Genomic DNA, 72,089 nt, shown 5'->3' with positions numbered 1-72,089 from the left:
AGTCCCCAACTATCAATGTGTTTGGGTCTATGAGTGTTTTTAGAGTCAGTAGTGTTTGTTTGATGAAGTTGGGTGCTCCTGCATTTGGTGTGTAGATATTTAGAATGGTTATATCTTCCTGTAGCAGAGATCCCTTTACTAGTATGTCTTAACGTTCTCTGTCTCTTCTTACCTTTTTTAATTTGAAGTCAATTTTGTCTTATACTAGGATTGCAACTCTGGCCTGCTTATGGGGGTCATTTGCTTGATAGATTTGATTCCAGCCTTTCACTTTTAGAAGATGTTTACTTTTGCTGGATAGATGTGTCTCTTGGAGGCAGCAGAAAGATGGATCTTGATTTTTGATCCAACTTATGAGCCTATGTCGTTTGATTGGAGAATTAAGTCCATTAATGTTGAGAATTTGGATTGAGAGATGATCGTTTGTTGCTTTCATTATCACTGTCTTGTTAAAAGCTGTGTCTTCCCATTTCTTGGTCTGATGTTTACTATTTAGGGTTCATTTCTCTGTCTGTATTGGGATCTTGATTATCTTCGAGGATTTTCTGTAAAGCTGGTTTGGTGGAGATATATTGATTCAGTTTTTCCTTACTGTGGCAGACTTTTATTTGACCTTCGGCTATGAATGAGATTTTGGCTGAGTACAGTATTCTTGGTTGGTAGTTATTTTTTATTTAGTGTAGTTTTTTATTTACCTCATTCCAGGCTCTCCTTGCTTTCATGGTCTCTGCTGAGAAGTCTGGGGTAATTCTGATTGCTTTTCCTTCATATGTGATTGTTTTCTTCTCCCTAACAGCCTTAAGGATTCTTTCCTTGTACTCTACTGATCCTGTTTTGATCACAATGTGTCAGTGGGATGTCCTTTTCTGGTCTGGTCGGTTTGGGGTTCTAAATGCTTCTTGTATCTGTATAGGCCTTTCCTTCTGGATATTTGGGAAGTTCTCAGCTAATATTCTGTTAAATAGGTTGCCTATCCCATTAACTTCTTTCTCCAAGTTTTCCTCAATACCTATTATCCTTAAATTGGGCTTCCTGATCGTGTCTTGAATCTCCTGTAGGGATCTGTTTTGTTGATTGGACTGGATTTGTATTGATTTTTTATCTTCCTCCATAGATTCTAGGGAATCTTCAGCTCCTGAAATTTCATCCTCTGCTTCAGTTAGTCGGGACTGTAGGCTAGCTACTTGATTTTGAATCTCTTTTCCTTCTGACTGGTCTTTCCTGATGATTTCGATGTCATCTCTTAGGTCTTGCATGGACTTCTTTACTTCATTAATTTGGTTTTGAGTGCTGTCTCTCAAATCTTTTACCTGGGTAGCTATCTTTTCATTTGACTTGAATTTCATTTGTCTTTCTATTTGTTGAGGCCATGAAATCATCTATTACTTTATGTAAGGATTGCTGAATTGATTCAAACTTTTCATTTAACATGTTTATCAGTAGACTTTGTAGAGCATTTTGAGGGTTCTCTTCTATGTCTTTGATTGACTGCTCTGTTTCCTGCTTGTTTTGAGTGGGAAAAATGACTCCATTGTCTGCCATCTTTCTTGTGTTTCTTCTGCCCATTTGGATTGGGAATGCCAATCTACAAGCACCTGTGAGCACCGTTTAAGACCCAAAGCAGCCCTTACCAAGCACTGTTGTGTAAATCTTATAAGTTCACAATTATATACAGATACCTTGTATACCTGTCTATAAACTTAGATTTGGTGTTCCTAAAGAATACAATTTCAATATAACAACCGATCCTGGGCCCTGTATTCAGTAGTCACTTATTTACTGTTACAACCTTATGAGCAATTCTTGTTCTTATATTAAGTTCTTCTAGGACTGGCTTTCTCTATGAACTCCTTTGATTCACTCGGCTTAAGCAGGGATACCCTCTATCCAATAACCAGGAGTCAATGGAACCTGAAGGTCCTGGCAGTAAGTCAGGAGGGTAAATTAGAGGTAGTAAAGAGAATAGAGTAGGGGGGAGGGGGTGATGATTTTGGTTTAGTTTCAGTGATGTGGAAATGTGGAGAAGAGTAGAATCAGTAGAAAGAACAAGGTTAAAATGATAGACAATGGAGTTAGCAGAAAAGAGTGGAGGTGTTATTCATAGGAAAGTAATTTTTAAAGAAAGAGAACGCAAAGAGAGAAATAAAGAAAAAATACTGGAAGACAGATGCACAAAATTGACAAGTATTCTGGATCATAATGGGAATATTTCCATTAAAATTAGTATGAAAAGAAAAGGAAGTTACAGACCAGTATCACTCAGAAATGTAAGGCTAATTTTTCAACAAAACATTAGCAAATCAAATTAAGCAATTTATGAAAAGAATTATACAGCACAAGTAAGTGAAATTTATTATAGGACTATAATTTTATTTCAACAATGTTTTCAATCATATAAACAAGCTATTAAAATGATAGAATGTTATCAACTGACTAAATAAAATGATTGACATGTCTTAATATTCAGTACTATTTAGTGGTAAAAACACTATGGGAACTTTATTGACTTTAAGATAAAAAACTGAAAATATATATAGGGCATGTCAAATGACACAGGAGCCAACTGAAACAGCACTTAATGGTCAAAACTTGGAAAATTGTAGAAATGAAAGAGAATAGCATTGGATTACAGCCCTGAAAATAAAAATAAATATTCACGAATCTTAATGACATAGTTTAAAGAATTAATAGATTGCAAAGACCAGGCAAATCTCACATGCAGAAAAATTCCAGATAAACTGTGTAGATATGCTACCCTAATAGAGGAACACTATCACTTTCCTCCTCCTGGCTTCACACAGTAGTGAGTAACAATAGAGAAATTGCATGCCCTACTTTATCCAGATGACAAAAGTTAGTATCAATAGTCATAAGTCTGTAGATTGTATGTACCTTGCATATTTGAGATTAAAATGAAACTTTATGTCTGTGATCTTTCTCCCCAAAACTTCTACTTAGTAATGAGAAAACTATAAAATTCTAGTAGGAACTTCCTACAGTATACTTAATGCTCAGCAAAACCATCAAAGCCATAAAAAAATAAGGAAAATGTTAGAGATTATCAAAAACAAAAAGGTACTAAGGAAACATGGCCTGAGATAGAAAAGGCAAAATCTGAGAAAATATGAAAAAGTTATGGGCTTTAGTTTATAATAGTGTATCACTATTAGCAGATGTACCAAACTAACATACCAGTAACAAGGAAGGGAGATGGGAGGAAAAGGTACAGGAACTCTTAAACTATAACCTTGTTTTAAACAATAATTCTTGTTAATAGATACTAATTTTCTGCCTAGCCAGTTAATACACTTATACTTTATATTAACTTAGATACAAACTGGATTTCTGTGTGAAAATTCATAAAGAATACCCACTATATCCCAGGTTTAAAATGAGGATATTCCAAGTAAGTATTATTGCTTTGGTTGCCATAGTCCTGTTAATCTTCTAATACCATGTTTCAACTACACATGAAGAAACAGGACAAAATTCCAATACATGAAAGGAGTCAAGTTTAATAATAATAGCTCGAAAGTAATCATAGAATTATTAAGGAAAAATGTCAAAAATTGAAGGATAACAGTGCAAATTAATCAGGACATACCATGAGATTGTGAATGCAAATGAATAGTAGAATGTAGGAAGAGCTATATGAGTCAGAATTAAACTCCTAGCCAAACAGCCTCTAGACAATGGAATAGTCCAGGAAGATTTCAAAGTTTCAAGGTGATCGATTCAGAGAAAATTAGGAAAGCTGGAGTATAATTATCAACAAGAGATATAGACTAACTGGAAGTAAACCAAAGCTATTCTTCCATGATTATGTATAGAAAAAGATTCAACTGAAGCGTGTGTGTGAAAAACTTAGGGGCAAACAGTTATTCCACATTGGCTTTTTTTTCTTACTCAAAAGTAAGAATAGGCAAACAACTTTAAAATGCTTTATTTTTTCTTTTGTTTATAGTTTAAAATGAAACAAGTTCCTTATTAAAAACCATTGCTAAATATATTCCTTTGGAATGTCTATCCATAACATCCAGTGTTACAGAAAAATAAATATTCTCCACAATAGCTTCCATGGTATCATCAGTATAACAGTTTAAATAACAGTGACAGCTGATACATTTCTTTCCATTTCTGCTCTAAAAGCTTATCTTATTATTCATGTTTTTTTGAGGGGGATATTTATTTTGTAACTGATGATACTATCAGAAGAAATAATCAGTTTTGAAAACCATCAGTTTTGAAATTCTACCTTTATACTTTCTTTACCTTTATATAAAAGAGATGTTATCTCTGTCTCTATCATTGGCAAAACAACTAGATTCAGAATCAGCTGTCTTTTTTATCCTAAAGTTATTAACTAATCTATCCCTCAAGATTCAAATTGCTAAGCTTTTGCAAATCTTACACTTACTGTTTTCTTTCCAGACTGGGACCTACCATGTTTGAAAAATTCTTGATATCTGGAGTACAATTCAGATTTTCTTTGTGATATTTCCCATATAATCAGAAAGGAAATTCTTATAGGTGTTTAGAAAGTACTTGTGTGGTAAATTACTAAAATAGAAATTTTAAAAGTAAATCTATTAATCTTTTTGCTCACCTTGTGCCAGATATAATGTAGAATGAATTTAAACATATTTGAGCACCTATTATTTTACTCATAATACCAAACTACTGAACTGCTATTTCTTTTTTCCCCTTTATTGTCAAAGTGAAGTACAGAGGGGTTACAGTTTCATATGTAAGACAGTGAGTACATTTCTTGTTCAACTTGTTACCTCCTCCCTCATTTCCTCCCCACCTCTCCCTTCCCCCCCCCATGAGTTGTACAGCTGGTTTACACCAAAAGGTTTTGTAAGTGTTGCTTTTGGAATCATTTGTCTTTTTTATCCTTTGTTTCTCAATTTTGGTATTCCCTTTCCCTTCCCTAGTTCTAATACACATATATACAGTATCCAAAGTACTAAGATAAGATACAGTGATGGCCAAGGTAAAACCACATGACAGGAATAGGAGAGGGAAAAGAAAAGGTACATGAACTGCTATTTCTAAGACATGTAAGATACTCTAACGTTCCTGTTTACATATTCTTTAAATTTATCTCTAAATGTTGTACATTTCTTTCTCTTGTTTTCTGCATTCCTTTGTGCATATCATTGTTTTCAATCTACAAAGGTGTTGATGAAAACAGCACTCATTGAAGCAGGTTGTACTGGAGATTTATTAAACTATTTTAAAACACATATCAAAGATAGTACATTAATTGTACAAAAGGCTTTTGCTATGGTATTTCACACTTATGTATCTTACAATTCAGTCAGACTGACCTCTCTACTTTTTTCTCTCTTTGTCCATGAAGCCTGTGGGAATAAAATAAAATTTTTTATTGAGAACCACTATTGTACAGTGATGTGAGTTTTTTTTAATAGTAGTGTTAGAATTACCTGGCAATGATCTTTAAAAAGAATCTACTCCTAAATTTTGGATTCCATTGTAATCATTTGAAACCTATTAAGATGCTTCCAGAAAATTCTTTGACAAATTCTAGTGCACATCCAGGATTGGGAAGAGTTTCCCAATGTCATATGGACTGAAATACCCATTAGTCAGAACTGGGTCTGACACTGAGACCAACGATAAAGGGAAAAAGTTACATTCACTTGGGCTTAGGCCTGGGGACACAACTTGGCAGCTGTTGGGGTCAACTACAAAGAGCACGGAAAATGATACTGAAAGGGAAAGATGCTCTAGAACAGTATTTGTAACTCAAGGAATAATTTGATGAAGAAGGAAACTAACAGTAACAACTAAAACTTTGAACTGTTTATGTATATTTGTTACATATTCTTTTAAATATTTTTCTGGGGTGATAGGAAACAGGACCTCATCATATGCTTTGTAGGAAAAACAATAAAATCTATAGCAACAGTCTACATTTTTATGTAGTATTAGAGGTTGAACTCACAGTTTCATGCTTACTGAGCAAAAGCTGTAAATTCTAAGCCACACCCCAGTCTCTTTTGCTTTTAGTTGTTTTCAATATAGAGTCTTATACATTATCTGTCTGGGATGCCCTCCAGTAGAAATCACCCTAACTATACACCTGAATGAGATTACAGGTGCATGCCACCATGCCCAACGCAATCAGAAATTCTAATCATCCCCCAAAACACTTGGTTCTTGAATCTTTCTTCCTTTTCCTCTTTCTCTTCAAATAGCCTTTGCACATCTTTTATTACAACACTTTCCTCTATTGTCTATTTCGACAATGGTCAAGATTTCTTATCTAGACTATTTTCATGGCACACTAACAGGCTTATGACTTGCTAAATATCTGTCTTTCTAAAACTCCGCAGTAGTTCTGGTTACAGCCAACAAGGGATGAATAAATTTTTTTCTTTATTACATTTTTTTGAAACAGGATCTCAATGGCACAAGCTAGTCTGAAATTCACAGTTCTCTCACCTTGGCCTCTTAAGTACTAGAATTACAGGCACGTGCATGATATGTGACCTCTCCAACAATTTCTTAGACTGCCTTTTAAGGCCTCCCTTTCTCCATCTCCAAGTAGATCTCACAATTATGTGTCAGGACTTCCTTGTGCAATCTTTAGTCACCAGGACCATGGATCTATAGGCCAGCAGATCAATAACCCAATAGCTATGCCCTTATGAACACATAAGATGATATTAAGCAAAATGAACTCCAAGTTATGAAAACAAGTGGTATATCATTGTTGTAATTATTTTCAACATGCCATGTGAAACCATAGATTTTTTTTCTTCTCTTGTATTCCCTTCCTGTAGTTTTACCCCTGCTATCACTGCATCTCATCTTAGTACCCTGCATGCTGTATATACATGTATTAGAACTAAGGAAGGGAAAGGGAATAGAAAAATTGAGAGACAAAGGATAAAAAGACAAACCATTGCAAAAGCAACACAAAAAAATTTGGTGCAAACCAACTGTACAACTCATGGGAGGGAGAGGGAAATGGGGAGGGGAGAGTAGGGGAGGAATGAGGGAGGAGGTAACAAGTTGGATAAGAAATGTACTTGCCGTACATATGAAACTGTAACCCCTCTGTATTTCACTTTGACAATAAAGAAGAAGAAAAAAAAAGAATTATGACCAGTCATATAAACACTTTTGACCAACATTAAAAATAATTAATAGAAGAATGGAATAAGAGAATAGGACAGAACAGAAGCACAGTATTTTTAAGTGTCTAAACATACATATATGTTAAAAAGTTTTGGTTCCAACTCTTGGTTTTGTTCTCTATCAAGTTATTCTTTCAGAATTCATTCTTGAAATGTCCCTGTGCTTTTCTTATTAGGCCTTTCTTTGAGCATTTTCAAGACACTATTCCTGTGTAGGTAATTAGATTTTACAACAATGAATATAAATTACATTTATTTCCCCAAGCAATAATTCAATTCTGTGCATACAAGTCCCCTTTTTCTGAAATCTTTCTGACTGACAGGTGGGTTCAGAACCTTGTCAGTAAGTGCCACCAGTGTGCATAGCAGCATGACAGCTGTAAAAGCAGCAAGAACACCATATTTCTTAGCATTTATTAGATTTTCAAACCTCCTAAGCACCCATCACTGAGCAATTTTTAATTTAACACTGAATAGACCTGAACTATGAGTCATGTACTAGTGCTATTGGAGGTACTTAAAAAGATTTGTGTTGATCAAACATCCATAGAGCCACAGAACAACAAACCAATGAACCAAATGAAGACCTAGGAGGCAAATTCTCCCTGAATGCTTGAGACAGACGTGAAGCCTGTTAAAACCATTATACACTTTCCTAGGCAGGGAGGTCTTTCTTTATCAGGGAAAGGTGAGCACACAACAAAATGTTTGATCAAGTGAGAAAAGGGTCATGAAGAATAGCAACTTATTGCTGGCTGTTTTAGTTTTCAATGGAAATAGTAAATTAAAGCAATGCTACATGTCTTAGCACAGTCAGCCTCTATAGCAAAAATACTAAGTTGCCTATGCTTACTTTTCATTGTTTGGAAAGGTGAGAGTTTCAAGCAATATTTGCTACCTGCTGCTGTTCACCTTCTTGGTTCATAGAAAGCTATCTTCTACTGTGTCCCTACATCATCCAGAGGAAAAGGGGCTTTGGGGAGTCCTTTTAATAAAGGCACACTTCCATCCTCTTGATCAAATGTCTTGCTAAAGTCTCTTCCTCTTAATATTGTCACCTTTTGAGATAGGACCTCATGAATTTGGGGAAAATACATTCTGTGCATAAATGCCATATTATTAAAATAAATCTTAAACTTCTGTGCATGCATTGATATTACCGCATTGCCTTGGATTGACACTTTTGATGGGCACTTTCTTGGTTGGAAATAAAATGAATGTAGTTACCATGCTCCTGGAAGTCCTTATTCTACATATATTTTGGATAATTCTTAGGAGGTCACTGAAGCAGAGAGAAGTTTGTCTCCTACTTATCAAAATATGTAAAGGCTTTTTTTCTTCTCAAAACTTACATAGAATTATTTGATACATAATTAGTTGTATTAGAGTCCCGGGTGCATGTCCTCAAGACTTATATAGCAGGATGATATATCTCAAAGGTAGAGAGAGCATTTTGTCTAACATGTCTGAAATCCAGGTTTTGCTGTCCAGCACTTCAGAGAGAAGAATGTGTTTGTAGTACTGAAAATTTTAGCCCAGTAAAATGCATTCTTTAAAATAAAATACTGCTACAAAAAAATAAATAGGATACAATTCACATTGCAAACATTGTACATGCATATAGTTATATTCATTGTGAACAAAATGATTATACTAACACATATTGCTTATTATTTCTTATTTTTTTTAATCGCTAATATCGGGCCAGACACCAGTGACTCATTTCTGTAATCCTAGTTATTCTGGAGGCTGAGATCTGAGGAACATAGTTCAAAGCCAGCCTGACAAGAAAGTCTATGATATTCTTATTCCAATTAATCACAGAAAAATCCAGAAGTGGAGCTGTGGCTCAAGTGGTAGAGCACTAGCCCTAGGCACAGAAGCTCAGGGACAGTATCTAGGTTCAGAATTCAAGCCCCAGGGATGGCAATAACAACAACAACAAAAATCTCTAATATCTTTCTTTCCATTTTACTTTAGATCTCAAATGCATAATAATCACCCAACATTCTTTGCAAAATATATATAGCCTTTTTCATGGTGATTCTGTTTCTAAAGTTCTAAGTTGAGACCTGGGATCCATATATTCAAGCCTGCTTCTTTGTCCTACTCAATTGCCCCTATCGCCAACCAGGCATTTTTTTACTGAAGATGGCTATAGACCACTTCTTAACAAATATTGTTGTAGAGGATGCTTAAATCTGCCCTTAATGTCCATAATTTTAAATGCAAAACCAATTTAATATATCTACCAGAAAAAGGTATATATGTCTCACCCATAATGGAATGAACAACTTACTACCTAAAGTGTGTGACTACAAAGGAACTCAAAGTTCTACTACTGCCACTCCCAGTAATTTTGTTGTCCAGTCATATTACACCTTCATACCACATGGCTATGCTCAAATATTGAGGATTATATGCAATGGTAATTTTTATTTTATTAATTAGTATGATCCTTAGTCCATCTTTTTTATTAACTTTTTTCTTTATTGTCAAAGTGTGGTACAGAGGGGTTATAGATTCATATGTAAGGCAGTGAGTACAATTCTTGTTCAACTTGTTACCTCTTCCCTCATTTCCCCCCTCACCCCTCCTCCTTTCTCTCTCCCCCCAAGAGTTGTTCAGTTGATTTACACCAAATGGTTTTGTAAGTATTGCTTTTGGAATGGTTTGTCTTCTTGTCCTTTGTCTCTCAATTTTTATATTCCCTTTCCCTTCCCCAGTTCTAATACCCATATAAACAGTATCCAGGGTATTCGGATGAGATATAGTGGTAGCGGGGGTACAACCACAGGAAGGGAATACAAGAGAAACAAAACTAAACAAAACAATCAAACAAACAGACAAGAAAAAAATACAAAAGGTACAGTTTCACATGGCATGTTGATAATAATTTCAACAATGGTATAACTCTTGTTTCCGTAAGAAGGAATGACACTGACCCATTCGTAAGGAAATGGAAGGACTCGGAAAAAATCATATTAAGTGAAGTGACCCAGACCCAAAGCAACATAAACCATATGGCGTCCCTCATAGGGAATTGCTAGTACATGATTAGGCTAGCCATGGTAGAAGATCAAAATACCCCAATAGCTACACCCATATGATCACATAAGATGATGCCAAGACCATCTTTATCAAAATTGTCAGGGTAGGTTGTTCAAACTGAAGATCTAGAGTACCTATTTCAGATCCATTCAGTTAAAAACCCTGGATCCTAGCTTATATATTGCAATTTTTAACAAATCTAAGACTTTCTTGTGCACGATTGCCATTATCATCTCACATCATCAATGACAGGGGAAAAAAAGACAGTCTTATTTAGTGATTTTTAAGTCCTGATTTTTTTAAGTCATTATTCAACTTTAAAATTTTCCCATAGTAGAGAAGTGTAAGCAAGGGTGTAAGATATCACAAGAAATGTACTCATTGCCTTATTGTGTAACCATACCCCTTTTACACAATACCTTGTCAATAAAATTTAATTAATAAAAAAAGAAAAACGATAAAGAGAAGTGAAAACATAGCTAAGACTTACTAGTGGATAGACTTCTTTTCTTATAAAGTTAATTAACAAGTTTGTTTTTTTTCCCCTGAATATCCAAGTATCAGAGATGGATCATTGGAATATCCTGAGCTGAAAGATTCTCTTTTTTCATGTTCTTTTCTCTCTTTTTTTGCTTGAGAAGTACAGAGATTTCAGTAAATGCTGATAAACACTTCTGATTATAAGAAACTGAAAGCCTAAAATACCAAAATTTGATGGCAATTGAAAGCTATCATAATTTAGCTTTGTAAGGCAATGTTGAAGGAGAAAATTAATCTCAAAGCACTAAATATAGAGGAAAGCATTAACTCATGCCCACATACTGTTTCTTCTATGATATTTATCCTTGAATAGGTGTGACAATAAATACATTATTTATAATTTTAATAAATAGTTGTGTATATTTTGTTAAAGGACCTGATTGTTATTTTGGTTTTTATATTATCACTTATCAAGGTAAGCTGTTGTGGAGAATGCATACCTGTTAACTTTGATTTAAATGCCACTCAATTTGGCTTGATAACAGAAACAAATCAACTTACTCCTGAAGGTCTGAACTTTGAATCTGAACCCTGCTTAGAAACATACAAATGTACAATCTCCCTCCATCTAGTCACATGTTGTCTTAGAAAGGCATGACCTCCAGCCTAATTCTACCACATGAATATAGTTCTTGTATTGTTTCTTATCTCTTCATCCTTATCTTTGTGCTCCCATTAAATTCTAATTCTTTATCTGATAAGAATAGAAAAAAATTGGTGTTCAGTAGAAACCTAGATAATGGAGAGTCAAGGTCAGTAGTTCTAAAGAAAACCCCTTTATATTTCTGCTTAAAAGAATAAGATGGGGGGAGCAGAAGATATAAGTGGGGAAATGGAAAACATATTGCATGCATTTAAAGTGGATGATTTGAATACAAAGAAAATCTCTTTCACTCTCAATTCTGACTTCCTCACATTGAGGGCAGGAAACTTTAGAAGAAGCCAAGAGACCTATAAAGCATAGGAATGTTTTCAACTATTCTGAAGCATTATCCATATGTGAATTGTAAAAACCATTACCCCTGTGAGGTTGTTTTTAATTTCTAAGGCTCTGTGGGGCATTCTTTAGTCTTTTATTCCATATCTTCTTTTGTTTGGGTGTTACAAAGCCACACATAAACTCTATCGTTCATCCTGATGAATAGTTTCATTTACCCAGGAATATGATCTTCATCTCAGAAAGACTAGATATAGCATTTGATACAAAGGTCACCACTGCTATATTGCTTACAAATTACAAATTTTAATAGCTCTTCTGCCCTATTCTATACCCTTATCATCTATATAGATTACTATGAAAAGATATTTTTCTGGCAGTTTGACAATAAAAAACTGGAGTTTGAATTTAAATGAAAGTCATTTTCTTTGAGGACTCTTGTTAGTTCAATTAGTACTTATGGAAACTGCAATTTGAAACTGCTCTTATGTTGCTCACTTGCAAATATGATTGTGTGTGTGTATGTATGTACAGGGACTTGAACTCAGGACCAGGGCATTCTCTCTTAGCTTTTTCACTCAAGGCTAGCACTCTACCACTTAAGCAACATCTCTTCTGGTATTTTGGGGGTTAATTACAGATAAGGGTCTCATGGACTTTTCTATATGAGCCAGTTTCAAACCATGATGCTCCGATCTCAGTCTCTTGACAGAGCTCAGTGAGAAATGACAACATCTCACATATACACACAAATGATAATTCGTAAATCATTAAAGAAGTCTCATCTACATTTCTAATGTTTGTAAACTCAAGAATGTGTAGAACCCAAGTTGGACAGAAGCCAGTGAGGACACTAGAAACGCACTGACTCAGTACCTACTATTGGCTCCAGACAATATCTGCTGTGAAAGATTATAGCCCTTTATTTGTAGATTTTTCTGGCCTTTTTCAGAATAGCAGATCATGTTTCTTGTGTGGAAACAATCAGTTTTGGTTTTGGTTTTTGTGCCAGTCCTGGGGCTTAAGCTCTGGGCCTGGGTGCTGTCCCTCAGCTTTTCTGATCAAGGCTACTGCTCTGCCACTTGAGCCAAAGCTCTACTTCTGCTCTTTGGGGTATTTAATCAAAAATAAGTCTCTGGGCTTTGCTGCCCAAGTTGTCTTTCAACAGGGATCCTCCGGTCTCAGCTCCTGAGTGGCTAGGCTTACAGGCATGAACCACCAACTGAGATCTATCCATTTTTAAATGTTGTCCACCACCTTTATCTCTAAAAATTCATTCTGTAGATGTAGTCTACAAGTCATCAGTTTGAAAACTTCAATCTAGACTAGGATGACTTCTAACCTTGTTTATTACTGTCATCATTCAATTATTTGTGATTCCTGCATTTAGCATGCAGCACTGTATAACTCTTTCCCCTTTTCATCTATTTGCCCTGAAATAATCAGCCCTTCACTACTTTATTCCCCAGAAAATGCCACAGGTCTTATGAAAGACACTAATCTTCCCAAAAAATAAAACAAAGTTCTTTTTGTCTGATACTAGGGAAAGAGCCTGTGCAATGTGGTCCCCATGGCCCCTTCTGTTCTTTTTCCTTTCTATCACCTGAGTTCCTGAGATCCCACAAAGCACCCTACTCACCTCAAGAGCACTTTCATTCTTGTGTGGAATCTACTTTGATGAGATGTAAAACACAATTTGGTTTACAAATCCTAGAAGGAATTCTCTACAGAATAGACAAGCCTGCCTTGTGTAAATGCACATCCGCTAATCAATCATCAGATGTGCTCTTCCTGAGCACACAGCGGTTAATGGAAAGCAAGTAAATTGTACTTATATTACATGTTCCATTTTCATATTGTGTCTCTGGGTTGTTGTTTTTCTTTCTAAAATTTGTTCCCTATTTCTCTTTTAACATGACCTCGGTTCCTTTCATTCTCACAACATCTTCCTTTCTGTCTTTTCTCCCTCAGCATTTAGTTTTGCATTTTGTTCCTTCAACGTTCTCATCAAGCCATCTCAACAATAATTGGGAGTGAGAAGAAATCATTATCATTCACAATAAATGAAATTCAGAATAAACTAAAGGACATATCAAGTTCATCCACACAGACACACAGCTCTTGTTATTCGATATATCTACTTACAAGTAGAAGAAGTTACAATTGACAAAGCACCTATGAGCAATGTAAGCAAAGAAAACACACTTGTCTTGAGTAACAAAAGGGCCAAAAGTTCATTTTCCAGCATTAGTTTAATTGTGCCAGGTTCTTTCCACACTGCCCTCTCAGACTAACTGTGTTGACTTTCATCTCATGCCTGTTGCCACATGATTAGAAGCCCCGCTTCATCCTGCAGCTTCAGACAGCCATCAACGCAGGAAAGGGAAAAATATGGGAAAAAAAAAAGTACCAGCTGCTCTACTCTTTCATTAAAGTAAAGCCTTGAAAACCCTGAGAGATGTTCTCATTGGTCAGATTTAACCTTTCAGTCACTTAGAATTACAAGTGCCATATGCTAGAAGCTACATATGTGTGTGTTTATACATAAAGACATTGCTATGTTAAAAAAATTAAGAGTTTATTAACAATAGAGAGAGCAACATATAGTTGGATAACCAACCAACACTATATAAGTGGTAGAAAAAGCATTTTTTTTATTTTTATTGTCAAACTGATATACAGAGGTGACATTTTCATACGTTAGACATTGGATACATTTCTTGTACAGTTTGTTACCTCCTCCCTCATTTTCCCCTCCCTCCCTCCCCCTTTCCCTCTCCCCCCATGAGTTGTTCAGTTGATTTACACCAAATGGTTTTGCAAGTATTGCTTTTGGAGTCATTTGTCTTTTTATCCTGTGTCTCTCGATTTTGATATTCCCTTTCACTTTCCTAGTTCTAATACCAGTATGCATAGTTTTCCATGTACTCAGATAAGATACAGTGATAGTGCAGGTACAACCACAGGAAAGGGATACAAGAGGGTCACCAACAATAGAAGCTACAGTTTCACATGGCATGTTGAAAGTAATTACAACAGTGATATAACACTCATTTCCATAACATGGAGTTCATTTCACTTAGCATCATCTTATATGTTCATAAGGGCATAGCTATTGGGGTCTTGTGAGCCTCTGTTGTGACTAGCCTAAACCTGTGCTACTTATTCCCTATGAGGGAGACCATAGAGTCCATGTTTCTTTGGGTCTGGCTGACTTCACTTAGTATAATTTTTTCCAAGTCCTTCCATTTCCTTACAAATGGGGCAATGTCATTCTTTCTGATAGAGGCATAAAATTCCATTGTGCATATATACCACATTTTCCTGATCCATTCATCTACTGAGGGGCATCTGGATTGGTTCCATATTTTAGCTATGACAAATTGTGCTGTGATGAACATTGTTGTGCTGGTGGCTTTAGTGTGTTCTTGTTTGTGGTCTTTTGAGTAGATGCCCAAAAGTGTGGCTGCTGGGTCATAGGGGAGCTCTATGCTTAGCCTTCTGAGGAATCTCCATACTGCTTGCCAGAGTGGCTGAACCAGTTTACATTCCCACCAACAATGAAGTAGGGTTCCCTTTTGGCCACATCCCCTCCAACAATTGTTATTGTTAGTTTTCTTGATATAGGACATTCTTACTGGGGTGAGATGGAATCTCAATGTTGTTTTGGTTTGCATTTCTTTTATGGCCAGTGATGTAGAGCACTTTTTCATATGTCTCTTGGCCATTCTCATTTCCTCATCAGAGAAGTCTCTTTGTAAGTCTTCAGCCCACTTGTTGAGGGGGCTGTTGGTTCTTTGCGGTTTTGTTTTGGAGGAACTCAATTTTTTTAGTTCTGCATATATTTAAGACATGAGGGGCTGGAGATATGGCCTAGTGGCTAGAGTGCCTGCCTGGTATTCATGAGGCCCTGGGTTCAATTCCCCAGCACCACATATGCAGAAAATGGCCAGAAGTGGCGCTGTGGCTCAAGTGGCAGAGTGCTAGCCTTGAGCAAAACGAAGCCAGGGACAATGCTCAGGCCCTGAGTCCAAGCCCCAGGACTGGCAAAAAAAAAAGACATGAGGCCTTTCTTCATTTTATGGCCAGTAAAGATCTTTTCCCAATCTGTGGGCTTTCTGTTTATCTTGTGAGCTATGTCCTTTGCCCTGCAGAAGCTCTGCAGTTTGATGCAGTCCAATTTGTCCATCCTTTCTTTGATTTGTAGCATTTCTGGGTCTTTGTTGAGGAAGTTCTGTCCTGTGCCAAGGAGCCCAAGTGTTTCTCCTACTCCTTCTTTTAGTGTTTTCAGGGTATCTGTTTTAATTTCGAAGTCTTTGATCCATTTGGAATTAATTTTGGTGCAGGGTGATATATAAGGATCTAGTTTTTAGTTTTTTGCAGGTGTTGAACCAGTAGCAAAAGCATTTCTTATTGTCTCATCGAAAATCCAATAAGATCCTTACAGATATAAATGCATGTTTATATTGGTATGTTTGACATTACATCTTCAGTAAGTACATTTATGTAAGTATATTTATATATTCATTTCATATAACCATAGCTCTTAGCAGAGTGCTTTTTTTTCCAGTCCTAGGCTTGAACTCGGGGCCTGAGCACTGTCCCTGGCTTCTTTTGGCTCAAGGCTAGCGCTCTGCCACTTGAGCCACAGAGCCACTTCTAGCCTCTTCTATATAAGTGGTGCTGAGGAATTGAACCCAGGGCTTCATTTATTTGAGGCAAGCACTCTACCACTAGGCCATATTCCCAGCCCTTAGCAGAGTATTTTAAGACACTTTTCTATGTTGGATAAAATTGTCTTAGTATTTACATATTGTCCTCACCAATTATTTTCATCATATTTGAATGCTAGTAATGTTGGTAAAGAAAAGATTTGTCTTACAAAGGTTAAATTGCTTCCAATCTACACATATTCTATGGCAATGAGGTGAAAATGTTGCAATCATTGCATTACTTGAAAACAAAATATGATTCTTAATTCAGAATGTTAAATTCAGATACTGGAGCTGGATATTTAAAAATGTAACAAGCACTAATACTTTTACTGAAATAACAAATCGTTTCATTTCAAATCCCTTACAGAGTTTTGTAATGTTGTAATAGTGTAGTTTTGAAGCATTCAAAACCTGTGAGATTAAAAGTATAATTTGTAGACCATAAACAAGTCATAGGCTGAGAATACAGCCTAGTGGCAAGAGTGCTTGCCTCTCATACATGAAGCCCTGGGTTCAATTCCCCAGAACCACATATATAGAAAACGGCCAGAAGTGGCGTTGTTGCTCAAGTGGCCGAGTGCTAGCAAAAAGAAGCCAGGACAGTGATCAGGCCCTAAGTCCAAAGTCCAGGACTGGCAAAAAAAAAAAAAAAAGAAGGTCATAGTAGGTCCAACATTACCAACAAAATAATAGGGAGGAGTTCAAAGAAGAATTGTTAATTTCTCACTAGGAATAAATTATTTCACTCAAAAGTTCCCATTGTTGCTATTCTTATGTAAATATTCTAGGACATACACATGTATTCATCATTTTTCCTTTTCCCCATTCTGCTACAGATCTGGACTTTCTTTTCATATCATCTCTATACTACAAAAATATTCCCTTATTCCAAACTTCCTCCCCTCTCCCCTTTTAGCTCATTTTGCCATTTGTTTCCGTTTAGGTTTCCTTGAAGTCTTCTGCAAGGTCTCTGAAAGCCCACAGAGAGAGAACTTGTGTAACCCTGAGGCAGAGCACTGTCCCTGGGCCTCTTGTAATATGGAGCTTGGCTGTTGCATGACAAACAACCTAAATTACAAACACACTACTTTAAGAGTTTCATGCTTCCACTTTGGATTTTGTTGATTTGTCTTTGGAATTTTTAGCTGTTCACTATTGTTTCTTACTCACATATGTGTTTTTCTTTTTTTGAGTTTGGTTATTGTTTTTAGATAATTGATACCAAAAGATTTAAATTTCACTTCGAACTGAAAAGATTTTCAGTTTGGGGAAATAGAAAGGGCCCTGAATAAAGATAAGACACTTACCTTCTCTGTAGATACCCACAAATCTAGGACAAATCCAACTCATACTGTTATGGGCTACAAAAAATAATTAAGGGACTTTTTTCCAATTAAAAGTATTCTTATTACATTTTAAACGTATTAAAATAGCCTAATGTTCTCTTCTTATTCTTTGAAGTGTCAAAATATAAGCCTTTCTCATTTCAACTATTATGGCATAAAATTTAAGTGCAATTATGCACAATGATATTGTTTTCTTTCTTTGTATCTGATCAAGACAAGGTCATAAACTGCCTCTCTACTTAGACAGTTACAACATATCCCATTGAAGGTATCATGTGCTAGTTAGAAATAATTTATAATATTAAGAAAGTGTTCAGCTCGCTACAGGTAAAAATAGCAGCAATTCTGAGCTTGACTTAAAAGCATTTTTGGAAAATATGGTCTTACTTTGTTTGTGGTACAGTAATTAACTGTGTAAGCTTATTGAGTACTTCCCTTACTCACCTCTCCCCTTTCTATAAAGAGACTTCATATATTACTTTGCCTCCTGAGAAGTAGCAACTGTCCTATTCCTGGACACTGAGAATTTTTTGTTTACATGTTCACATATTCACATCTTTTGTTTGGTTTCCATATTCCCATTTTTGCTGAATTTACATAGCCACTGCCTTACGTAATATGTGGATTCTGTTTGTAGTTTGCCTAAGTTAGGAAGAAAAAGGTCATAAAGGGAGGCTGGGAATGTGACCTAGTGGTACAGTGCTTGCCTATCATGCACGAACCCCTGGGTTCGATTCCTCAGCACCACATAAGCAGAAAAAGCCAGAAGTGGTGCTGTGGCTCAAGAGGTAGAGTGCTAGCCTTGAGCAAAAGAAGCTCAGAGACAGTGCCCGGACCCTTGAGTCCACACCTCAAGACTGGTCAAAAAAAAAAACAAAGAAATATGTTTTCACAATTAATTCAGTGGACAGTAGTAAGCAATAAAATGAAAAATTACATTACAATTCTTACACCATACCAAATAATTTTAATAGGAGAGAGAGAGAGAGAGAGAGAGAGAGAGACTCTAGTGAGTTATCTTTTCTCGTGTAACTGTAAATGACTTTAGAGGTAATCTGGTAGAGACTCTCGCTTTGTAGTTTTTTAAATCCAAAGAGACAAAAGTAAGTGCACAGTTCCAAAGCCATCCATCACAAGGAAGGACCTCTGACTGAAGCCCACGGCCCTGAGATCATGCATAAATATTTTTCACTACCTACTACTTGGACTTGGTAATATATTCAGTATGATTTTTAGGTCGGTTGCTTTCCTAAAGATGTAGGAAATTGAACAGTAGGAACAAAAGGATTTTTAGGATAACTTTTAACTGAAAGAATTTATATATCAATATCAATGTGAATAAATATCCAAAAAGATGGTGTTTTCCGAGAATGTGTGTGATAACTGTTCAACCCTAGTGAGAATGTTGGAATCAATATTAATGTCTGTGTGGGTTTATGGCTTGCCAAATGGAAAGTTTCTCCTCAAATACACACATGAATTTGCTGCTGATTATTATTTGACAGGACACATTTTACCTGCAGCAAAATTCAACATTTTACTATGCCCAGCATTATGTGAAAGCTAATCAATACTTTCTGCTAAAGCTCCAGGCATGAGACAGATGCTAATCATATGCAACGCTGCTGGAGAGAAAAATATAAAGTCAGATTTACATCTTTCTGGCCCTCCTTAAAATTATAGTAAAGTTATCGTTATCAGGTAAGTCTTGGTATTGAGCCATAGGGAGTTTCCGCAAACACTGATTATGCATCCTGATATTTTTCACACGTAATAAGAAGTCAGTGTCAGGATGGATGGAAAAATTATTGAATACTACATTTTCACCCAGAAAAGCAGAGAAAGGTTAAAAATACTAAATACAGAACCATCCGAAGAACTAAAGTCTGGTTTTTGGCTCCATTTCACAGGTGGGAACTTGAAGAGGAAGCTTATATACCAATCCAGAGATACAAAATATCCTGGAAGCAGCAGACTTGCAGGCCAAGAGAGCAAGTCTTGTATATAATTAATTTGAGGGTGTATAAAATTTGCTTGGAATAATTATTCACCATCAGTCACACAATTTAGATTTAAAAATCACAGGTGCAAGAAATCAGGGTTACATTCGCTTTCCCAAAGTGCTTATTCAGTAATTTAATTGTTATAGAATAACTGGTTATAACTACATCCAAGAACTTCAAAATTGTGTCAATTCTCCTGATTATATGTATTAAAACTTGACTCATAGAATAGCAAAGACATTGCAGTCACACATCACAGAAAATGAAAACAGAGAGAAAACATGCTAATGTGAAAGATTAATTCTTTAATCATGTTCTTCTACAGCTCATATATTTTTAAAACATAGGTTTTCATGTTTCATCTGTAATATATCATCCAGAATCAACTAACAATTTATCTCTTCAAACTATCTATAATAAACTAAAGCATTTATAAACATACTCTCTGATTTAAATCTTAAACCTAATTTCCATTCCAATACTTCAATATAAAACCAAGCCCTGCAATAAAATTTTCCAGCTTTCCTTGATAAAATACTAAGGTTGCTTTTAAAAATAAATCCAGTTTGCTGTTGTACCCTATGAATTAATGTGCCTTATAAATATGCCTTGTTAAGTGATTAATGAAATGCTTATAATTGCAAATTGTAAATTAAATTGAGACAGATGGATAGAAATGAACCTATTTGAAATGTAGGTCCTGTTGCATTAAACTAGGCATTGCTTTGGGTTTGTCTAATAATACATTTTCAGGTAATTTGAGTGATTTTTCTGCCCCTAGCACTGATCACACCCTTGATCAGCTTTAGTCACTGAAATGAACCATTGTCCTTTACATCTACCTGCAACACATTAACTCAAAATTGATTTTTTACTCCCTTTTTCCACAGTGGGTAATCAGAAGGTGATACTTCAGAAGAAAGCCAATGTCTTCATTCTAGTTGTTTTTATTTTTCCCAGGCTGCTAACAATAATGGCTTGTGACCCAGTACCCACAAACTCACTATGGATGCTAGTTGGATTTTTATCAATATTCCTCTCTTTTGCAGCTATTTTCTTAATAACCCATTTGGGACTACAGCCCTCATCCATTTATTTACTGTGTATGTAAAAAGTACTGACTACACAAAGCCCTAACATGGTTTTCTAAAGGAAATTCTCCTCTATGTGGGCGATAAGTAAACACAGAATTTATTTAAGTACAAAACAAAAAATACGGAACTGGTTATTTGAAGAAAAAGAGTACAGATTAGTTAAATGAGAAGGAGAAGAGGCCATGTCAATTTTTTTTTTTTTAATGAGGGTAATTTTTTTTCCAACGTTACAGATCGACATAGCATTTTAGGTAAAAGGAAACATTTGAGCAAATAACATGAAGTTCAATTCTCTTTTTTCTCAGAATTTAATATAAGCCTAATTATACTCTCAAGCCTTTCAGAAGATTGAATAGAGTGAATTAAAATTACTCCAAGTGTAGATACTTAGCAGCAAAACAGAATTTGAATCAGAGAAATAAAAGAGAGCTAATCCAAATAAAAAAAAAGAAAAGGTCCCTTTGGAAAATATTAACTAGATAAAACAAAAACACCTTGGTTTTAAAATGACAAATTTTATTTCAGCTTCATTCTAATAAAGAAATAGACCCAGGTATGGGTCTGCATTTCCACACATTTGTGTGCAATGTGATACTTGAATTGTCATAAACGTGTCTTGCTGTTGGCATGTACCTACTGATTTTTTTTTTAGAAAAATCATAAGTTTTTGGTGGGAAAATTACAGAGAAAGTGAAGAGAGTAGTAGAAAGTTCCACCTAATGGCCAAGTGCTTTGTCCATGGGAAAAAGTTAAAAACAATCACAAATGAAAACTTGGATTGAGAAGACTTAATTTTGAGAGTGGACACTTCCCTAACCTTGCATTTTGGGTCTTTGGATAAAGTACTAAATCTATTTACAAAAGAGAGAAATAGTATTGCCGACTATGCCAAATTCACTCAGTTGATCATATATTTATCATGCTCTCTGCCCATTTGTATACCCTAACTTAGCCTTTTCACAGGTAAGGGTTGTGTGTGGACACACGCTATTTCAGAAATGCCTATCTCCTGTGAATGGGGAACAATTTTCAAACATTTGCCAGTATCTCGCTGGATCATTCACAAATACTCTACACTCCATGCCTGCTTTCACAACTACCAGTTCCTTCATCTCAGCTTTGACATTGGTATCTCAGCCTTCAAAGACTAAATGTCCATCTCTGACATTCTCATATTTATCAATGCACCTGAGTTAAACAAAAAAGAATTCACTTCATTTCACTCAATAGAAATGATCAAAAATCCATAGTGTGGGGCTGGGGATATAGCCTAGTGGCAAGAGTGCCTGCCTCGGATACACAAGGCCCTAGGTTCGATTCCCCAGCACCACATATACAGAAAACGGCCAGAAGCGGCGCTGTGGCTCAAGAGGCAGAGTGCTAGCCTTGAGCGGGAAGAAGCCAGGGACAGTGCTCAGGCCCTGAGTCCAAGGCCCAGGACTGGCCCAAAAAAAAAAAAAAAAAAATCCATAGTGTGATATGTCCTTTAGGTCCTAAAATACCAAATCCCAGGCTCTCGTTTTATTTTTTAATTAAATTTTTATTGTTAAGATGATACGGAGGAGTTACAGTTACTTAAGTCAGATAATGAGTATACTTATTTTGAACAGTGTTACCCCTCTCTCATTTCCTCCCATGTTTCCCCCCATAATCCTCCTCCTTCCCCAAGCTGTATAGTTCATTTCCAACATAGTACCTAGTGAGTATCACTGCTGAATTGGTTCATCCTTTGTCTCAAAAATTCTGTGATTCCCCTTTCCCTCCCCAAATCAAATAAACTTATATACAACACCAAGCATACAGAAATTAAAAACAATGAAAAAGGGGAATAAACCAAAAAAGAAAAAGAAAGAAAGAACTGCAAACAATACAATAAAAAAGCCTCTTGTTACCATTTTTCGGGGTTCAATAAGCATCATTTTATATAATCATATGTATATAGCTATTGAGCCAGGCTCTCATTTTCTAGTGGGTAAGATAGAATCACATAATTATAATTTATTGACTTCAGTGTGAATGAAGATATTGGGAGAATGAAATAGTTATGACAAAGAACTTCTAAGCAGAAAGGGAAGTGTCAGGATTCTAAGGGAGGAGACTAAAGAGACAAAAATCAGAAATAGTTTCAAGAAGAACATGGTATATATAGGCAGCTGCATATGTTCTTTTTATAAAGACAAAATGAACAACTACATACAGTTTTTCATAAGAACAAAATATATACTGCTGATGATTTTTCTCCAAGTAAATATTAGTAACTTTTGAGGGCAAAAAAATGGATTCATATATAAGGTAAAGAATTCCCTTAACAAATTATAGTAGGAACTGTAACAGGTACTTAGAAGCTGATATTCCCATATAGCAATGAATCCTTCTTGGACCCGTGAATTAATGAAAAACAAGAGAAAAACTTGAATCACTGCTTCTGTTTTGAATCTGTCTTTGCTCTAAGCCTTTCCCTGTGTAGTCACTTTGTAATTACCTTGGAATCTTGGAAGGACAGTATTTATTGATGACATCTTTACAAGGAAGGATGGAGGACACTACCCACCTTCCACCCACTCCCCAAAAATGGCCTAGCATCCACCACACAACAATGATTTATCCACTCCAACAATATTTGGGAATCTTTCCCAAAACTAGGACTTTGATAATGATCCAATGGACATTAACTAACCAAGTCTAAAATTCCAGTTTCAGAACAGACAGAAAGAAGTTATCACACCTTTGACAAGATGCAAAATTGACTAATGACTTTCTTTCGGTTGAGATTAAAATTTTAAAGAATGCTCACCAGTTTGTGAGTTCTCCAACACTGCTTGTCAATACAGGAAACAAAGACTAAAGTAGCACAATGAGGTCAAAAGACAGAATTAATAAAAGATAATGTAAGAGATGTGTAAAACTGCAAGAGCAGGGCAAAGTCTTTATATAAAATGATAGGAATATAGATATGCTTAACACAGTTAATGTCCTATGTGCCTAGGACATATCATTATTAGTGTTGTTAGGCTAGTGTGTGTATGGTAGATTCAGCAATGTGGAAAATAACAATAGATGACACCCAAAGTTAAAAATAACAAACCTGTAAGACAGGTGCTTTTAGAATAGTTCAGCAACTGAAACTGAATTTCAGGAATTGAAAACTGAAACTTGTTCCAGATATGGGAGACAAATATGTAACTAGAGAACATAAAACTAATGTTCTAGCAACTGTATTTGGAATAGGAAGAGCCACTAAGTCCAATCTTCCTAGAGAAGATGGTGGTGAGGAAATTTGAAAGGTAAGTAGGATTTAATCAGAAAGACAGAAACATAGACCCATACCTCCGGAACAGAGGAAGGATAGGAACCTGGAAAGAGCGTTTCACTCAATTATCAAATTTGAAAAAATACTTTGTATGTCAATATCCATTCTGTCTGTCAAACAGATAAAAAATCTAGAAGAAGAAAATCCGTGGATTATTGTCCAGGAAAACTCTGCTTTCTTCTTCCTGCTGTAAACATAGTGCATCACTGTTGCATTGGTTTTAGAATTAACCATAATCTTACCTTTGACCTATATGATTTCAGCAAAAGTGACACAAGGATTTGAAACGTGCTTGCCTGACAGTTACATAGTCCCCCGCGCTGAGATCATGCCCTGACTAGCCCACTCTTCCAAGAATGAAAGACATTCACAGTAGAGCCAGCCACCCACCCAACCCCATTCAAGACCAGGGAGCAGAGCCAGTCAAGTGCAGCAAACAGTGTAGTCCAACCTGGCCAGCAGATATGAATGAATTTAAATGATCCTTACTTTAAACCTTTCTATTTCAGAGTGGATGTTGTATAGGAATAGCTACCTATAACATTGTTGAATATGACTGCTTCTTCTGAAGGAACAAAAAATAATAGTTCATTTTTTATTTCATATTCTTTGTAAATTTGTTTTCTTTTGCTATATAAAAATCGCACATATAAAATATACCATTTATAGTACAAGAACCTCTTAAAAATGATAATGCTTGTTATCATAAAGTTTTTAATTTTGTCTTGAGGGTTATTTTAAATTATGCTCCTCACACTGGCATTTAAGGGTCAAAAATGGTGGAATAAAACTCTTTAAGCTTTCAGAGAATTTTTTTTTCTCTCAACACATTGCTTTCATTACTACCTTGGGAAAAGATGAAATTCAACTTTAAATTTGAAAGACAATTTCAGGTACAGGAATCATTTTTTTAAAATAGATAATCCTATAAAAGTTCCTTGTACAAATGCACAGTAACAGATGATTCTGTAAAATTAATTCCCTTTGCAGTCTCCCCTTAGCATTCCCTTTAGCTGGTTTTAGGAAAGTCTGCCTGAGGGTTTTTTCAAGTTCCTTTTCATTTGCATTTTGAGGGTGGCCTAGGCAAATTGAGCTGTCTCTTTCCAGATGCAATTAAGAGAAAAGAAAACGTCAGGAAGGGCCTGGCCTTTTGGATTCTCATGAAATTTCCCATGTCTGATTTGACAATTTGAGTATCTGATTTTCTGTGATCTGTCATTTGTGAATGCTGCCTTGAATAAGAGCGAGCCATTACACAGCTGCACAATTCGGGGAACTTTCCATAGCCCCATCATAGAACTCCGCAGGGGATTGGTGAGGATTAAGCACAGGAAAGAGACAGGCATTTTAATTTGAGGAATATTAACATTCACAAATTGTCATATTATGGAAATCATTGGCAGTGTGTAAGCTCTGCTATTGAAAAAAGACAGAAATAAGAGAAAGAAAAAAAAACACCTCAGAATCTCTAGGATATCTTCAATGGCTGGAAGAAAATACATACAACTGGTGAGCCTCTAGCAAGCATGACTCTCATTTCTCTGGACACCTTAGGGGAAGAGACAATGGACTGATGGAGGTACCTAGGGGAAATCCCCAGAAAATTCCCAGGTTCTACAAAACACCTTTATTCTATTAGAAAACATGCTTGTAAAGAGGCTGCTATGTTCAAGTCCTGGGCAGTAAGCCAGCATTGTTTTTTTTTATTTAAATGAGGACATTATAGATATACTAAGAAGTATAATAAATCCACAACACAGTTCCTGATTACAGCAACTCTTACTGAAACTATTTATAGACACAAGTACCTACACTGAAACAATAACTGTGCAAGTACACACGGGAGGGGGGATAGCATGGAAATGAATTTAATGTAACTCAAATTATCAGTCATATCAAGTCAACCTATCCATAAACAATCCCTCCTATTATCTTTTAATTAACATCTTCTATTTTGGACATAAGTATCTTTGTCTCTCTTAGTCTTGTAGCCAGAAAATAGTCATTTGAAGATGCTCAAATGAACCTGAAGAGGAAGCCCTCCAAAACACTAAGAATTATTTTCAAGCCAAGTTCCCATGTCTCACACTTGTAATCCTAGTTACTGAGGAGGATGAGATCTGAGGATCACAGCCCAAAGCTAGCCTGACAAAGAAAGTCTGTGATACTCTCTTTGTTCTGAATAATCACTTATTTATTGTCAAAGTGATGTACAGAGGGGTTAGTTTCATATGTAGGCATTGGGTACATTTCTTGTACAATTTGTTACCTTCTCCCTCATTCCCCCCTTCCCCCTCCCCTTTTCCCTTTCCCCCATGAGTTGTTCAGTTGATTTACACCAAATGGTTTTGTAAGTATTGCTTTTGGAGTTGTTTGTCTTTTTATCCTTTGTCTCTTGATTTTTATATTCCCTTTCACTTCCCTAGTTCTAAGACCAGTTTATACAGTATCCAGTGTACTCAGATGAGATACAGTGATAGCGAGGGTACAACCACAGGAATGGGATGCAAGAGGATCATCAACAAAAAAAAAACCCTATAGTTTAACGTGGCACGTTGAAAGTAATTACAACAGTGATATAACAGTCGTTTCTATAACATGGAGTTCATTTCACTTAGCATCATCTTATGTGTTCATAATCTGTGAGACTCTTATCTCCACTAAACTACCAAAAAGGCCAGAAGTAGAGCTGTGGCTCAAGTGGTAAAGCACTAGCCTTGAACAAAAGAAGCACAGAGACAGTGCCCAGGGCCTGAGTTCAAGCCTCAGACACACACACACACACACACACACACACACACACACACACAAAAGTGAACTTACTAAGAATCAGGTGTATCTTTTCCTTCCACTGATCTTTATCGATTTTCTCTGGCACAGATATTCTTTGTAGTTCTTAAAGGCAGATGTTTATACACTGCATCCTTGATAGTATATGATGAAACATCAAAGCTGATAAGCATATACAGGAGAAGTCTAATTGATGCCAATCTTAGAAAATTGCATTGAACTTTTATCATCTAATGATTTTGGGGGGAAAAATAGCAAAGCATCTATATCCTAGAAAAAAAGCATCACTTTCCACAAATTACAATAAGATATCCTTAAGTGAAATAAAAATATAGTGATTAAAGAGACAGACTTCAGTTTTTAAGAACTTTTGGAATAGCAGATAAGACTGAACATATAACCACAGCCTAATAGTAGTAAGTGTAGTGGGGAAGAGGTAGACAGTGTGTGTGGGAAAGTAGGTAAACATGTAGAAGGAATGAAGAAGTGGAGTCCTAAGAAGGAACGTAAGCAAAGGTGCAGTTTGTGAATGATTTGTGCGATTGGCTCAGTAATTTCTCTCTACAGACATCTTTCCTTACTTCACAATTCTAGAAGCTATGTACCTTGCTCTGCTACTCACACTCTCTCACTGATAGGGAGACATTTTATTGCTATGGATTGGACAGAATTCACATTCCTTTGTCATTTGCTCTTGTACACTCTACTAAGCCTTATTTTTCACTCGCTGTCATAAACAATTCACTGCTCAAGTCAATTACCCTTTGTTCTATTCGTTTTCTTTTCCTTCTGCTTACCCTCAGTTTTTGCATCCATCCTCAGCACTATACTTTTGTTCCCTTTCTGTCTCCTTATGCATAACGATTCTGCTTTTTTCACAAGTCTAATCCTTCCTCTACTTTCAAGAAAATATAGATGATAACCATCAAATGATCCCTCTGCCTTTCTTGATTTAAATTCCTGAGAGAAACAATTATCCTAGCCCAGAATATATCAAGCACATGTCAGAGGCTTCTGGCTGGCCCATGTTACTTAAAACTCTCATCCATCCTGACTGAGAGAGAAGGGTTTGTGAGGTTTGAGGCCTTCAATCTCTACAGGGGGCTGCTCTTCATTGGGAGTTCTAGTTACATGCTCTCGCATAGATGAAACTGTGGGCTATTCATGTTATTGCCCATAACTCAAAAATCTTGGCTTTTCTCATTTTTATTCTTTAAAACATGATGTCAGCACCCAGACTTGTTACCTCTTTTGAGTCAGAATAGAAGCCCTTCCTTCTGAATCAGTTTGCCACATCAGGGTAGTGATTAACAAATAAGGTTAGTTCTTTCTATAAAGTACCATACCCACGATCATGCAGAATTTCCATAATTGGAGAAGACATACATATTGTTTCTAGAGATAATAAATTTTGGCTGGATATAAAACAGCCGTCAACTTTAATCTTGAAGAATGCTGGCTTGGAGCCAACAACCTTATACTATTGTGCCTGGTTTAATTCAGACAAGCAATGACAGATATATAACCTCTCTCTTGGCTTTTTCTCTGATATTTCAGTGAATCTCAAAATGTCTTCTAAGGGAAGATAAGAATTGTTTAAAAAGAATGGCCAATGCATATTATTATTTCCAAATTGTCCTGGCAAGCATGTACACCACATCTTTCCTGTAAGTGAAATATTTTCAAGTTCTCCTGTGACTTTACCATGAACTGGAGTACTTGTTCACATTAGTAATAAGCAGGAGGTATTTGTCTGAACTTAATTATCAGCAGAAAACTCCCCCCAAAAATGCTCTGAAAAACCCAGTACCAACAAATACTTTAATGTTTACAACACCTTATCTTTCTCCAAGCAAGTCATTTTCTCATGAGAATTAAATAATTCTAGTCAAACTTGTTGTTCTCCCATTGTTCTACATGCTTAAATCAATAACAAATTAGTTATTTGGTCTCTTCCATTAGAAGCCTATTTTCCTTCACAACAAGTTTCTTTCAAGGCCAAATTTTCTATTTCAAAGTTAACATTTAATTTAAACTAGATAAAGCCTACCATCTTAGCCAGTTTGGGCTATAAATATGTAATACCATAGACTGAGATTATAAATAACAGAAATTTATTTCTTACATTTTTAGGGCTAAAAGTCTCAGAACGCTGTGCTCATATGGGTGGGTTCTGGTGATAGGCTTTTTATTGTATGCTCACATGATTGGAAAAGGGCTAGAATGTTCTCTAGGGTCCTTTGTCACTTGCCCCATTCATGATGCTTCACTTCAAAACCCTACTTCTCTCCCAGTTTCACATCCTTACCGAATTAAGAGTTTAACATAGAAATTTGTGGAAAACATATTTAGTTGATATAATAGAAGAATATCATTAGAAGAGTATTTGAAGAAATATCCTTTCCAGTAGAATTTCTAATTTATCAGGCAACTTTTAAGTATATCATACTTTTCCCTGGGTGTTTGGTTTGGTTTATTGTGTGTGTGCACATGCACATGCACACACGTGTATCTCAGGACTGGATTTTTCACTCATAGCTGGTGCTCTACGTATTGAGCCATGACTGTCCTGTGGTCAACTGGAAAGAAGAGTCAGATACCCCTGCCTGGGCTGGCTTTTCACTTCAATTGTGAAATCTCAGCCTTTGGAGCAGCTAGAATTATAGATGGGAGCCACAAGCATCCCGATTGATAATTTTTATACAATTAAAGTATTGGAATTTTCCTATCTTGCATGACAGCAAGAAAAATCCAGTTAAAATAATGTTTCTATACCTGACTATGATTGAAAGATTCTAAGATATGCTTACAGACCTCATAAGTTTGTTGTGGTGCTATCATATTTATCAGAAATTAGCTACAAACCATTCATTGAAGTCATTATTGAGGTCATCATGGAAGTAATTGAAGTCATTATTTCCCAAAGTAAATGCTGGATTCATATCAGTTAATAAAAGTTTATGGGCTGTTGTTGTTTTTTCTGAGCTTCTGAAACACATTCTAGGGGATTGTTGGTTCCTTGCACTGGTGTTCTTGACTTCATATCTGCTCTTGAGACATTGTACCTAACAACTTCCTTGTGTCTAATATTATTCCCTAGTCCCACTGAGCCTCTGTCCTCAGAATCCAGTCTCAATATCCAGTTCTATGATTTTTATCTGCTCCTATCAGCCAACGTGAACTAGATTTCACACCTCAGTTTTTCATTAGTGCAATAACAATTCTTGTTTTTTTAATCTTTTAATAGATTCAACTTTATTTTCTACCAAAAAGAAATCCTAGCAACATTAACTTCCTTACTGTTAAATAATTTATTAATCTACTTAAAACTTATTTTATACATTAATATATTGTGAGGGATTGGTCATGATCCCTTCCTTAACTTATTATTTAATCTTAAACATAAATCACTGTGGTAAAATATATTTACCACAAATTATATATAAATTCAATGTTGGCTCTTTTCTAATTAGTTCCATGAATGAAACTCCCCATAAAAAAAGAGAAAGTCCCCACAACTGCCTTTGTTACAGGCTACCATCAGTGCTGATGGTTTTTGTAATGATAACATACATCTTATGAAAATAGAGGAAGAATGCTGTCACAAACCCAATGTATATCCTAAAAATTTAATATGAATGAGAGAAAAGGAGAGATGGGTGAGAATGTTGAAAGGGGTGACACCGATCGAGATATATTCATGCAATGAAAGAGAGAGAGAGAGAGAAGAATTCTTAATTGGTTTAGTTACCAAGGGAGACAGTAACAACAAATGCTGAGGCATATGTGTGCTTCCTGGTCAGAGAAATGTCTCTGTGACAATGTCAAAACAAGCTTAAGCACTTGATCATAGAGAGTGATGAGCACTTTTGCAGACTCAGAGGGCTCCAGGAATCTAAACAGCCATGATTTTTTAAGTACATCAAACAAATATCCTTTCCAAATGCCATTGGATTCGTCACTGTTAGTTCCCCAAGAGTCTCAAGACATCTATAACTAGTTGGAGAGTTTTATTCTGTGAATTCTGCCATCCTTAATTCTTGAACTTGGTCTTCCTCTTTTCCTGCTTTTAGGCTGCAGGAACATGAGACTCTCTTTGGGTATTTTAAAGGAATCCCTTTGACTTTCACATTTAACCTTTGATGGACAACTGATGTTTTTCAATTATTCATTTTCTTTTCCCAAAGCACCAATTGCCCCAGCCAGGTCTATCTGATAGCATCATTCTTATAATTAGTTTCCCTCACTTTTCTTAAAGGCTTTCAATATCTTCAACCAGTATAACATCACAGTTTACCTATGGTGAAAGCTTTATATAGCCTCTTTGTACCAATGTATCTTTGCACCCCTCCTTGCTGTCCACTGAACAGTGAGTAACCCAGCCCAAATCTCAACTTTGCTTCTCATACCAGCTGTAAGGCATTGTTCTGAAAGACGTATACTCTAAGATGAAAATTAGAAAAGGGAGGGTTCATCTTGAAAATGTTCTCATAATGGAATCAATTTAAATGTCCTCCAATAGCTAGACACACAAGTAAAATGTGGTCACAACATACAATGGTTAACAATTCAGCTATTTTTCAAATAACAGAATGGTCATTTGGACACTATGGAGAAACCTAGAGGGAATAATATTAAATGCACTAAGCCAAAGAATGACAAGCAGCACATCTTCCTACTCATCAATATAATGTCCTAACAGGAGAAAGCAGAATAGTGGTTAACAGAGGTTTGGAAGAATGAAAGAGGGATGGACTGGAAAATGGTTGGAGTTATGGGTAGATAGAATAATTTCTGGAACACTTTGTATAATAGAGTTTATAAGAAATATTAATATAGTAAATATATCAAGGTAGCTGGAAACGAGGGTTTTAAATGTTATCACCACAAATAAATTATAAATATTTGAGTTGATCAAGGATATGCTAATTCCCATGATTTGTTTGTTATACAGGCATGCTTGCACATTCCTGAGTTGTCAAATCAGAAAAAAAAATTAAAACTACATTTGTACTAAACATATAGACTCCTTTTACCTCTGTCAATATCCACCAAATGATATAGTTTAATAACTGATTACATAACATTTATGATAATTTTAGTATTATAAGTAATCTAGTAAAAATTTAAAGGATGCAGAAGGTATGTGATACACTTGTGTAAACGTACATAGTTAATTGTTGTAGATGCACTCACTGCCTTACATATGAAACTGTAACTCCTCTGTACTTCACTTTGACAATAAAGAAGAAAAAAGAAATAGAAAAAATCTGCATAGATTATATGTAACTACTATGCTATTTTTATTGGGCCTAGTGTCTATGGCTTTAGTATCTGAAAGGATTTACAGAACTATTTTCCCACAGATATCAAAACCTCACACTGCATAAACATGAAGAGTTATAATGTGTCCCGTTTTAAACAGAATGAGAAGAAAAATCAGATAAAAGGAAAGAGAGAGGAAAGAAAGGAAGAGGGAGGAAAGAAGGAGATAGAGAGGGAAGGAGGAAAGGAGAGGGAAAGAGGAAGGAGGGGGAATAGAAGTAGAAAAGAGAAAAACAGAAAAGGGAGAGAGAGAGAGTGAGGGAGGGAGGGAAGGAGGGAGGGAGGGAGGGAGGGAGGGAGGGAGGGAGGGAGGGAGGGAGGGAGGGAAGAAGGAAGTATGAGGACTCAAAAATTGTGGAGAGGGGACAAAAGGTGAATTTGAAGGGAAAGAGACTTTGGAGTTCAGTAGTAATAAGCCCTCAGCAAAATTCTTAAGCATGGTTCTTCAGATGTTTCTTGAGCTGAAAAGAAGAAACAAGGCCAAAGCATGCCATTACTCTTCAACCAGTCATTGTTTGTAGGCTCCTATTTTTCTACAGGCAACCTTGTCCTTGAAGTAGGAAATAACCTTGAGAGAGCAGCAATCTCCAGGCAAGGACTTTGGCATGTTGGGAATAAATTGTTTTTGTCTCAAAGTAGAAAACTGGCACCCATTTCTGAAGAATTAAACACTGATGGAAATATGTTGAAAAGACACAGTAGTTGGAAAGATACGCCATTGACTAATTTTAGACTAGTACAAAAATCTAAAGAATGATACTGCATTTTAAGATACTGAATGAAAAAGAATCCAATACTCCACAGTTAGATGAAAACGAAGTGTAGAAGCACTTTGTAGAATAATGCCAGTTAATGTATAAGGATAAAATTAAAATAATTAAGATCCATATTTTCAAGCTTTGGTGTACTAATTGATTTATCAATTGCAGCAAAAACTATTGGCTAATAACTTATTGAGAAGATTTTATGTATTTGCAATTATTAACCTACAAAATAGCACTGGGGAAGTAGCATCTTTACACAGGAAGATCATGCAATCAAACTTTTAGCCAAGTAATCAAACATAAACATCACTAATTAGGCAGGGAGGGGCGAGTATTATTCTAAGCAGTTGAAAGTACAACACATCATATTTGTATTATTCTTGACAGAATATTTAACTTTAATCTAACCCTAAGTAAGCAACTGAATAAATCCAATTTTGTATAAATTAATAATACCAGAGTTTATAGTCTTAAAAATGTCATAATCATGTAAAACTCTTATTTTCTACATATACAGGCTTCATTGTAATTCTTACAGAAAAAAGTGAAAATAAGATACTCATTTTTATGGACCTAACCCAGATGCCCCTGCATAGATGAATGGATCAAGAAAATGTGGTACATAGACACAATGGAATCCTATGCATCTATTAGAAGGAATGATTTATCCCCATTCAGGAGGATATGGAAGGACTTGGAAAAAAATCATACTAAGTGAAGTGAGCCAGACCCAAAGAAACATAAACTCTATGGTTCCCCTCACTGGTAATAATTAGTATATGTCTAGGATAGTCCAAAAAGATGATTACAATAGCTCAATAGCTATGTACATAAGAACACATGAGATGATGCTGAGCGAAATGAGCCCCAAGATATAGAAACAAGCAGTTAATCATTGTTGTTATTTTTAACGTACTATGTGAACTTTTTTCTTTTTTCTTTTGATTAGCTTCCCTATAGTGTAGCCCCTATTGTCATTGCATTTGATTTTGGTACTCTGGGTATTGTAGATATGTTTGTCTGAGTTAGGGAAAGGAAGAGGAACATCAAAATGGTGACACACAAGCAAACCAATGCAACAGCAATGCTCACAAGAAAATATTCTGTAAACCAACTGTACAACTCAAGGAGAGGGGCAATGTGGGAGGAGGGAAGATGGGAGAAAAATGAGGGAAGGGGTAACAAGTTTGACCAGAAATGTGCTCACACTACCTTATACATGTAACTATAACCCCTCTGTGCATCACCTTGACAATTTTTTAAATAATATACTCATATTTTTAATCTACAAGGCTCTATCTAGATCCATGGGAAATCCCTGGAACATCTTCATTTGGGGTTTCCATCCCTTCAGAAGTAAAGTCACAAAATGACGGAAGAAGTAACAAGTTTGACCAGAAATGTACTCACCACCTTACATATGTTAGTATAATCCCTCTGCACATCACCTTGACAATAAACTAAAAATTTTTAAAAGAAGAAGAAGTAAAGTTGCCTGTCTAGGATATTTTCTGAACCAACAACACTGATAAACTCAAAGATATTTTAACAAGTATATGTCCCTCCAATATGGTCCTTTCTTTACTTCTTAGGTTTTCAATCATCACACAGATACTCTAGTAAATACATTCACACATTGAATATATGCACATACTGGCCTATAAACCCTAAAATGTATTTATGTAAAACAGATCCTAACACAATGCATTAAACAGGTGAGATGTTTTTAATTTTACCATGGGAAATACATGAAGTTAATGTGCAAGAAGATAAAATAGAATCTCAACACATTCTTTTATTGGAAAAACACTCTAGCTGTTTTGTGAGAAGAAAAAAACTCTCCATAGGATTGAATTGCATCAGAATTTTTATGTAAAGCAGTTTTATTAGAAATATATTGTTCCAGACAGCAGCAAAGAGAAGAGTTTTAATCCAAAATGCTTCCAGGCTCAGTCCCTTCTGGCCAATTAATTTGATTTCAGTAATGCTCTGGTTGCCTCTGCCTAGAAATACCTATTAAATAAAGTGCTAGGCCTTTTCAGAAGATTTTTACTTTACATGAAGGCCAAAAGGTAAATCTGTACAAAACTGAATGAAGAATTGAAATATGATTTTTGAAATGAAAATCATATTATCTCAAACTCTGGTAAATTAACATCTTTTTAGAAAAACTTGGTCAACAACAAACTCCATTTATCAGTCACCAGTAACTTTTGCCTTGGGCAAGATTCAGCTACTCTCCTAAGTCAAGAATTTTTAAATGTTTTTCTTTTGTTTCATTGAAGGTTCAGGGTATGCCAACATTTTCTGAAAACATTAGGATTAAATCAAACAAACATCTACTAGAAAGTGCTGAAATAGCACATGTCTAAAGGTGAAACACAGTCCCGGCTTTTGAGACACTCTAACGTGTAATAACAGGCAGATCTTTTAAAGCAAGAAGGAATAGGAAGAACATATCAGTTCTCCAACCAAATATTTAGTAGCTTCAACAAAAATACATCAATTCTCCAACCTGACATTTAGTAGTTTAACTCACAACTCTGATGGGAAATGGCTGATGTAGATCCAATTTAGTTAATCTGGCCTGTGCTTCTCTTGCATGAAGCATTCGGAAAAACAACATGGTTCCTTTATCCCAAATGACTTTTGGTCTTATGTTTTCCTGTTTGGAAAACAGTAATTCCTTCTAGGGTGGTTGGAATGATGTGACAAGACACTTCAAAAATAGAAAAAGAAAAATAGCTTGGATTAAAAGAGGGCACTGCCATCAAGTATGAGTACATTTTTTAATGTATGATTTCTGCAGTGGTTTTATTCAGCTCAATCTGTTCAACTAACTTTTTCTTCCACGAAAGTACTGTATCTGTAGGATCGGAGAATGAGACATTTTTTAATTTCCAATCATCCCATATCTTCTCTGTTTCTTCAAGTTAACAGTTCTGAAACTTCCAAATACATTTTGCATCTTTCTTCTTGACTTTCTTTTTTTTTCTTCATTCAATGTGTAATTTTATTACAGTTTGACTTTTATTTTTTTAATTTTTTATTATCAAACTGATGTACAGAGAGGTTACAGTTTCATACGCCAGGCATTGGATACATTTCTTGTACTGTTTGTTACTTTGTCCCTCATTCCCCCCTCCCTCCTTCCGCCTTTCCCTTCCCACCCCCCATAAATTGTTCAGTTCATTTATACCAAACAGTTTTGCAAGTATTGCTTTTGTAGTTGTTTGTCTTTTTTTTACCCTGTGTCTCTCGATTTTGGTATTCCCTTTCAATTTCCTAGACTTCTTGACTTTCTGTATCTGCTCAGTTGCCAATGTCTTATAAGCACTGGGGCTAGTGCTTATAAGAACTCAATGTATATACAAAAAAAATTAAGAAAAGTATTGGAAATGGGGTTGAGAATATTGAAAGAGATGACACTGATTAAGATGGATTGTATTCATTCATAAACTACTTTTTTAAATGGCATCTCCTTTGCACAACTACTTAAGGGTAATAATTTTATACATGTGTTATATGCATAAAATAATGTGTTGAATATAAACCCTTTTTATACAACTACTTAAGGATAAAAATAAATACATAAATAATCCTACTTCTTACCTTCAAATTAAGCTTCTTAGACTTCTGATTAAGCCACTTCTTCTGGACAGTTATATAGCTCCTTGTCCAGCCAGAATTCATAACCTAACCTTAAGAGTTCCCCACATTTGGCTGCATTTATGTCTCTGCACATGATTTCTATCATTTTTACCAGAGAAGCACCATGTGTTCTTACAAACTCAACATTCTTATAAAATCTAAGACACACTTGATCATTCCAGTACATGAGACATATCTGATCTCAAAAATTCTCATAAACCTTCAACATCCACCACATAAGCTAGTTTTCATATAAACTGTTTCCTGAACATCTTAACTTGAAATTCTTTCTCTAAATTATATTGGTGATTTTCTACATCAATATGATATTTCGTCTTGTTATAATTTTTTGAATTTATTTTTCCTTTGGAGGTTATATATCCTGGCTGGGCACAATGGATTACACTATAATCTCTGCCACTTGGAAGGAAGAAGTTGGGAGGGCTGTGGTTTTAGGCCAGCTGTGCAAAAGTTAGGGAGACCCTAGATTAAGAAACTGAGCATGTTGTGGCCTAGCAATCACACAGCTCTCAGCAATCACCCAGCCCTACTACTGCCTAAAAGAAGAGGAAAAGTGGAGACATTATATTCCCCCTAAGTCAAGGGTAACTCAACTTCGTTAACCACATAATGCTTCTTCCAGGAAGGTTTCTTCAAGTAACAGTTTGCATCTTTTTTCTTGACTTTCTATACCTGCTCAGTTACCTATGTCTTATAAGCACGAGCCCCAGTGCTTGTAAGTATTCAATGAAGGGGTACATGGACATGTTTCTGCTAATTTAAAAGCTACTGTTCTAACATAATAGGTGGATTTGTACATAAAAATCAATAACAAGGGCTGGGGATATAGCCTAGTGGCAAGAGTGCCTGCCTCGGATACATGAGGCCCTAGGTTCGATTCCCCAGCACCACATATACAGAAAATGGCCAGAAGCGGCGCTGTGGCTCAAGTGGCAGAGTGCTAGCCTTGAGCGGGAAGAAGCCAGGGACAGTGCTCAGGCCCTGAGTCCAAGGCCCAGGACTGGCCAAAAAAAAAAAAATCAAAAAAAAAAATCAATAACAAAATGTAGTGATTAAAATATACTGAGTTCATTTATACAGATAATAGTCAATTTCAGTTGGTTACAACAGAACCTGTTAGATAGAGAAGTTAATGGCCTGAGTCTTGAGGAATAAGTAGGAGTTTTTTATCTCTGTAATCTTATCTTTTCTATCTCTGTAATCTTATCTGAGTATATTGGAAACCGTGTTTACTGGTATTGGAAGTAGGAAATTCAAAGGGAATACCAAATTCGAGAGACACAGGGTAAAAAAAGAGAAATAACTACAAAAGCAATACTTGCAAAACTGTTTGGTGTAAGTGAACTGAACACCTGGGGGGGGGAGGGAAAGGGGGGGAGGGAGGGAGGCATGAGGGACAAGGCAACAAACAGTACAAGAAATGTATCCAATGCCCAACATATGATACTGTAACCTCTCTGTACGTCAGTTTGATAATAAAAATTTGAGAAAAAAAAAAAAAGAAATCCAGTAGAATTCCATTATAACAGAGGAAATAAAGCATTTAAAAGTCCAGAGGTAATGACGAACTTTATCTGTTTGGGAATAAAATTGTTTTCATTTTCTTCTATGTAATTATCACTTGTGGAAGTGGAGAAATATTAATTACAAAATTATCAAACTTATATCACTGTAACTCCTTTGTATATCACTTTTACAATAACAAGAAATATATTTTAAAAACTTATATATAATACATATGAATGTTATATATAAATGTATGTATTTATATAATATATATCATAGCCATATAGATATGTTACAGGTCTTATATATCATAGTTTTATTAATTATATATAATCATAGTTGTATAGAGTTAATAGTTACGATACTTTTATTTATAGATATAAATATATACATATATATAAAATGAAGTGTTATGCAGCTAAAAAGAAGAATGAAATTGTTTCGTTTGTGGGGAATAAAAATGAGTGAAAGTAGAAATCATCATGTTAAGCAAAATAAGGCAGAATCGGGAATACAAAGATCACAGGTTTTCTTTCACACCCTGAATTTAAATAAAATACAAAACAAACAAATAGACATGAACATATACAAGGGGCCTGTACAGAATGAGATCAAGCAAGAGTGAGACTATTATGACCTCTAATGAGAGCAGGTCATAACTGGCACTGCCCATTCTTCTTTGCCCTCTCTGGAATCATTGCTTGGGAGCAAGTTAGCAGTTCTGTTGACAACCCAACATAAATGCTGCTGCTAAGGATGAGCTGAGGTCTTCTACCCATTGCCACATGAGTGAGTTTAGAGCAGTCTCTTCAGCCTAGTCAATCCTTCAGATGCCTGGAAGCCAAGCCAATATCTAAAGAAAGGCTCTGACCCAGGAAACGAGCCCTCAGTGCCTGATGCACAGAATCTCTGAGGCAGTAAATATTTGCCATCTTAAAGCACCATTCTTTAAAGTAGGTTGCCATACAAAAACAGATTTTAAGGAGAAAAAGGTAACTGGAAGTGAACTGATTGTTTTTGTATCATACAATCATTTCTTTTTCTTGATAATTACAGAAATGCCCATTTTCTTCAGTGTGCTTTTGCAAGTTTCCTCATTTAACATTAAAATCTTTCTCTTTCTCTATCACATTCCAGGACCTTGTGGTCTATCATTTGTTACCTAGATGTCGCCAACATTGTTCACTATTGCTGAGTCTGTTCTCTTTTGTTGCTGTTATTGTTTGTTTGTTTTCATTTCCTGGAGTTCATTTCAATAAATATTATTTTATATGAGAAGCTGCACATAGGTATTGTGCCTTGGTGTTCTTCTCCTAAGAACATCCTCCTTTGGTCCCACTGTGTGTCAGTGCCTAGAGACCTGTATAATTTATCGTGTCCCAGTATATTTTTTTAACCATCCAGTGTGTTTAGTTGTAGATTTATGGGCATATTCTAGTTACCACAAGTAAGGGAAACCATGCAACCTATATTTCTTTGGGTCTGGATTACTTCACTTAATACGATTTTTCCACATCTTTCCATTTCCTTATGAATATCATCCTTTCTGATGGATGAGTAGAATTCCATTGTGTATGTAATACCACATTTCCTTGATCCATTTGTCTACTTACGGGCAGAACACAAACAAAGCCACACTAAAGCTACCAGCACAACCATGTTTGTTGCAGTATTGTTTACCATAGCCAAACTACTTAATCAATCCAGATGCTCCTCAGTGGACAAAAGGATCAAGAAAATAAATAAAATAAATATAAATAGTTAAATAAAAGTAAAATGCAAGTCCTTAACAAGGTAGAAGTTTAATACAAGTGGTCCTTGTTGAAAGAAAGTATCTTCCATGTGATGATGGAGGCTAAGTTTGGGCTTTAATTTCTTACAGCCTTATATTCTATTGACAAAACAGAATTTCTTAAATATATGAGAAGGGAAGTGGGTAGAGTGCAATGCCAACCTTGGGCAGCTGCTTTGCATAAATAGTTCAGACTAAAACTACATATTAAGACTTAGCAAAAAAAAAAAAAAAAAAAAAAAAGCTGCATCTTAAGATCCTGACCTAAAGCACACTCCTGGTGCATCAGTACTTTCTCACCCAATAAAATTCTTTCTATCCTTAAAAAGAGAGAGAGAGAGAATTAGCAGTTCTGGGCTTTTCCCAAAACCGTGTCACAAGATCAGGAATCATGGTGGGGATGATCAAGTGGGTTGAAATTCATTTCCCTCCACCTTCATGCCCCAGCCATTCTGAATAGTCTTAATTTTTACCCATCCAGCAGTGTTGTCTCCTATTATATGCTTATTCCATGTGTTACTTCCTTCACTGGATTCAATTACTCCCCTTTCTCCATGACCCCCAAATTCTCTCCTTCACCAAGTATTAAAAAAAAAAATCATCTGGGGCTGGGGATATAGCCTAGTGGCAAGAGTGCCTGCCTCGGATATACGAGGCCCTAGGTTCAATTCCCCAGCACCACATATACAGAAAACGGCCAGAAGCGGCGCTGTGGCTCAAGTGGCAGAGTGCTAGCCTTGAGCGGGAAGAAGCCAGGGACAGTGCTCAGGCCCTGAGTCCAAGACCCAGGACTGGCCAAAAAAAAATCATAAAGTTCTCTTGTCATAAATATCAGTATACATTATAAATTTTTAAACTAATTTTAGATTTACTTAAAAAGTTGTTCAAATAATTCAGAGTATTAATCTATTCCTCTTTCTAACGTTAACATTTTTAAGCATTGTTGAAAGTGCTCAGGAGGGCATATAAGGGGCAGGGGCAGGGACTCCATCTGCTCTTGCCTGGCTGAGTTCCTATTGCTTACCACTGTGCTTTCCCCACAGAAGACATTCATTAAATATTTTGAATGCATGGTGGATTTACTCCAGCTCTTCCTTGTTGTTTTTTTTCTACTGTGTTTATTTATATTTGGATGGAACCAGGACTTTTCAACCAGAACAGGAACTAGTTTTCCTTTTTAATTTTTAACTGATAAACAAGAACCATGCAAGATAAGTCCATGCCACAATATTTTAAAGTGAAGTAGAAATTTATCTTGTTAGCATACATATGTTATCAATGTGACAGATAGCTACAATATACATGTTAACTTAGTACACAAATTAGACTAGGTGGTAAGATAGCAATACCTAATAAATGTCATGAAGATAATTTTTATATAGCTAAACTAGGACTGTGCATTTTTATTTAATTACTGACCATAGCATGTGAATGGGAAATTTTCTCTGTAAAAGAAGACCTAATATAACTGTTGCATAGCCACAACTTTCTGTGCTTCCCTCTGCTCCCTGTGAGATCTACACAGATGCAGGTCTATCTCTAGTCCTTTAGTGAGTCAAAGGGGACTTTTTTATGCATTTCATCCCACCTCTACCCAAAACCCTTCGTAATTGAATGTCCAATTCTTTGTTCATCACATAAAATGGCCGTGAATAGGATTATAGCATTATTCATTTGCAGGAGTTAGTAGAAATGTAAGCCCTTTGTTCATGAATTATGTCATAGCTTCAAAACAGAAGTTACACAGTGTTACACAGTAAGGGTGCATTTCTCTTTTAGAAAAGTCCATGGCTCTTCAGTTTTGGGGGAGTTTTTTAGGATTGGAGCTGAAGATATAACTGTTAGTCTTCTTGGAATAATAAACCTAAGTACCACAAACTGGGTGGATTTCAAACAATAAGCATTATTTCTCATCATTCTGGAGTCAGGAAAGGTCACTGTAATTGAAAAAATCAACTCATATAATTAATGTATTGATGAATGAATACATCAGTAAAATTATTAAAGGATCAGAACTCCAGAATCTCCCTACTCATCATCTGAGGAAATAAACCAAAAAGACGGAATGCACTAAACTGTTTACAAAATCAAGCATCATTGGATATGGCAACCCGAAGCCGTGGTCCTCAGAGCAAAACAATCAGTAGAACTAACATAATTGGCTCAGCTTTTAATATAACACTCTCCCAATGTCAGAAGTGTCTTGGATATATGAGTGAAGAGTTAACCTAGCCTGCTGTATTGGAAGCTCTGTGACCTGATGGTACTGCCAAGTATCCTAAATTTACCTGGAAAAGAACAAACTGTGACCAGGACAGCACCTCTTGCAGACAGTTCCAAAAAAAGGAAGAAGAATGATGAGAGATTTCTGAGGAGTATAAATGCTAGGCAGAAAACATGAAAAAGAGAATAAATGGAAAAAGCACATAATCCCTATCTAATAAAGTCTTTCAAAGAGGTGGGAAAGTAAATTTGCCAATTCATTTCTTAAGTTAGTATGATCTTGATATTCAACTAAACTAGGAATATAATTATAATACAAATCAAATCCAAAGCTACCAAATTTAATATTGAGGACATAGATACATGCATATAGATATTATAAGACTTCTAGAAAGTTTTCCAATGGTGTATAGATGATTTAATCACATATGACAAGAATAAAAGGAGAAAAATACACGATGTTATGAATAAGTGCATGAAAAGGAATGCATAACTATATTCAAGGTCTCTTTACAATTTCAGGAAAAAGAAGAAACCTCTTAGAAAACTAAAGGCCGAGAATGTCCCAGCTTTGGCGAAGACTACCATACTAAATGGAGAAACTTTGGAAATTTCCTTTTAGTGTATGTAATCAGAAAAAGATGTTCACAGTTACTGACATTTTTCTACAGAGAAAATAAATCCTAATTAAGGGAAAAGAAAATATTAAGGTATAGGAATTGCAAAGCAATGGATAAAAATATTACTATATGTAATTGGTAGATAATTCTTGTATAAAACATCCAAAGAATTCTCAAACCATTAGGAAGGGATGGAGGTATGGAGGGAGGAAGGGCAGGAGGGAGGGAGGAAAGGAGGGGATGGAGAAACCAATTCAAAATGTTAATCCTAAATCTTCTGAGAAATCCTCATCTTCATTTATGTAATAGCCAATGAGAAAATATTATTTAAAAATAAGATACCATTCATAGCAGCAATACAAATTGTGAATGATCTAAGGATTAAGCTAATATGACATTTAAAAAAACCTAAAGGAGAAAAACGTTAACTGCTCCAAAATGGCCTAAGTGAAAACTTGAATTCATTAAAGAATATATTTGTAGCTATATCAACAATATCATAAAAATTTCAGGTTGTTTCCCAAAAGTCATCAATAAATATTGCACAATAAAAATTTCAAAAATCATTAGTATTTGGATAATTTGTTCACCAGACTCTAATGCTTTTACTGAAGTATTATTCTCAGAAACATATTCTGAACTTTATGGGGGGGTCAATGACTTCCTGAAAGACAGCAATAGGCATAAGAGGAACAACTCAGTGGCAGAGCACAAGCTTAGCATACACATAACCTAACCACAATAGGCACAGTAAACATCCATAAATAGGGTCATTTTGAGATGAGGTATGTAAGAACATTTATTTCTTAGTCCAGCACTAATATCAGCAATCCTCAAGATATACAGTTTGACTATTTGAAGGTAACCAAAGTATTTTTATCTTGAAAGATAAAAGTATGTGACATACTCCTTAGAAAATATGTATTCTGAGCAATACTAATAGTACCTTAATCATTGTTTAAAGTATGCACATCTGTGCATACTATATCAAGACTACATGATCAGATAGAAAGCTTTCAATATCATTTTTCTTTGTTCTTCCCTGACATGGCATTCTGCTAATTTTCTTACATGGTTTATATCAAAACTCTCTAACTCTAATCTCCAAGAAGCTCATGAATCTGCATTAACAGCCTTTTTGAGAAACTGTATGCTTAATCAATTCTTATTTGATAAGGTCTCTAATGCTTTCAAGTGATGGAAAACTTATTGAGCAACAAACTGTTTCAAAACTATCAGCGTTTTCTAAAATCATGTCAGATGTTAATAAAGTGAAATTCCTCTTATAACGCAGGAATGTAATCCTCAATTCTTTATCCCCTCAGAAGGTTAATAAAATAAAAAGCCCTCAAAATGTTATCTAAATACTGAAGAGAGATAACTTATTAAAACAGTATTTCCTCATAATCTGGATACTTTTCTATTTAGATAATGTAGGCTATTTTTTTAATGACCTGATAGAGCCACAGACTCTCCATTTACTCTGTGTTTAAATGTCCATCCACTCTAATGAAAGAGGTAATTGAGGTTAACTGTCACTCTGCAGCAAATGCTTCCTTCCTGGAAGCTACATCCTAATTTGTTATATCTATAGACATTCTTTATAGTTTGCATCACTATACATAAATCATTTCATCCTCACAAAAAAAAATCCCTCTGAAGCAAGGGAGAATCTCTATACTTTGCTGCTATTTTTTATGTCAATGTTGCCTCTATTAATGGAGAAATGAGCTGAGCTACCTCATGTGCAGACTTCTGGAAACAGAATTCGAATCAAGCCCTGGTCTCTTGACACCAGATACGTGATTGTGCTATCGTTCTGTCCAGGCAAGAACTACATGATATGAATAGAAACTTCAGTGGATTAAAAACAAATGCAAACACACAGACAAAGGTGAGGCTCCAACAAATTTCTTCATGGTTATATAAAAATCAGCTAATTGTCTTTTCACAAATTATTCTTTGTGTGAAAAGTTGGTGCTACTATTCAACCATTAAAACGTTTGCTGTTTGACATCTCCAAGATTGCAATGGTTTTATTCTAACTTCTATTATGTTTGCTCTGTGAATGTCAGGATATGTTGAGGAATTGATATGAGCAAAATGTATCTGTGCTTAGTAACCACAGGTTTTTATGAGTAAATGCACACACACACACACACACACACACACACACACACAATGTACTTTGATCAGACTCACCTCTCTTATTTTTTTCTTATCCTCCTTCCTTGTTTGTTGGTTGGTGGTGCTGGAATTTGAATTCAGAACCCTGGGAGGCAGGGGTTCTACCATTTGCCCTATTCACCCAGCTCTTTTTTACAGTCACAATAATTTTTAAATAGTGTCTTTCATTTATATCTGGGCCACCATGGACTGTGATCCACCCAATACATTCTTGCTTTTGTAATTATTTTTTTGGACAGGACTACTTAGGTTTGTACCCAGACCAACATGTACCATGATCTTCCTGTTTACATTTCCTATGTAGCTGGGAGATGAGGTACATGCCACCACATTGGGCTATTACTGGTTGTCATGAACTTCTAGCTAGGATTGGCTTCCAGCTAGGATTACAGATGTAAGCCATTGGCTGGCTTCACCCCAATTTTAGACTTTTGTCATGGATTTCATTATTCATGCATGCTTATGAAGTACTTTGATCATACTCACCCCCATCACTCTCTCTGTTTTTATTTTAGTTTTCTATCAATAGTTACACAAAGGGCTTTCAATCCAACATGTCAATTTATGAATAAAGTGCATCTTGATCACTGTCACCCCTCCCATCATTCATCCCCCATCTCTCCTAACCCTACAGATCACCTTCTTTTTTAATTTGAGGTTCGGTGACGGAGTTAACAGTCATGGAGAAAGAGGTTTGATGTAGTCATATTAAGTGAGAGGTGGCTTATTGAATCCTACTTTATATCCCTGTGATGTTAGACCCAAGGACATGCATTTCCTCGAGAAGGAAGGGCACCTTTCACATGCTTCCCAGGGAAATAGTTGAGAAAGGATTAAGAGTAACCTTCCTAACTCTGCAGTTCTCTCAAACTCATTCAGCATAAAATGCTTTAGAGAATGAGTTGTGAATCCTATCACCCCCCACCCCCTACACACACACACACACACACACACACACACACACACCAATTATGTCACAAATGATCACACTATTTATTGAAATTAATTTCTAAATTCCAATCCACTGTCTTTTGCTGTGATGTCCTGGTCCAGGCCACTTACATGGAGGCCCCTCTTGTGCCTAGAGCTCATGGAATGATCTATTTGGTAATGCAGAATTTCACACATTCTGCTTCTTCCTATAACCACATTCATATACTTTACACCTAGGACTTCTTTGTCTCATTTTCCCACTATAACGCTAAGCCCTGCTTCCTTCCTTCTAGACACAGGCCAAATGTCACTTCCATGTAAGTTGTTCTGTGACTCCCACCAGGCCAGATGACAGAAGCAAATCTCTCCCTGCCACAGCAACTTTTGCTGACCTCAATTATTGCAGAGTTTGACAAGGTCAGTGATGTAAGTGGCTGGTCTTAGGAAAGATTATAGCACTGAAGTTGCTGGAAAGGAAGAAGAAAAACACCCTCATTTGAGGTTTTAAATAAGATTCTGTAAAGAAGCTTCAAAGTCCTGTGTTCAGCAGGAAATTTTAGTGTCCTGAGATTCCTTTGTGTGAGAGGTAAAATGAAGAAATTAATTCCAGAATGGGATACAAGAAGAATGTTACAATGTTATAAAACTACTTTTTAAGATCATGTACTTACCATATATAACATATCTATAAAGCAAACACTGAATTTCTGTGGCAGGGAATATCAATTAACAAATGTTTGCTTAAAAGTATATCTAAAACAATGTTATCTTGAAACGAATGTTTGGGCAATCTAATGTTTTACTTTCAATGATTCATTTTATTCACCAACACCAAATCCTCTTGGGATAGATACAGTCATTTTGTTTTTCTTATGAATAAAGATATGGCATAAGCAAAGTCAATTTCTGAAACATTACTTTAATTTTTGTAAACTGTGGGTAGTTTTTACCTGTCATGTTATATAATTATGGCTTTGACTTTGATCATTTCTTAATATATGTAAGCATTAAAGAACTCTAACAGTATAAAATTGGGACTTATAAATATAAAATAGAATCTCTTGGCCTCCAGTTTTTCAAATGGCTAAAACACTTAGCAAATTACTTCTGGGCATATAATCATTAAAAGAAACATGATTCATAGAATTACTCACCTTCTTTCTGGAATCTCTGATGCTTGTCTGAACACAGAAATCTCTGTATCATAAAGGCTGGTAGAAATGAAGTCTATGTATTTCTAAACTATGCATTAGTTCTCTTCCTTGAAGGACCTCTTTTATTTTATTTTATTTATTTATTTTTTTGGGGGGGGGCCAGTCCTGGGCCTTGGACTCAGGGCCTGAGCACTGTCCCTGGCTTCTTTATGCTCAAGGCTAGCACTCTGCCACTTGAGTCACAGCACCACTTCTGGCCATTTTCTGTATATGTGGTGCTGGGGAATCGAACCCAGGGCTTCATGTATACGAGGCAAGCGCTCTTGCCACTAGGCTATATCCCCAGCCCCTGAAGGACCTCTTTTAAAGGATAAACAAAAGCCAATTAAATTAGAAAACAAGGGAATCACCTGAAAATAAAAATCTGTAAGTAATGACATAGAAAATATAATGTATGACATTATTTTATAGCAACACAAACTAAAGAAGTTGAAGATTAGCAATCTACCCTTTCCCTTTTCTTTGCAAAGTTCAAACTGATCATTGGCTTATATTACCTTTTCTAGACTCTACACAGCATCTACTGTAGGGAGACAAGCAAATAAAGTCTAAAATATTTTCTCCTTCGGTAGTATAAGAAAAGAACCAAAGAAGTCAAATTGTTTATTTAACAAATTATAGGAAGTGATGTACATTCTGTTTTATGTTTAGTTCTGATCCACTCTATTCTGTTTTATTTTAATTTCCCCTGATAAATTATGTCTCAGACATGTTGTTTTTTCTGTTCTCATTTTCTAGGAATGGCCTGATAATTTTCCATGTAAACTTGGGTGGGTATGGGTGGAACAGAGCAATGCCTGCAAAAGTACAGGCAGGTCAAGATCTCAGCTGGCCCAGAGAGATGAGGCTTACACCACCACTCAGGAACAAAGAATGATAATCAGGTTTTCTTCTTGCACATGAAATTGGAGTTACTTTGATATTATAAAGAAGGAAATTTCATTGTCCTTTACATTTGTTACTTTATTTGAGAACATTTCTGCCTAACATTAGCCAAAGATTTGGGTCTTGAAGACATAAATACTGCAAAAATCTAAAACCCCTATTGAAAAGTTTATTGGGGAAAAAAAGGTAGGTTGGGTTTGAATTTAGCATAAAAACTAACAGGACAGTGGTATTTTAAAAACATGAGTGTTAAAATACTTTTCACAAGCAAGACTTCACTCACCTTTTTTGGAGATTTTTCACAATTACATCATCCTCAGTAATAAGAAGTGTCTAATTTCTGTGGTCCCAATGTTAACCACATTATTTCTCTTGAGGGATTTTTCTCCTACTAATTAGAGTTTTATTCCTTTGCACCAATGTCAAATAGATTCATTTTTTTATCAGAACATATGAAAGATGGGCAATGTTATGTTCCCTTGTGTTTTGCCAAACTATATGCTATTTTTTTTTACTTTTGAAAAAAAATTTTATTGTACAGAGAGGTTACAATTACATAAGCCAGGTAATGAGTACATTTCCTTTTAAACAGTGTCACCATCTCCCTTGTTCTCTAACAGTTTTCCTCCTCCCTACTTCCCTCCCCCTAAAGTTTCATAGTTCATTTCCAACATAGTGTCTAGTGGGTTTCACTGACGCATTTTCTCACCCTTTATCCCACCATTTCTGAGCTTCCCCTCTCTCTCCCCAAATCAGATAAAGTTATATACAAGACAAAGGGTACAGAAATAAAATTAAAAAAAAAAACAGCAACAGAAGGGAATAAACCAAAGAAAACAGGGAAGAAGAATAGAAAAAAAAAAACAGTACAATAAAAATCCTCTTGCTTCCATGTCTTGGAGTTTATTTCAATAAGCATCGTTTTATATAATTACCATATGCTATTTTAACTTCTTTATTTCCCTTTATAAGAGTATATCTTCTATTTTGTGAGTGATTTCTATAAACGTTCTCTAAGATCTTTTTTTCCATGAGCATTTCCAAATTTGAAATGATTAGATACCATCCCAACATTAGATAACATTCCAACATTAGCAAGTCCTATGAAGTCAGGCTTCAGAATCCTTTAATATTACTAATCCATTCGTCCACTTAACCTTCACAACTGCTCATTAGGTAGAGGTTATTTCAGCAGTTTTACCACAAAGCAGACTGAAATACAGAAAGGTTAATTAGTTTGCCTAACTTTGTTCATCTAGTAACTAGAAGAGCTAGGTTTGGAAATCAAGTTCTGCTTCTTATACAGTCCGAGTCTTAACCACATATTCTCCACAGTGTCTATCAATAACAATTAGATATTTAGGTAAATTCTGAACTATTATTTTACTTTTTCATGCTAGAGGCATATTTGCAGAAAACCAAAAATCAATCCAAATTCAAAGTAAGTATATGTAAATGATGTTTGCTGATGCCATGACAATATAATTCAGCACAATTTCCTTTTCTGGCTATTTAACCCAAAACCAAAACGTCAAACATCCTGCTTTCCCCACTGTCATTTTTACAAAGCAAGTATTCCAGGAATATGTTATGCTTAATTGATATGTTATGCTTAATTAATATTTACTACCAATATATGTATCTTTTATTGAAACAAAAAGTATTTTAGATAGCAATATAACCCAGCTATTTTTGACATTCTGTTTTTTCTGTGCTTTCTTTTAAACTAATTCTGAGTAAACATATATGCTTTCAACAATTAGAACAATAAAATGTCACACTATAAACATAATATATGATGAACTAAAAAGTAATCAATGAAAGTCCCTTAGTTATCATCTCTGCTGAATAAAATGACTGACTCAGTATCTTACTTAGAGCAGATATCAATGAATATTTATTAGAGGGAGAAATGATATACCTACTAAAACTTTTAATGTAAGCACGTTTGTTGCTGCTTTGATTTATATAATGAATTGAATGCATCTTTCATGAACCCACTCCACTCTGATTCAAGGAAAAACATATCATCTCTCAGCAGCAGAAGCAACATTATTGTTATCATCATCATCATCATCATCATCATCAACAACAACAACATAGAAATAAGTATCTTACTCCAGTGAATAATACAGCTCTCAGGTAAGCTCTGTCTCTCAATTTTAGAACAGATCTCTAAATTCTAATTCAGTGAATTTCTAACCATGCCCTACACATATCCAACAGAAGCAAACAATGAAATGGTTTGTGGAAGACTAATGTTCAACCCTCACCATTCCTCTAACCTCTCTATTTTGCAATGATAAGTGACTCCTTGCTCAAGAGTCTTGAACAGCTGACTAAAATCTTATCTAAAGTCACAGCTGGTAGAATCCTGCCTTCCTGTCTTTTAGCTCTAACTGCAATTATCTTCCCACCAGATTCCTAATGCCTGGATTTTGATTAATTAACCTGTTGTTTCCATCTAAGTAGCACATTCAGTAGCATCCAGGTACCTTCTGCTGGCTTGGTTTGCCTACCTGAATCTCCTTGAAATAGCAACAGGATTTGGTATGAAAATGCACTATCACAAAACACTGAAAACAAAGCAGATGGAATAGGTAATGTCTTCTCAGAATGACTAAACTCAGTTACCTTCCATATCCTTCTTGACTCAAAGCCCTGTCCCAGTTTGCTAGTGGCTTCTAATAAGTTGTGGCTTGAAAATCATTTTATTTTTAACATTTGATCTTTGCCATTAAGTTTCTTAGTACATGTTGTCTTCATGTAAGGCACCTTCAATTCCATTACAGAACTTCCTTAATATAGAAAAAACAAATGCTTTTTCTTCTCTTTATTAAACACAAAATGACCATCTGCACCCAAACATGAGCTTCATTTTTCTTCTAGCCAGATTCATGTTGCAAAAATGTACATTTAAAAAGATGTAAGAAAAACATAGTGAGACAGAACTATCTTTATAACCAATGTGGACTTGCCCTCTCCCTCATCCCTAATGTCAAAATAGACAATATAAAGCTTCACGCTGGCAAGTTAATCACAGTCAGGGAGAGAATGAGCTCAACTGTGTATGTAGAAACTTGGTTGTTTTTCTTTGATTCATCTGATAGCATCACACTGGGTCAGTTTCTTGTTTATTCGGTCTTTATTGTTCCTGGTCTAGAACAATAAACATCCCTAAGTGGTTTCAATTACAGCAGCAAAACTGTGCAAATGAACTTTGGCTTTGTTTCATACTGAATAGAGGGATTTTATGATTTTATAAATGGTGATGATGTTCAGGAATTTTGCCAAACCTGTTCTATAAACAGTGAAGAGTCACATTTGCCAGCTCTAGGCCTTTAATCACCCAACTGTCCTTCCCATGATACAGATAAAATATTTTTAACTTTGTTCCATGGAGGTGAGTAGAAATAAACACATTTTCTAGGGCTTCATCAACAATTTGCATAAACAAAGAACTGGAAGAATTTTTGCTGGTCAGGTGTCAATACGTTGATACCTGATTTTTTGCATGTCCTTTCCTTAATGTCAGGGAAAATACTACTTAGTTGTCACTCATTTTTAACAACACACTGTTGTTTCAGCAGGTACAAATTATACTGCAATAACAGACACCACTCCTTAACTCAGTGGTTTCCTAGAATAAATATCTAAACACATATATAGCTTTAACATAGTCACCTTGACAAGGGAAAAATAATTCTGGAGATTCCTATATCAATAATAGAGTACTCCTGGATGAATAATGCAAGCCCTACATTCAGAAAAGACAGGAAGTTCAACCTTCTACTTGCCTTAAATTAATTACATAGAAAGCCACTGGTTGCTGAGCAGAATATGGAGGGTGTAACAAGTTTGACAAGAAATGTTCTTACTACCTTACGTATGTAACTTATATCACCTTGACAGTGAAATTAAATTTTTAAAAAAGAATATTCTTGAAACCATCTCTTAGTAGATGTATTTGTCTTCTAGGACTGACATATAAAAATATCACAGGTAAGGTGACTTAAACCATAAATTTCATTGTTACAGGTCCAGAAGCAGCAATTCCAAGGTTCTGGTTTTGGCAATTTTGGTTTCTCCTGCGGCCTGTCTTCTTGGCTAACAATGACCATCTTGTAGTGTCCTTACATGGCCTTTTCCTTGTGCACATGGATGCCTGGTGTCTCTTTTCTTATAAGGACATCTGTTGGATTGGATGAGGGCCCACCCTTGTAACCTCATTTAACCTTAATTATCTCTGTTGGCTGTATCTCCAAATATGGTGACATTCTGAAGCAAAGTAGGTTGAGACCTCAAGTTACCAATTTTGTAAGAAACACAAGGCAGCCCATAACTGTGAAGGAGCTATCACAATCCCGCCGGTGGGTTTTCTTTTTGTAGTTTTCGTTTATGAATTTGAAATAATTTACAAGCAGAAGTAAGACTGAACAATATTCAGAAGGGTACATGTGGATTTTTTTAAGTCTCAAGTGTGAGAGAATGTCTTAGCTACACAATATCTTGGATTCAAGCTTATTTGGACACTTTTGTTACTTTAAAGGTGATATACAGAGGAATTAACGTTAAGATAAATCATGTAAAGGGTACATTTCTTTTTGAATAATGTCATCTCTGCCTTCCCTTTCTCCCAGTTTTTCCCTCTAGACCCCTCTCCTCCACAAGTTGTATAGTTCATTTTCAGTATAGTGTCTAGTGAGTATCACTGTTACATTTTTTCCACCCTTTGTCTCACTATTTCTGTGTTCCCCCTTTCAGATAAACTTATACAAAAGCTTCAGAAAACAAAAATAGGAACACAGGAGAACAAAAAAAAAAAAGCAAGGTGATCGAATGAAAAACACTAAATGGGAAATTATTGTTTGAGCTAGCTGTTTAAATTTTTTTTGCAGAATACACTATCTCAATTATCATTAAACATTTTTTCAAAAACAGAAAAATCCAAGTAAAAACTATTTGATATTAAGAATTAAAGTTTACCCTTTGTCAAACTGAAAAAATTATATGAATATAGCCACTTCCTTTTAGTAAGATGTTACTTATTCATTAGACCCATTGTCTAACATTTTGGCTCAGCATAATTAGAAAAAACTAGATTTATATAAACAATATGCTAAGCTTACTAAAAATGTGATGCCATTGAATGAATGTATATTGACTTTTAACCAGCCTAAGCATATAACAATTTGTGATTTTGTACATGATTTTCAGTTATCCTTGCCAAATTTCCATTTTATTGTGTGCATTAAAAGAGACTTTTAAACCTGGTATTGGTGGCTCATATCTGTAATCCCAGCTAATTAGGAGGAGTGCTGTTAGAAATCAGTCCTTGTGAGACTCTTATCTTCAATATATTCAAAAAAGCCAGAAGTGGTTTGTTGGCTCAAGTGGTAGAGCCCTCACTTTGAGCTCAAAAAGGCACAAGGATAGGGCCAAGGACCTGAGTTCAAGCCTCAGGACCAGCCTAATAAAAGACTTTTAGCCAGATGGTAATAGTTGGAAGTGGGTTGTAAATAGACAGCCCTATAAAATGTAATGAAAGCCAACTTCAGAAGATAAAGATCTCTAGGTTATAAAAATGGAATATTACAGAAGACTGGCAGGAATGGTATGCCATCCAATAGAAACATTCATTTATATTCTCCTCTGCTCTAGGTATATAAACAAATTTAATAAGTCAATTCATATTTCTTTCACTAGATCCCTTATTAAATCATACAAATATATTTCAACTGGTACAAATCATGGGAGTTACTTAATATGGCAACAAGTGCTGATCATATTAAAACTAAACAATTCAAAATATATCATATGTGTAACAAGACATCATAACTTTCAAAACTCTCCTTAACTGTGTGGATGTTCCTGCTGACAAAGCAATGTGGCTAAGAGGAATCCTGCAGAAATTCTAAATGCTATTTTAGAAACAAAAAACAGCCAAATGCCAGTGGCTTATGTCTGTAATCCTAGCTACTCACGAGTCTGAGATCTGTAGATGTTAGTTCAAAGCCAGCCCAGACAGGAAAGTCCATGCGGCTCTTATCTCCAATTAACCAGTGGAAAACTGTAAGTGGTGCTGTGGCTCAAAGTAGCAGAGTGCTAGCCTTGAGCATAAGAGCTCAGGGACATTGCCCAGGCTCTGAGCGCAAGCCCCACAAACAACAAGGAAGGGAGGGAGGGAGGGAAGGAGGGAGGGAGGGAAGGAAGGAAGGAGGGAAGGAAGGAAGGAAGGAAGGAAGGAAGGAAGGAAGGAAGGAAGGAAGGAAGGAAGGAAGGAAGGAAGGAAGGAAGGAAGATCTATTGATTCAGAACACACCATAAATCCCAAGTGCCTACTGTCCTATGTGGTATGTGTATGAGTAGAACAGTCATCAGCTAGTTGTGTTAGTATTCTGTCTCACTGGAAATGGAATGGAATCTGCAATGGAAACTGCAGTCTTAGAAAAAGTGAACTGTCGTGTCTCGTATACAGTGAGCCTGCTTCACAACAGGCTCCAAGGAGTAGGACATAATGTATTGTTCAGTCCTTAGGAAGTTAACTCAAAAAAACTTTGGGAGTTGGCTATTTAGTTAATCCCAGCTATTAGAACTACATTCCTAAAGCATTACCATGGACTCTAGGTATTGCAGATTTTTTAAACCAAATACATGTAGATAAATAGAAAGAGTCACAAAATAGAAAAAAAACAAGACAGAAGATAAAAATTGATGTTTAAGGGGAAGCTGAATCTACTACTTCTTAGGCACGTTTAGCTCCATTGATTCTGTTCTCTTCTTTGATCAATAAATTCGATGGAGAAGCACTAGATATGATGAACAAAATAGGTGGCACTGAGCAAAGGAGAAACAGAAGGCACTTACATGGCCAGTCCAAGGTGGGTGAGGTCTATGAACAAACAGCAGCAACAAACATTACTTAGGTAATCATATTTACATTGTACCAGTTACAAGATGCCCTAGATGGAGGTGTAAGAGAAGAAGCATGTTATGATGAAGTGGAGAGGTTAGTGGTCCAGAAATCCTACCTTCTCCATTTGAACCAAAACTTATGTACATAAAGAAGGCAGTCATGTCCTCAGAAACAGAAATGGCAGAAGAATCCTATCATACTCTTTCTTACAATATTCCCTCACTTGCACTTATGCTGAAAGTGATAACAGAAGAAAGGAAAAGATAGGGAAACCACAGTGTCTTTTCCTCTCAGCCTTTCCTCAAGCTTCATTTACCAAAAGCAGAGAGTTTTATTAGAACATAAAAAGAATTTAGTTCACTGTGGGAGCATTTCTACCATTCTTTCTATGATCAATGTACTTAAGCGTATTTGCGGTACAAAATATGAATTGTAAAATTTTGGTGTTTCCACATAATGAAGTCTTTAAGTTGTATTAATACTGATATTGCATGAGATAAAGGTGACTAATAAAATTAATGCTAATGCTTTAATATTGTAATTTTTGATTATTTAATGCTAAATAAAAATACGATGATATGTTGGGAAGATAAAAGAAAGAATAAAAATTATACTTTACATTTTACTTACTCTAATAAGACTTTTGTGTTTTGAATAAGGGGGAGGACTTAAATTCTTGTTCTAGATGAGGCCTCAGTAATTACATTAAGGCCTTGCACACCTACTAGCTGACTAGATTAAACGTAAGATAATTGGTACAGAATTGAATTGCATTAAAATAAAAACCTTAGAGAAAATTCAATTACATTTTGTTGTCCTCGCCTAAAGACTGCTCAGTTACAAATATTCATTGCATCTTGCAAGTCTCAAAGCTTTCTTTGTTCTGCCAGAATTTAAAACTCAATAACATGCCTCTTTCTATACATAAACATTTATGTCCTCTATTCCTCATGTTACTTGGACTCTGTAACCTTTGGTTCCATATTATCAAACTGCAGATTACCCTCTCTCGTATTAAAATAAGAGGCCGGTCTATGCAGAACCCTGAACTCCCTGTGCAATTGCTTGAATAAATCTTTTGTGGCCTTAATTATAGGTAATACCATGTTAAATTTAACTCCAACAGATGTTCCCCATAAAAATGTGATAGCACAATCATTTTAATGGATATGTTGAAATTCAAAACAGTTTCTTGATAGAAATTATAAACTCCTAAAAGCTGATTGCACTTTATAAGCTCACCGAGTTTTAGTGGAGCTATTTTTAAGTGTCGGTGGTAGGCACAATGATAGATAGATTTACTCCTCGGAGCACTGGTTTCTCAGAAGCACAAATACTTCATAACTCAAATCAATAGTAGAAACCAGGTTTTCTTGTTTTCCAAGAGATCACCAAAGTTGTATCAAAGACCAGAGAGTTGTACTGGATCCTTTTCCTATTCCACTGCTCTGGCTGTAACAGCTCCCTGCATTAACTACACTCCTAACACCATTGTGAAGATCACAGAAAAATGCTACAAATTTCTCCCTCTCACTCCACAGAAAAATCTGTTCTTTAAAAGAGAAAAAGCTGGGTACTGGTGGCTCAGGTGCCACTGAGTACTAGGTATTCAGAAGACTGAGATCTGAGGATTGTGGTTCTAAGCCAGCCCAGGCAAGAAAGCCTGTAACTCTTCAATTAATTCCCAGAAGAAAGCCAGGAGTGAAATGTGGCTCAGAGTGGTAGAGTGCTAGCCATGAGCAAAAGAACTCAGGGACAGCACCCAGACCCTGATTTCAAACCCTATTGACAGGCACACAAAAAAATATGAATTTTATAAGAAATTCTCTGCTGAGAGGACTGTCCTGTGTTCAGTGTTGCAATGATCCTCCTGATAGCGTCATCTTTTTAAATAATTGCTTAAGTGAATTAAATTCCTTCTAGATAGAGAATTGTTAGGTCAAATGCTAAAGAAAAATGTAAAACTTGGGGCCATTTTACAGTATTTATACGGATTATATTATTATTTCTATTTCACCTCTCCTATTCCACTAAAGGACTATGCATCCCATTACAATTGTGTACTATGCTTTTTTCAAGAATATTTATTCTTGTTCCATTGACATTGGGTTTAGATATGTCTTGGTCAATGGCATACCAGAAAATGTGACTGATCTCCCATCTAAATAAAAGCTGAAAGAGCCATTTTGATGTTGCCTTGACTCTATTGCTACTATTTTTTCCTCTGATATTAAAACTTCATGTCCCAAAAAGGGCTATACCCTCAGGTGACATTAAAGAAGGAAAAGGTACATCCAACAACATGGAACTTAGTAGCTACTATACTACTAAAATAACATTTAGGCAATAGTCATGGTCTATACCACAGCCAATAAGAAAAGAAACACACATGTATACAAGCACATACACATGCAAAGGCAAGAAAATAAACCATCATTTTTTATAAATTATAAAGGTTTTAGAGTATCTTTGCCTACTAATGCATGACAGATACTGCTTGTGACATTACACAAATGGCCTCATATCTTCACACCTGCTCTGTGTCCATGCACTTGTGCCATTCAGATGGATTCTAAAATTTGATTCTGGTTGTGAAGACTGATTATGTCACATATACATGGGGAGGATATTAAATATTTATTACTTAAATAGTGAAACTTTGGGGGGAGAGCATTTTAGATCAAATGTGCCTTGTGAAAGCACTGTCTCAGGACAATCAGTGGTGTCTAGAAGGTAGGGCTGGGGTAAAGAAGCTAACATGGACAGAATTTTCTGTGCCTGAGTACCTACAGCTCCAAAGGGGAAAATCAGGCCTTCTTTATTAGCTTTCCTAGACATGGGAAAGAAATAAAAGAGGAAAAGAATGAGGCTTAGCAACTGCCAAATATTACAAAATGAGTCAGTCCATTATTGCACATGCTTTTGCAATGTGACTATGAGGCTCTTCTCATTCCGAGGAAAGCTCCTTCTCCAACTCTTGAATTGGGGTTGAACTTGTGAAATTTTATAGCCAATATAATTTGGCAAAAAGGATTTTGCAAGTTGTAGGCCTAGATCTGAAACGTTTTTGCATGCTTCCTCTCCAGACCTTGCCACCACATGTAGACAAAGAGCTCTTGCCTGCTGAGTAAGGACAAGAATATCTGTATACCAGCTTACAGTCAGCTGCTCCCAGACACATAAAAAAGCCCAGCCAAGATCAACAGAGCTACCTTCTTAACTCACAGCTATTCACAAATATATAACCAAGACTAGCTGAGGCTTGAAGAACTCCTCAGCTGCCTTGACTTTCCCACAGCAGGTAAGAGTCTCATCTGCACGGTGTGCTATTATCACACCTTGCATGAGAGACCATGGGAGCATATTGCAAGGATTTCATGCTCTGGGTGTATCCTAACTTCCAGAGCACAAATATTACAAAACAACCACTTCTGCGTGGAATGAGGACACAGCCCAGATTGTTCTGGAAAACTCTTCCTTATCTCAGGATATTGAAGATTTGATACTTTCAGGCTAAGAATTGTAAGTAAGAGACATATAAGCTGCACCATCAAGCTCATCCAAAAATTTGTCCCACCAATAGTGAGAATTTAAAAATATAAAGTAACCTAAAAGTGAATAAGAACTATTAGTGAAATAACTTTAAATAATAGATTAAAAGTTCAGGAAAGATCATTCTGCATGGTGGTATTATGAAATCAACAGTGTACTGATGGCTCAGGCCTGTAATCCTAGCTATTCGGGAAGCTGAGATCTGAGGATCCTGTTCTAAAGCCAGCCGGGGCAGGAAAGTCCCCTTGGGACACTTATTGCCAATTAACCACTCAAGAAACAGAAGTGGTGCTGTGTCTCAAGTGGTAGAGTGCTAGCCTGGAGCATAGAGAGGCTCAGATACAGCACCCAGACCCTGAGTACAAGCTCCACAACTGACCAAAAAAAAGTAGAAATAATTTGTTTTATCCAAGGAAAGATAATTAGGGGTTGGAGGGTTAGAAGTTCAAAGGCCCAGAGATATAGCTTTAGCTATATATATGTAAAAGAAGGCAAGAATATCACTCTAGAAAGTGTGAGTAGAATAAAAGGAAAATGCAAAAGAATGACTGATGCCAGAAGGGGGCACTAATATAAAAAAACTAAGGATGAAGATGCAAGAAATTACAGCCACATTGTTGAGTAGGCAAAAGGAAATGGGAGATAGTAGGTGGACTAGCCTCCTCCAGCAGTTCATACAGCAGAAAGTTCTAGTTCAAAGACCCTACACAAAGAATGCTGTAAATAGAGTGTTCTGCTGAAAATATTCTTTTATTGTTTCCATTGTCTCGGTGAAATTAGCAGCAAGTTTATAAAATAAGACTGAAGCTGAAGAAGAGATTATTGGATGCTACAAGAGGAAAGGGGAGGCATAAAATAGGTGCTCAGCAGAGGTAAAAACTGACTTCATAAGAAAATTTACAATAACTAAGACAGTATGTCCCTCTAATCACAGATACCTGGAAAGTAGAGACTTAACAGAATAATCATAGATTGAAGCCACCCCAGGCAATAGTTTAGTGATCCTATGTCAACCAACAAGCAAATACAGTGCTTCACACCTGTAATCCCAGATATAGGAAAGGCATAGGTAGGAGAATTGTAGTCCTCGGCTATGAAAGCCAATCTGGAGAAAAACTGAAACAAAAAGAGAAAGAAGCTGGGGGCATGGATCAAGTGGTTAAGTGCCTGTATAGCAAGACCCTGAGTTCAAACTCCAGTACTTCCAGAGAGAGAAAGAATATAAAAAGAGGAAGGAAGGAAAGAGAGAGGAGGGTGGGAGAAAGAAGAGAAAGAGAGACAGGAAAGAAGGAAGGAAGGAAGGAAGGAAGGAAGGAAGGAAGGAAGGAAGGAAGGAAAGGAGGGAGGGAGGGAGGGAGGGAGGGAGGGAATAAGGAAAAGGAAAAGAAAAGAAAAAAAGAGATGTTGTAGTGATTCTTCCATATATATCAACTTCATGGAGATAAACCACATATTTTCAGAATTTCTTTCCTATATGCTTTCTGGCTAATCTGCAGTAGAAATACTCATAGAAGATTTTTCAGGCAAAACTGAAGATGCAGCAGTAATTCTATAATGGTAACCCATTTTCATTTACCTACTATTTGTCCTCATTGGCACAAGGCAGAGGCAAGATCTGCAACTGTTCCATCTTCTTCTGGAATGTCTTTTATCAAGGGCCAAGTATATTTGTTAACCTCTCTAAAAAAAGATTTCTGACATTTTTCAAAAGAAATACACTGTTCTCAAAGAGCAGGGTGCCACCTTTCACTCTACTCAGATAGAAATCATGAGTCAGTAAGGAAAGGTTCTTTCCATAGCTAGTCATTTCAGGCCTTTATAGTGCCCAAGACACAAGGGCTTCCTTGGCAGATGCAGAAGCTTACAGCTGTATACTCAGAGCTTGGAGCATATTGCAACAGGCTTCAGGAGCAGAAATTTAATGACCCTACGCACTCAACTTGCAGGGAGGGGGGAGGCTTATTCTGAGCTTTAACCACCAGTAGCCCCAGAACTTGGGACTTTGTATATATTATAATCCTTGCTGGTACTGGACAGCAGCAAGTAGCAAGGGGCAGTGCCTTCTAGAGTCACCACTTTTCTACAGGTCTTAGGTCCTTGGACCTACTGCAACAAATCTTATAGCTCTAAACTCTGGAGTGTCAGCATCTCCAGCTATCAACAATATCAGGTGTCATAGTTCTCAGGCTTAAAGTATTAGAATCTGCATCCATTGACCAAGGCTATAGTGTCTGAGACTTGGGCCTCTAAAGTTTGCAGCTCTTTTGACCTCTTTCAGTAACCTAGGCACAAACTTCTCATCTTCAGTTTTTCAAAGCCCTCACCATAGCTGTCCATTGTTTGTACCCTGGATACATTGTGGAATTTGTTAGCTGCAGTCTCCTCACTATTGCCTGCCACTGTTGCAACTGCTAGGATGGTAGCTGCTATGGTCTCAGCATCTGCTGCTGCTTCTGCTATTTTTTTCTTGAGTTTATCATCTCAAACCTCGCTACCAATGATCAAGAGTAAACCAAATACTGATCGCTCAAGAGACTTTGCCAGAGCCTATTGCAATAGCAGAGGGCAGCACAGGATGTGTCTCTTGGCTGGCTCCCACGGGAGCTAAATAGCCTGCTTACACAGCCAGAAATGAAGTGTCACAACCTGTACCAATCACAGCAGTCCTTTATTAAAATGATGGATTGTGTTTGCAACCAAGCAAATGCCCTTTGTTGGTCCAGCAGGCCAAATGCTCCTCCTCCAGCCTCAGTGGAAATGGCTGTAGGTCATCCAAAGTTTACTGCCATTTGTGATGACAACAAAGTCCAGCACAACCTAGGATCCCACCTTCAGGAGCCAGAACAGTGCATAGGCAGCAAACAGCTATTGTTGCTCCTCAAGGTGTCCGTGAAATCTTCAAAACAATCAGTGCCAGTATGTGGGCAATCTGGCTAGCTACTTATAATCGCCAGCTGAGGACCAGAGATGAATCTAACAGTTCTCAATTAGGGAGTCAACTGCCCCAGCCCTAACATCTTAAAAGGAAGTAAACACTAAAAGGAGCGCTCACAATATAAATCTATGGTTAACAGCAACTGTTTAAAACTGGATAAACAATACTTAACTCCTATCACACTGCTCAGGGAAGTTAGGGCCTTCTAATTTCAATGTCTTCTTATCTAATTGCTATCAAGGTCAGAGGCAACATGAACTGATCTTGCATATCTTATTCTAGTGCATGCTATTCTTATTCTCCCTCATTTTTCACCCGTATCTTCTCCACAACGTTCTACCCTGTAGACTTTAAATTTCAGTATAAGATACAAAGACAATAGACTTACAAGTTTGTTTTAACAACTCCTAAAACAGCATAAGAGCAGATCTCGCTAACAAAATCCCTTCACATAATGAAATGGAATGGAATAAGTCCCTTCTATATGATTAATACAGAGAGAGATGAAAGGACTTTTTACACAGATTGGAGAGAGAGAGAGAGAGAGAGAGAGAGAGACAGAGACAGAGAAACAGAGAGCAGAGAGACAGAGACAGAGACAGATACAGAGACAGACAGACATAGAGTGTTCTGCTCCTCTGTTTTAATTCAGATTTGTATGATGTCTGGATAGGTGTCTAATAGACATCTCTAGAAATCATTACATCCAAACTAAATCCTAAGTTCCATTCTCACCTCCACAAACTTCATAAGCCAGCCATCTTTTCCATGTCCTGTGATGATAGCATCCTTCCAGATGTCCTTGATCAACCTTTAAAGTCATCATTTTTCTACTTTTCTCTCAGACCACATCACATTTAAATATGAATCCAAAAATATTTTTGAAAAACCAATAGAACTAGAACTATCATCAGTATAGCATATGACCATCAATTGTTGCAAAAAAATCAGAAAGATAGTGAGAACTCTTGTGTCTTCTAATGCAGTTATATAATACTATCTCTGATGTCAATCAAATGTAAGTCAAATCAAGCCTGTAGAGATAACCATGAGTTATATAAAGACATAAGAACTTATGTCACCAGAAAGGAAGCAATTACTAATAACAAAGATGCAATTAATGTTATCTAAGGTGCAACAAACTCCAGAGCAAATGTTACTCACTATCTTCAAAAATAAACTTTTTTTCTTCTTTATTGTCAAAGCGAAGTACAGAGGAGTTGCAGTTTTATACATAAGGCAGTGAGTGCATTTCTTATCCAACTTGTTACCTCCTCCCTCATTTTCCATGCCTTCTCCCTCCTCATTTCCCTCTCCCAACCCCCGATGAGTTGTACAGTTGGTTTACACTGTATGGTTTTATAAGAATTGCTGTTGCTATGGTTTGTCTTTTTATCCTTTGACTCTCGATTTTACTATTCCCTTTCCCTTCTCTAGTTCCAATACACATATATACAGTACCCAGGGTACTAAAATCAGTTACAGTGATTGCAGGGGTAAAACCAAGGGAAGGGAATACAAGAAAAAAAAAGGGTACAGTTTCACATGGCATAATGAAAATAACTACAACAATGATATACCACTTGTTTCCATAACTTGGGGTTCATTTCACTTAGCATCATCTTATGTGCTCATATGGGCATAGCTCAAAAATAAAATTTAAGAAAAAATGAAAATACAAATACAAAAAATACAAAGACTCAGCAGATCAAAAGACTTCAAAGAGTTAAGGGATATAGTAATTCATTTCCCCACAAAGGTAGTATGTACATTTCTATAAATACTCCAACATTTGAAAGGATATTTGGTGATATTAAGAATCTGAGGGTGGGCTGGGGATATAGCCTAGTGGCAAGAGTGCCTGCCTCGGATACACGAGGCCCTAGGTTCGATTCCCCAGCACCACATATACAGAAAACGGCCAGAAGCGGCGCTGTGGCTCAAGTGGCAGAGTGCTAGCCTTGAGCGGGAAGAAGCCAGGGACAGTGCTCAGGCCCTGAGTCCAAGACCCAGGACTGGCAAAAAAAAAAAAAAAAAGAATCTGAGGAATCGATCTTGTGGTGGGTGGCTCAATTGTGCACGGAGCACGCAGCTGGGCTGGTGTGGCTAGTTGCGGGTTCCCTTTCCCCTTCATCCTCCCTTTGCGGGAGCTGGGCTGGGAGGAGCCAGTGTTCGTCTCGCACTCTGGACTAATAAGTGCTAGAGCACGTGGTGGAAAATAGAAGACCTCTTGGCTTTTGCAGAGTTTACAGTCTAGCAGGGCCAGGCTGGGAAAGGGGACCCAGCGCCGGCAAACGGGGCCTCAGACCTTCAGCCACCAGAGAAGCAACAGTCAAAAAGTCACACCACGAGTTCCATGGACCCCAGACGGAGCGCAGACCAACTGAGACAGATGGCGGCGCTGGACCGAGTGGCCGGGCAGCAGCGCGGGACCGAGTGGCTGGGAACCGGACGGTGCAGACGGGGAGTGCTGGGACCACCACAACCAAACAACAAATCGCCACACCCTACCTACCCAGAGGGAAGAAAGGAGCGCGACAAGGCATCACCCCCAAACCCCCAGCAGAGGAGCCAGAACCTGGCCATGCTGGCCTCGACCCCTCCCCAGCAGGGGCTGGGGGTCTGGTAGGCATTGGAAGCCCCACCTGAGGCGCCTGGGCCTTGCAGTCTTTTTGAACAACAACCACAGACTCGCAGGTGTACAATACCAGCCCAGCAGGGACATCTGGGTCCGATCACACGCCCCCCTCACAGCGGAGGCACAGAGTCTGTGGACACCAACCTGCGCCCGGACACTTGATACTACTGGGGCCCACCCATACCGCCCCCACAGCAAACTCGTGAGAGGGCACAAGCACTCTCCAACAACTCGGGTCAACACGCCCCCAAAGGAAACACTAGAATGCACACACATGTGCCCCCCGGAGGGCCAGCGTGGGCCAGCATGCTAGTCCTCCAGCAGGAGGATCGTCCGCCCAACCCCCTGTGGGAGCGCACAAGCAGGCAAGCTGCAACACCCGCCACACAGGTGGGCAGGGCCCCTCAACGGCAGTGCCTGCTCTGGTAGGCGCGCGCCACACAGGCGGGCAGAACCCCCCAGCGGCAGCGCCCGTGGTAGGTGCACTCCGCACAAGGGGGCAAGCCGCCTCTCAGCGGCAATTCTCAATCTGAGAGGTGAGCTCCTCTGACCAAGGTACCCAATGGAAAAAAGAACCCAAGAAGAGAAAAGCCTCCAGGCCACGCTGAATCAGCGACCCGCAAACCCCTACCAGGGGCACGCTAGGGTCAGCACAACACAGTGGCAGGACACTATCCCACAGAGAAAGACACAGAACCTACCCACCCCCAAGTGCAGTGAGGGTGACCACCTTGGCAACAACCGAGACGGGCACGCTCACCCACTGGGCAGTAAGGTTCAACAGCCAAACTCAAACCCAGAGCCAGGACACAAACAAGTTGCCCACTAACGGACCAGTGGGAACCAGCACAAAGCCAAACCAGGGAAGCCACCCACAGATCTCCAGATGCGCAAATCACAAAGAAATATAATACAGTTCATCAAAGGGCAAGCCAACTCACCAGCTCCAAAAAGCAGCACGACTGAAGAGGAGAAGGAGAATAAAAAAACAACTGAGGCTACGTTAGCAGAAATGATGGAAAGCCTCAGAAACAAAATCAGAAACCAATTCCAGGAATTCAGAGTGGAAGTCCCGAAGGACATCCAGAAAGCCAAGAAAGAAATGGAAGCAAAAATGGATACAGTGCAAATCTTCATCAAAGAAGACCTTAACATCCTGAGAAGTGAAATGCATGAAAAAATGGATTTAAAATACAACTCTTTAAAGGAAGAAATTTCCACGATCAGAGCTGATCTGGCAACCATAAATAGCTCTCTGATATCCATAAACTCTGCACTTGAATCCACAGCACAAAGAATTGACCATATGGAAGCCAGAATCTCTCTCTTAGACGATGATGCAGCTGATAAGAACCAGAAAATTACCACACTCCAAAAAACGATAAAGCTCCAGGGCAGACTAATCCAGGAGCTAGTGGACAAAGACAAGAGATATAATCTGCGCATAATTGGAATAGAAGAAGGAGCCGAATACCAGAGCAGAGGGCTTCAAAATATTCTCAAAAAGTGATTGCAGAAAACTTCCCCAATCTCACAAGGGACCCCATCCAGGTAACCGAAGCCTATAGGACACCTGGCAGACCAGGTCCTAGAAAAGCCACGCCAAGGCACATAATATTCAAGACTTCAGATCTCAAGAATAAAGAGCAAATTTTGAATGCAGCCAAAGCAAAGAAAGAAATTTATTAGAATGGGAAGAGGATCCTAATAACAGCAGACCTCTCCACACAAACCTACCACGTACAAAGAGAATGGAAGAACACCATCCAAGTCCTACAAGCCAACAATTGCCAACCTAAAATAAAATATCCAGCAAAGCTGGAGTTCATATTTGAGGGAAAATCCAGATCTTTCCATAGCAAAGAGGTTCTAAAGGAGTATGTGAATAAAACACCAGCCCTACAGCGAATTCTAAGAGGGAACCCCTACCCAACAGAAACCGTACAGGACACACAGACAGAAACAGAAAGAAACTACAATAGCCAGAGCCCAACAGAAAGAGCAGCTCACTAAAGACAAGAAGAAAAAAAAAAAGAGGAAAAGCAGCCCAACAAGAAAATGGAAGGAGAAAAAACACTCTTATCCTTGATCTCTTTGAATATAAATGGTATAAACGCTCTGAGAAAGAGAAACAGACTAGCAGAATGGATCCGCAAACAAAAAGTTACCATCTGTTGTCTACAAGAGACCCACCTTACAGCAAGGGATAAAAACAGGCTCCGAATGAAAGGATGGAGCAAGATCTTCCAAGCAAACACACCTACCAAAACCACAGGAGTAGCCATCCTGATCTCAGACAAGCTGGACTTCTCATTAAAATCAACTCAAAAAGACAAAGAAGGTCACTACATTTTAATACAAGGAAAAATCCAGAATCAAGACATCACGGTGATAAATGTATACTCACCAAACAAAAGAGGCCCTACATATGTCAAGCAAATTCTCACAGAACTACAGAACAAGATAGACCCAAACACAATCATAGTGGGTGACTTTAATACCCCACTCTCTCCAAGAGACAGATCCAACACCCAGAGGATTAGCAGGGGAGCTGAGGATCTAAGTAACACCATATCCCAAATGGATCTGACAGATCTATACAGAATCTTCCACCCTACAGAGACTCAATACACCTTCTTCTCAGCACCCCATGGATCATACTCCAAAATAGACCATACAATACAAAAGTATTGACGTCATCCCATGTATTATATCTGACCACAGTGGATTAAAGGTAACCCTCAATAACAACAGTTACCACAGAAGCTATACACATTCTTAGACGCTAAACCCCAACTGTTATCCAACACTTGGGCCACAGACCAAATTAAAGATGAAATTAACGGATTCATAAGCCACAATGACAATGAAAATACATCACAAAGAAACCTATGGGACACAGCTAAAGCAGTACCGAGGGGCAAGATCATCACCCTCAGCACTCACATTAAAAGAATGGAAACAGAGCAGGTAAATAACCTCACGATGAAACTAAAACAACTGGAGAAACAAGAAATGATCGAATCTAAAATGACTAGGAGGAGAAAGATCACAAAGATTAAAGAAGAGATAAATCTGATTGAAAATAGAAAGACCATTCAACAAATAAATAAGACTAAAAGCTGGTTCTTTGAGAAAATAAATAAAATTGACAGACTCCTCGCAAGACTTACAAAAAAAAAAAAAGAAGAAGAAGAGAAGAGACTCATATACATAAAATCAGGGACTCCACCGGAAAAATAACAAGTACACACGATATTCAAACAATCATAAGGAGCTATTTCCAGAACCTCTACTCACTAAAAAACAATAATTTTACAGAAATGGATCAATTCTTAGAGAAGTATAAACTGCCCAAACTGAACCAAGAAGAAATGAATCAACTAAATAAACCAATAACTTACAGCGAGATACAGGGGGTAATCAAGAACCTCCCAACAAAGAAAAGCCCAGGCCCAGATGGATTCACCAATGAATTCTATAAAACCTTTAGTGAGGAGCTAATACCAATACTCCTCAAACTCTTCCGCGAAATAGAAACAGAGGGAGAAATCACAAATTCATTCTATGAAGCTAATATCATACTCATTCCCAAACCAGGCAAAGACCCAACAAAAAAAGAGAACTACAGACCAATATCACTAATAAACACAGACGCAAAGCTCCTCAATAAAATATTAGCTAACAGGATTCAGAAACTGATCAAGAAAATTATACACCATGACCAAGTAGGCTTCATCCCACAGACACAAGGATGGTTCAACATCCGTAAATTAATCAATGTAATTCACCACATAAACAGAACTAAAATCAAGAATCACATTGTTATCTCAGTCAATGCCCAAAAAGCGTTTGACAAAATACAACATCCATACTTAAAAGCTCTAGAGAGAACAGGAATAGATGGAACATTCCTCAAAACAATAAAAGCCATATACAACAGACCAACTGCTAACATCATATTAAATGGAGAGAAACTTAAATCATTCCCCCTAAACTCAGGAACAAGACAAGGATGCCCACTCCCCCACTTCTTTTCAACATAATGCTGGAATCCCTAGCCATAGCAATAAGGCAAGAGGAGGACATCTAAGGGATCCACATCGGCAAGGAAGAAATCAAGCTATCCCTATTCGCAGACGACATGACCTTATATCTGAAGGACGCAAAAAACTCAGTCCCCAAACTCCTACACCTAATAAACCATTTTGGCAAAGTAGCAGGATACAAAGTCAATCCACAAAAGTGAGCAGCTTTTCTGTACACCAGCAATGTACAAGCAGAAAAGGAAATTATGGAAACAATTCCATTTACAGTAGCCAAAAAATAAATAAATAAAGTACCTAGGGCTCAACCTAACCAAGGATGTGACAGACCTATTTAATGAGAACTATAAAAATCTAATAAGGGAAATCAAAGAAGACACAAGGAGATGGATGGAAAGACCTCCCATGTTCATGGGTAGGCAGAATCAATATAGTGAAAATGGCCATATTTCCTAAATTGTTATACAAATTCAATGCAATCCCTATCAAAATCCCAGTCACATTCTTCACTGAAATAGAGAAAGCAATCCATAAATTCATATGGAACAGCAAAAGACCAAGAATAGCCAAAGCAATTCTAGGCAAAAAAAAAGCAGTGCAGGAGGTATCACAATACTAGACTTCACGCTCTACTATAGAGCCATCATAACAAAAACAGCCTGGTATTGGTATAAAAACAGACCAGAAGACCAATGGATTAGAATTGAGGATCCAGAAATAAAACCGCACTCTTACAGTCAGCTGATATTCGACAAAGGAGCTAAAGACATACAATGGAATAAACATAGCCTCTTCAACTATTGGTGCTGGCAGAACTGGGCAGCCATATGCAGAAATTTCAAAGTAGATCCAAGCCTATCACCATGCACCAAGATCAACTCAAAATGGATCAAGGACCTCAATATCAGACCTGAATCCTTGAAACTACTGAAGGACAGAGTAGGAAAGATGCTAGAACTTATAGGCACAGGAAGGAACTTCCTGAATATAGTCCCAGGGGCACAACAAATAGGGGAGAGACTCGACAAATGGGACTACTACAAAATAAAAAGTTTCTGCACAGCTAAGGACATAGCCACCAAACTAGAAAGGCAGCCAACCATATGGGAAAGGATCTTTACCAACACAGCAACAGAAACATATGAGGAAATATTCAACATCCCTGGCAGTAAAGGAAATGCAAATAAACACAACCCTGAGATACCACCTTACTCCAGTTAGAATGGCCTATACTCTGAACTCAGGCAACAACAAATGCTGGAGGGAGTGCGGGGAAAGAGGAACCCTTCTCCATTGTTGGTGGGAGTGCAAATTAGTACAACCACTTTGGAGAACAGTATGGAGGTTTCTCTAAAAGCTCAATATAGACCTACCCTATGACCCAGCCATTCCACTTGTAGGCATCTATCCTGAACAGCAGGTCCCAAGATATCAAAAAGACATTTGCACTTCCATGTTTATCGCTGTACAATTCACAATAGCCAAAATATGGAATCAACCCAGATGCCCCTCCACAGATGAATGGTTCCAAAAAATATGGTACCTATACACAATGGAATACTACATAGCGATTAGGAATGGTGAAATATTGTTATTCGCAGGAAAATGGTCAGAACTTGAACAAATAATGTGGAGCGAGACAAGCCTAGAACACAGAAAACAAAGGGGCATGATCTCCCTGATATATGACTGTTAAGATGGGGTGATGGGGAGACAGTAGAGACCAGGTCTGTGAAACCAAAAACCTCTTGTCAAATGGTATTTCTCACAGGTTTGGGTCAGCAATCCTACATTATGCAATTAAAACCAAACAACTACTCAACATATAAAGGTCAATAATTGACCTCTCAGTGGATCATAATAGCTCAAATCTATGTATGTATGTTCAAATAAGACTATTGTCGACATACTGTCTATTGTAGACATTACATTTAAAGACCTAGGCAAATTTTCTTTGGCACAGGCCACGTGGCTACTCTACATGTTCTTGGTACATTGCGTATTGTATATATGTCTACCTGACCTAGGGAAGGGAAAGAAAAACACGGTGTAAGATAGCACAAGAAATGTACATTCTGCCCTACTATGTAACTGTACCCCTTTTGCACAACACCTTGTCAAAAAAATTTGTTTAATAAATAAATAATTTTTTAGAAAAGAATCTTAGTAATATTTAGGTATGATAATTACACTGTGGCTAAATTTTACATCAATTTTTAAAGAAAACACTAAAGTAATTACAGTATAGATAATTTTGTATTGGGGTTTGTTTCAGAATAAACTAATACAAGTAGAAAGGATGATACTGATGGAAATTAAGTTGATCATGAGTATAGAGTATAGTTTTATAATCTTGTCTGGGGAGTGGTGGTTCATGCCTGTAATCTTCCAGAGGCTGAGATCTGAGGATTGCAGTTCAAAGCTACCCCAGGCAGGAAAGTAGTTTAAACTACTGAGAAACAACCAGAAGTGGCACTATGCCTTAAATAGCAGACCTCAGGAACACTATTCAGGCCCTGAGTTCAAGCCCCAGGACAGCACAAAATTTAAAAAAAAAAAAAAAAACGCTAAATATAAGTGATTCCTTATACTATTCTCTCTACTTTTGTTTATGTGTCAGGTTTGTCATCATGACAAGCTTCCTGGTTTTATTAAAATTTACTTCCATGCCTGTCGGAAAGGCAGTGAAAAGAAATCATTACATGTGAAATCTTTACAGTGAAAAAAAAAATCATGGTAAAGGGGTACTAATTTGAGTATGAGATATTTTGAGATTGGGCAGTATGACAGAAAAATAGCATGTCAGGATGAAACCACTCATACAACTACTTGATGTAATCAAAATATGAGGGTAGGGGGCTGGGGATATAGCCTAGTGGCAAGAGTGCCTGCCTCGGATACACGAGGCCCTAGGTTCGATTCCCCAGCACCACATATACAGAAAACGGCCAGACGCGGCGCTGTGGCTCAAGTGGCGGAGTGCTAGCCTTGAGCGGGAAGAAGCCAGGGACAGTGCTCAGGCCCTGAGTCCAAGGCCCAGGACTGGCCAAAAAAAAAAAAAAAAAAAAAAAAAATGAGGGGAACAGAGTTGAAAACCTGCTCAAGGCAATAGCGTTCTCTGTCACAGATGTTGATTGTCAGTCTGTCTATGTACATTTTTAAGTATATTGTAGAGTTTATATATTAAATGGTTTGCTATGAATTTTAGAAGTGTTTTTTACATTATTCTAAGGGGAAAAGGTACAGTAAATGAAGCAACTTCGCACCAAAATTTATATTTCTGTAAATCATAGCTGTATTTTTATAGAAGTGAAGAGACAATTATAATGACTTTTTTAAAGCACTTTTTTCAAAAAAGGTTTCTAAAGCAACTCTCCAGATTTTAGTATCCAGGTGGAATTCAATTCATAAGTTCTGAAAACATGTTAAAATATTTTCCTGTTTCTTTTCTCATTTTATAACTTATGATTCTTATTTTTAAAATAATACAATTTTCCAAGTGGAAAATATTTTTATGTTCTATAAAAGATAAAGAGCTTTTCTTTTATCCAGGGATATTGTACACATTAACCAGTTTTGCTTTCTGAGTATTAATCTCATGTGCTATGTTCATATCTTTTGACTTAGTCTGCTTTAATAGAGAAATAACCATACTTTTGAAGAACCTCAAAGTCCTTCAAATTCCCCAAAGACCCAACTCCTGTAATCAGCTCCTGTCCCATAGTAGTGGTTTTCAGACCATTCCTTCCTCATTGGGTGCTATGACAGGCTTCTGAGAAGCCAATAATGGCCTGCTTGCAGAAGCAGCTGCTGACTGTCATCCCTTGGTTTGAAACCCAAGGTCTTGCTTTGGTGTGGAGGCAGCGCTTTTCTTGGCAGGCAAAAAAAAAAAACACATCGCTAAGTAGAGGAAGTGGTGTCAGATG

This window comes from Perognathus longimembris, chromosome 5, assembly GCF_023159225.1.
Source record: "Perognathus longimembris pacificus isolate PPM17 chromosome 5, ASM2315922v1, whole genome shotgun sequence".
Taxonomy (NCBI): Eukaryota; Metazoa; Chordata; class Mammalia; order Rodentia; family Heteromyidae; genus Perognathus; species Perognathus longimembris.
The sequence above is the reverse complement of the archived record's forward strand: the minus strand, read 5'-3'. Positions refer to the sequence as shown.